We start from the raw sequence: 72,089 nt of genomic DNA on the forward strand, positions 1-72,089 counted from the left end.
ACCTGATCTCACTTCCTGCACATCACAAGACACAGAACCTTACCCACTCTGCTATAGGTCCATAATGTCTGGATGAGTTACTGAAGTCCTCAAATTATGATTTAAAGACTTCAGGTTGCAGAGAAACCAATATTTACTCTAGTTCAAACTAGCAAGTGACCCATGCTCCATGGTGCAAAGGCAGGTGAAAAACTCCCGAGTCTCTGCCAATCTGACTGGGGGCAGGGGGGAATTGCCATATTTGCGGGGAGGGAAGGAATCAGTTAGACCAAGAGCATGCAGGCACGACCCACCAGCCAGACACCAGGGAAAGAATTCTCTGTAGTAACTCAGAATCCTCCCCACCTAGTGTCCCATCACCAGCTCTTGGAGATATTTGCTAATAGCAGCTGCGGACGGGCTATATACCATTGTAGGCAATCTCAGTATACAATCCCCTCCATACATTTGTCAAACTCAGTCTTGAGACAGGTTTTTGCCCCCACTATTCCCCTTGGAAGGCTATTCCAGAACTTCACTCCTCTGATGGTTTGTCTAATTTCAAGCCTAAATTTATTGCTGGCCATTTCATTATATCCATTTGTTCTTGTGCAAAAATGGGCCCTTAAATAACTCCTCTCCCTCCCTGGTATTTAACCCTCTGATGTATTTATAGAGAGCAATCACGTCTCTCCTCATGCTTTGTTTTGTTCAGCTAAACAAGCCAAGCTCCTTAAGTCTCTTCAAACAAGGCAGGGTCTCCATTCTTCTGATCATTCTAGTAGTCTTTCCCTGCACTTGTTCCAGTTTGACTTCATCTTTCTTAAACACGGGAGACCAGAATTGCATATACTATTCCAGATGAGGTCTCACCAGTGTCTTGTAGAATGGTGGTAACACTTCCCTATCTTCATTGGAAATACCTCTCCTGATGCATCCTAGGACTGCATTAGCCTTTTTTAAAACTGCATCACACTGGTGGCTCATAGTTATCCTGTAATCAACCAACACACCGATGTCTTTGTCATCCTCTGTCACTTCCAATTGGTAAGTCCCCAGTTTACGGCAAAAATTCTTGTTTTGTGAGATCCCTTTGCAATGCTTTGCAGTTTGCTTTGGACTTATCTTGAGTAATTTTGTATTTTCTTCAAACTTGGCCACCTCACTGTTCACCCTTTTTTTCCAGATCATTACAGGGTGGATCTTCTGGCATTGGTACCTGTATCAAGGGCTGGGGGATCTGATCTTGGACTGATGCTGGAGCGTTCAGGCTGCAGCTGTCAGAGCAGTACAGGGAAGAGGGCTTTTACAGAGCTCCTTAGGAGAGGGACAACAGAAATCTAGAGGTGATGGAGAGCTATGGTAGCCTGTGTCAGTGCTGGTGCCTAGAACAGGGACTGCTGCAGAGCTGGAAAGACTGCACACAGTATGGAAGGTCAGTGGGAAAATATCTCTGAGCTCAGAGTGCTGTAGTTTTGAAGACAATGAAACCAGCATGTGAGTAGAAGCCCTTGGTACCTCTTGGTAGGTGCTTCCCTGTGTTGCCTGCTAGGCATCTTAGAGGATACTGACGCCTTGGTACCAGTTTCAGCTAGGGCCTCAGCAGTGCCCTTTGAGGGACACAAGATCTCCTGGGAGTCTCATTTATTTTCTCTGATTTCCTCATAGGAGGAGGCGGTTTCTCTCTGATATCTTCATCTCCAGAACTGCTGCTGGAGTCCCAGCAGTCACTGGAGCAGCCAGAGATGTTGAGGCTGATGTATGAATAGCAGAGAGAGGGTTATGGACCCTGCTGGAACTAGGAAGCGTTCAGTTTAGCCTCTCCATTCTTTTGAGACCTGCCCTCGAACCTCATGCAGACCTTACACTTCCACCGGATGTGGGTACCTGCAAGACATCAGAGACAGCTGTGGGAAAAGACCTGTGGCAGGTCAGGCAGGGCTTGAACCCAGGGTTTTCAGCACAACATGCCAAAGCCATAAAATAAGGCAGCCAGAACCCCCCTTTCAAAGCACAAATGTGCTGAAATTAAGAAAAACAAATGAAATAAAAACTTAAGAAAATTAAAAAAAAAGATTTACAGATGAGAAAAGGTGAGAAGCTGAGAACCACAGAACCCAAAAATTCTGGTGGTTGAGAAGGAACTGAGTGGCGATGGGTCCACACCTCCTTCTATACCCTCATGTAGGAGTGCAAGAAGCTGCTGCATAGGCGTAGGTCTGTGGACGCTGCTTTTACAGGCTCTGGCCAAGAGTGCACTGGCCCGAACACATCCTACTATGGAGAACCCATAGAGACATATACTGGAATAGTGACACTTGCTTTGTGGCCCCCAGCCCATGAACATACAATCACATTTTTCTATTGTTTATCTGCCCTGTTCTTTTGGGGAGGAAAGGCCTATAGAAACAATAGAGGGAACGGACTATAGCAAAAACTGAAAATTTATACACAAGCTTAATTTTAAGCATGTGAGAAGTCCCATAGATGTCAATTGGACAAATCACATGCTTATAATTAAGCATGTGCACAACTTTTTGTAGCACTAGAGCCTAATGTGTGGAAACAGTAAAAATGTCAATGCCCAAAGTAAACAAATATATAGAAAAATATTCCTTCAGTTGTAATCTTAGATTATACTTGTAATAGTGGGCAAAACATTTTCAGCTCAAAGTGTGATTTTTAAGATGACTGTGTTCCTTTAAATTTTCCACACAAGAGTAACCTACCTCATCTTTAGTAGGTCTTATTAATGATAAGGGGACACAATGGAGGAAATGTCACTTCTTTAAGGGGTTATTTAATTTCTGCAGGGCTTTTACAAAAATCACTGCAGTTGAATTTCAAGTAATCTACACAAACTAGAAAATCACGAAATGTGATTAAGAAAAACATGGAGATGAGACCAAATCCAAACACTTAATTTTCAAAGAGACTCTAGGCATCCCCTCAATGGAAATGTGGGTACATAAAAACAGTCAATATTTCTATTTTTTGTAGGCCCACATTTTAAAGCTTTTTAGGTGCTGCTGTGTCTGCCCATCAAGTGTTGATGGAATTGAGACTCCTAAGTGCCTAAATGCTTTTGGAAAATGAGATTTAGGATCTTAAATCAGTCAAGCATGGGAAAGTGGATTGCAACACCACCTAGACTCACATTTTAAAGGTATTTAAGTGACTGTATTTGTGCAAGATAAATGTCACACTGCTGTATATTAGGGACTGTGCAAAAGTGTAATACTGCCCTATAACCAGCCACTAATGACTGTGTAAAAAAAAAAATAAATCCATTTCAGAAGAGATCATTGTTTTTGCCAAGAACAATAGTTATGGCTGCTGCTGGTGAGCCAGTAATGAATCTTGAAATAAAGGGAGGAGTTAAAAACCTGGACGTCCTTATTTTGGCACCACCACCTCAAGTCACAGCTTTGGTGAGACAAGACTGCCTTAGAGTGCAGCCTAGAAAGGGTCCATAGCATAAAGGCAGAGAGAGACAACTTTGAACATCTGTATCACCTCCACTGCTAAAGAAGAGAGAGGATACTTATAGCCACTTATTCTTTAGTTAAAAATCCCCAACATTCATTGATTTATATATATATTCTAGCAAACTTCTAGAACTCTCGATTGGTCAAGTCCTGACGTGTTGACTCAAAACAAAAGCTTTACCGGGTTTGCTACCCTTAAAACCTATAAAATTTGAATGCATAGCATAAAGCTGCTCTTAAAAATAAGGGTATAAACAAACAAAAGAGTGGCCCATTCTTCAGGAAGGAAAACCTATCGTTCTTGCAAAAACTCTGTGATTCATGAGTTATCAGTAGGGTCAGTGGACATTTGTGGAGAATTTTGCCAAGTTCTGGTAAGTCTTCCTCCTGATTTCAGTAAAGATTTTGGGAAGTCTTCAAGAAAAATCAGCACTTTTAATACAAATAAATTCACTCAAATGTGAATTCTAATAAAATGATTTTTAGTAAGCTCCTGATTCTGCAAACAAATGTGAGCTGTCCCACTGAGTTTATCCAGCTCCCAGTTGCTCACATGCATAAGTGTTTGTAGCATTGTAGCCTAAGTTATGTATATAAGCAGTTTTTAAAAAAAGTCAGTCTTAAGAAAATTCCTGTAATTCCCCCAAATCTTCCAGATTTACTATAGACTAATCTCACATATGCTAATATTTTCATCCCATGTCAAGGCAATTAAATATTTGACAGAACATTTAGCCATTTGCATCTTTTAAATTAGCCTACATAAATGCCTTTTCAATTGAATCCACCCATACTGGACAATGCACATCAGCTGAATGTTTCCAATAAAATGATCAGCAGTAAAAGAAGTGAAGCTGCCATTCAGGTCAATATTATGCTTCAAGAATTAATACACTCCTTTGAGGTGCTACCCAGATATTGTTTCAGTAGTTCTACAGTCTGAGGAAGAACACACTGATTCAATGTCATTCAGAAAGATCTTCCCAACAAAAAAAGGCCATAAACAAAACAACAAAAAAAGTAGAAACTAGTAAAAGTGGTTTTTTCCTCCCCCCTTCACTTTAATGCACAAAGGGAGCTTGACCATCACACCCTCACCCTACAAAATAATTTTTAAAAACTGCTTAGAAATAATATTTGGTTGTTTTGCTAGACAATTCAGTTGTCTTAGCTGGGAACAGAACATTCTCAACCCTTAACGAGTGTGTTGAATCTTTAAGGAAGACAGCTTTGATCTCAGGCATTTGAGTTAATCAGAAGATAACAAAACAGACATCCATCATTTAATCTGTTTGAATTTATAGAGGACTGGATGTTAGAATCCTACCAGTTCTCCACTTGTTCATAAATACTTGTAGGGAAGACACCACCTGAATTGTTAATGTAAGAAACAAGTGGGTTTTTTTTAAATCATAAAGCATCAAAGTAGGTGAAACCCATTTTCCCCCTTTCCAGGTCATCTCTAAATTCTTCAGACATTGAATTAGGACTCAGAATATTTAGGTTTAACTCCTCGGTAACCTCAGCCAAGTTGCAATCTCTCTGCGCCTCAGGTCCCCATTCTACTTCCTTTCACTCTGTCTTGTTGATTTAGACCTCAGTATCTGCAAAGATTTACACACATGCCTACAACTCAGCACAGGCCTAAATATTTACAGAATCAGGGCATTAGACTGCAAGCTTTTTCAGGCAAGGACTCTCTCTCACTCTGAGTATGTACAGAGCCAACCACAATGGGGCTCTAATCTCAGTTGGAGCCTCTAAATCAAGGCTAGTCAATAAGTGGACCGCAGACCAAGTTCAAGCCACCAGATGATTTTGAACGGATCCTGAAATCTTATTTATTTACTACTTACCATTATTATTTTCTCTAAAGTCTGGACCTTGACCAAGAAATCTGAATCTTGACAAAAAATTGATTGCCCCTGCTCTAAGTCCTATTGCAAGAATATGACATTTAAATTCATGCTAAAATGCAGCAGAATTTCCATGGCACACATTTCCTAATTATCAGGGTTGGGAGTTTCAGAAGAGCTTAAGGGAGTCAGGCATCCAAACCCAAAGGCTCTTTTGAAAATCCAGGTATTCTTATTTTGAGTCAACACTAAAGTCACAGTCAAGTACAAATTATTTTACTGTAAAACAACTGTACACAGGGTGAGAAAAATCAATAAACTGGGGATCAATATTTGTTTTAGTATCAACAAGTAAGCAAAAAAATGACCAGTATTCTAGTTTAATAAAACAGACTGAATTGTGACATTTAATTGAGGTCTCATGCAGGTTTTTCTAATTTAGTAACAAAAAAAATATATATGTGAGGAGGTTTTATACCATACCAGTCAAATACACACACATTATGTAACTGCCTGTTTATTTAGCGGCACCATTTAGAAATATTTCTAATGTTCATCCCCCAACTACAATTCTCCACCATTAATAAGCTTAATGCAATTTGTTCAACCGACTCAAAAAAAATACAATCTCAAAGTTAGAAACTAAATTCACACATTTTCTTTGGGACCAGGAATCTGTATATAGTACAAAATATACATTTATTGAACTTTCTGTAAACAGTTTGAACTGCGTAAAACTGTAAATAGTGGGTGAATTACTGGATAATTTATTATATATTGTAATACATTTTACTTAATGAAAATAGTTTTGCTCTTGTATATTACTCTGTTAAATCTATAAATTTCATAATGAGGCTGTGTATTCTGCAAACATGCTTTTCGAGCTTAAATCTCTCCATTCACAACACACATTTATACAGGCTATCAGTGAAAAAGTTACACTTCCACAAAATATATATATACATACACATATATATGTATGTATATAAAGAGTAGATTGAGCTTTCTAAAAAGACAGGCATAGCATGTCACTACAAATGAAATTTTGTTTTATGGTACAACGTAGATTCACTTATGTAAGGATGGGGAAAAAACTTGATTCACTATGTTTCTACATGGCCTTAGCACCAAGACAGATGCAAAAAACCTCTGGCCTAAATGATTTATCAGCCAGCCAGTTCAGGAAACCAGACTAAAGACTTCACCCTCTTGAAAATAAATTGCATTCAGTTTGCCCTAGATAAGGGAACCCAAATTTTTGGAGAAGGCCATCTCTTGCATTAACCCTTTGGCACTGGTGGTTGGGATTTCCAGGCACTGAACTACTGGGCATTTTGCACTATTAGCCATTTACTTGATTTAGCACTTACAGTAAGCACTAGATTCCTGGCACCAAAAAGTTAAAGTGGGTCATCAACAGATCAAGTTAATAAATCCAAATTGATACCCAAGGTCACAATGAACCCCCATACCAGCAATGAAACGTATCCTAGGAAATCCTGACTTCCAGAATCAAGTGGTTACGCTGTGGTGGTAAATACTTGCCACCAAGATGTGTGGTAACATTTCATTTACAGCAACACTGGATGTACTGCTCTCTCTATCGTAAATGATGATTTTTCAGTTTAATATTCTCTAAGTTCCAAATGGCAGCAGATTGAATCTTGTCAGCAAGAATGCTAATTTCCTTATAACAGTTTCTCTCAGTATCAGAGCATTCAGTAGGTTCATTACTGGACACAGAAATTGTGTTAACTCCAACTCCCACTACATAAGAAACTGGTTCAGATATTGTAGGGCTGGAGTAACCAAATCCCTCCCAGAAATTTACACCTGGTTTCACCCCTTCTCCAAGCTTTTGATGAAAAGCTGCATAATAAAAAGAGAAGAAATTTCTTAAAACTGCTCATTGGATGCTTTAAAGAAAAATAGCTGAATTAGAAGTTTGAAAGTTATAGAATAAGAAATCGCTGTCCTTAATTTTCTATGAAAACATCTTATTTTAACACCATCATCTTTGTTCCCTTTAAAAGAACACTGAGGCTATTTAGACTTTAAAATGTTTTTCAAAACCAAAGATGAATAAAATTATCTTTTTGTTGTTTAATTCCAGTGAAAATAGCACAGCTGAGACTCCAATACCACAAAGACACGCGCACACTTAAGTTTACATGCTGCAATTATAGTTCAGCTTCAATGGGACTAATAGCAGGGCCTAAAGGTCAATATTGTACCTGCACAAATCTTTGCAGGACTGGTGCCATAGCATTTAAACTTTCCTTTGCTGTTTCTGCAAGTGAAATGTTGCAGTATAGTGCTAGTGCCGGAGAACCAGAAAGTGAAAATTAAATGACTACTCTATTTTCATTCTACAAACTGAGTTGAAATGCAAAAAGTCAAGTCAGCATTAGTTGTGAAATTGAGATCTTCGGGTTTAAATTTAATCTAAAACTTCTGACACAGGTTACAAAATGTAATATGATTTTTAACCTGCCAATGTTCCTTTAAATTAAATGAGAAGTCTTGTAATTTTCTTTAATTCATGCTTCTGCTCTGAAAAGTGATTGCACTCAGTTGACTTGTTCCCTGTGTATATACAGAGTCCTGCCTATTTATTTGTTGACTACAGTTAAAAACAAAAACGATCCTAGTCCTGTTAGCTCTTTAAGCCCAATTGCTATGATGAGCGAGTTGACGTAGTCTGGCATGTGCATAGTCAACAGAGTTGAGAACTAAAGACCTAGTCCTATAAAAAAAAGCTTAGTACCCAGCATAGTGTTTGCTAGCATGAATAGTACTGGTCAGTTGTAGGGGGTAAGCAGTATGGGCCATATTTTTAAAGATACTTAGGCACCTAAAAATGCAGATAGGCATCTAACTCCTACTGATTTCAAGGGGAGTTAGGCACTTAGGTGCTTTTGAAAATCCCACTAGGCAACTAAATAATTTTAAGAACTCTGACATCTAGTAGTGCTTGAAGGATTAGGTCCAAAGTTCTGAAGGCAGAATCTTTATTGTTGAGGAGGAATGGCACAGAAAGAACCCTGCTTGACTTTCAGATTCAGGGACTTCAAGAATTTGCAAGAGTAGAACTAAAAAACATTTTTACTTGTAAACTGACTTGATATGATCTTCAGCTGTGATAACAGATAAATCAATATTAGTATCACAATTTTTTAAAGCAACTTTTCAAAGCAGAACCATATTTTAATGTGAATTACTGACCTCATGTCCCCATAAAAGAAAAATTATATAAATCCAACCTCCTTAAACATTAAGGTTGAGAGAAACTAATAAACATGAGAAAAACAGGATGAGTCCTTTAGGTTGGGTTAGTAAGGGTCTTGAAACAATGACCACATATGAAGAATAAACAATTTATGGGGGATTAAAAGTGTACTGCAAAGCTAAAACAAAAATTAAGTTAAACCCAGAAATATGCTGGAGACCTCCTCCAATAACAGATTGTGAACTCCTTCATCAGATAATTACGTCTAGTTTTAGTTTAATTTTCCCTGTTCTAGCTTTAATGCAAGTCATATCACAAATATTTGTCAAGCTCCAATATACTCAGTGCTACTCAGAGGAAAGAGAAAAAATGGACCCTGCTCTCAAGTTTATAATCTAAGTAGACAAAAAAAGGTGATCAGAAGATCACAGGGCAGTGCAATTTTTCGTTTATTGTTCAGGAATCAGTTGACCAAGTTAATAGACTTTGCTGAAAAAGTGTGCTTTTCAAGTGGGACAGTACAAGCACAGCACCCTTGACACATCACAAAAAAATGGGGCATTCTGGCATGTCCAGTGAACCTGAGTGCCAGGGACAGGGAGGGGAATTTTTAAAAAAATTATTACTATGGCTTCTTACAAGAATTGCTATGACAGCAACTGCCATGGCACAGAGCACTGACAATATAGCAAAGCAATTTCATTTAAGCAGACTTAAGCAGTTCTGCAATGAACCACAGCAGGTATATTCCTGTGCCTGCAGAGACACCCACTGACTTCAGTTCATATCAGTTCAGGGGACCAATCATGCAGTTTACTGCAAGGTCTGATTTGAGTTGAATTCTTCTTTAGTCTGGTCAGCACATACTTCTAAGCTTCACTCAATTTCCATGTTGGCTTTGCAGTTCACATAAGAGATGGCCTTCATTTTGCTCAGCACAGCATTCAGAAAATTCACACGGTATGAGCATTTCTCACAACACCAATTTATTTTTGAAGTGTTGAGAGTCCATCTAATCAAAAGTGACCTAATTTGAGCCAACAGTATAAAGACCAAACAACAATTTATGAACGTGTACTTTTAGACACTAACAAGGAGCTACAATGGAGACTAAAAACACCATTTTCACATCTAATGAAGTGAAGCCTGGCAGCAAATTGGACCACTCCATTACACTAAATTTGTCAACTGCAGGTCTCTTTACCTACTTATAGTAAACAATGTGCGCCAGTTTCTATTTCCCATGAAGCAACTAATCAGCAAATATTTATAGTAAAAAGTTTTATAATACTCAGCTGCCTATTATACATCATGCTCTAAATTAAAGGTTTAAACTTCCACACCAAGTCGAGTATTCAAACATATCAAACTATTTGAACATAGTGTTATCTAATTTGAAAAAAACATGTTAGTCTAAAGGTTCTTAAGGTAAGAAGCATTTGTCAGCATGAATGAATGCTGATATATTTGGGAATAAAGTTCAATTACAACTGATACTTCTGAGTCTCAAGATGGTGGCAGCCATCTTGTCAGTCCTTCAGGAGAGGAATTATGCCTTCATGTTTGTACAGAGCTACCAGAAGCAAAATAATTTGATTTTTTTTTAGTGTGACACTCCTGTGTAAGGCTAAAGAAACTTCTATTCAATAGTTGTTTAACAAAAAATGAATGTTTAACACGAAAGCAAAATGCTTATATTTTAAATCAATTCCATAAGGAAATATGCAAAGACCTTTACACTCCCTTACAAGGAGCTGCCAAAGGATTTAGCCCTAAAATATTTTTTTAAATGATTAACAGCAGTGTTCAGCCAAAATGTTGCCTTGTTGTCCATCCTATTCATAATCAACAGTCAAAAGTTTAGGTTAAGATGGCACTAGCAGAAGGAAAATAACAATTGCAATAAATGCTATATTCCTTATTTCAGTTTGTTGAATTACCTTATGAATTTTCAAATTCTTGGACTGAGCAAAATGACCAGTAAATTTTTTAATTCATATTTTAACCTATGCAATTGAGGATGCATTAACTTTGCAGTAGATAGCTCTGATGTTCAAAAGTCAGTCAATATCCATAACTACAAGATGTTAACAAGTGTTGTAGGTTAGAAAAATAATCATCAAGAGAGTGTTGTAGTTACTGAACTACTGGTTAATATTCTTCAGACATCTTGCTGTAACGGTCACCTGTCCTGGGATTACCCCAATTCAGCACATTATGAAGACATGCAGATGAAATTCTTTTCTCTGATTCTCACTTCTGCCAAAGGATGAAACTGAAGGATGGCAAAGTGACAAGCTCTCTATAGTGCTACTGATGGACTAGCACCACAGCAAGCCACCTGTAAAGAACCTAGATTTTCAATTTACAACGCAGGACAAGAGTCCTGCACCCAAACTTTTCAGGGCTCTGTATGAATGCAGGGGTCTCCCATGCACTATAAATTGCAAACCTAGTGCCCCATTTATTAAAAATGCAATTGCATTTAATAAGTTTGACACTGGTTTTAAAAGTTAATACATTTTAAAATTCTACCTTGAATAAAATACTTCCCCAAAGCTGAATTAGCTAGAGTAGTTTAAGATTATTTGAAACGGTATTATCTATAAAGCAGTACAATATTTTCCCAAAATGATCAGTGAAACATTTAATCTGACTATAACGATATTCACAGAAACTGAAACCAGTGAAGCTGTCAAATATAAAGAAAAACACAGAAACTTGCATGGCATATGAAGCAAAATAGCGTTACAAAATGTCATTTCTTTTTAAAAACAAGCAAATTGGGACCATCCTATTGGAACATCTATTCAAAATACATTTTTGAACAGCACATTGTTTGCATTTTTGTCACACAGGAATCTTTTCCCAAGGGAAATAAATAGCACACAATACTTCAAAAATTCTGCTGCCTTGCCCCTGAGGTGCTAATGTTTTTAGCATTAAAAAAAGTTTAACTGGTGCAAAAAGGAAATGCACAAAGGTGCAAAAGTGCCTTTTTAAGATTTTTTTTTTTTTTTTTTTTGCAGATTCATGAAAAGACCAGCTAGTCCTTTGCAAGAATGTTTTAATGTACTTAACACATGTATTTTGTAATCAAAATCTGTACCTAGAATGGCAGTGTATATGCACATATAATAGACTCAGTGCTCTGACCACACAAAAGTGCTGGACATAAGGCAGAAAAAAGGAAAGATTGCAATAGACATTCCTCCTTTACCTCCAAACCTAGTTACAGCACTGGTAGCAATAGCAGAAGAATTATGTTTATATTTTTAGGAAGGGTCTCTCAGATGAAAATGCTTTTAGTACACAGTATGTCATTATGACACATTTTAAGTGATTATATTTGAAGTATGGCTTTCCACCACAATTTTGCTTGTGATTTTTTAAGATTTTAAGTCTCAAAGTTTCCACAGTCCAGTTCAAGGTTTTGCAGTTTCGAGAACTAAACTTTAGTCTATGTAGAAAAGTAAAGAACAGAACTTTATCTGCCTAATCCTAAAAATAAGTTTAGCTTTCTGTACTAGCATACTGTGTAGTATTAAATACATTTGTTAATTAGGTGCTTGCGAAGCTATAACTTATGACATTATTATAGTTTTGGACTCTACAACAAAATTAGACATTTTAAGCATTTATTTGTAGGTAGGTAAGGAATTGGTTCTTTAACCAAAAATTGCTATAAATTTATAAATACAAATAGTGCTTATGGTTTCTTCATTCATGCTTGAACAGACTACAAACTAAATACAATGAAGTTACGTTTAAGCACCCCACAGAAACAAGAGGGATAAAAGAAAAATTTCGTTGGTATATACTATACTTAATTCTGAGATACTATAAGTTACTTTTTCAATGTTCAAAGTTCCCTAACTCTGCATTAGTTTTAAGGCTATATATACAAATATGTATATTTCAAAGTTAGGGAAAAGACAAATATAGCAAAACGCATTGTACTACATTTTCCTATCAAAAAGTAATTTTACACCAAGTTTCGATTTTTTGTTTAGTTGTGGTAAGAGTTACAAGCTACTTTTATTTTACTGATTTTCCTTTTGGGGACTCTGACTACTGAATGATTAAAGTAAACTACATATTAACAACAAAGACAATATCCTCAACCTAAGACGACAAGGATACAAGGTGCACAAAACAGTAGTTTTGCAAACACGACTGATTTGAAAACTTATTTTGTATGTTCAATGGGAGAAAGTTAAGCTTAAGTCAATTTAGTTTATGTTTATTATCCTTAAAATTTTTAAATTAGAATTTAATTTTAATGACCAACAGTTACATACTGTCAACATGCTATATTTCAAATCACAAATATTGTTTAACCACTAGTTTCTCATTCTAAGTAAGTGGGTCAATTAAAAACACACATACCATAAAATGTTAAGATTGTCAGGCTTTGCATTTGACAAATGTATTTTCATTAAACAGTAGGCAAATTCAAACTGATGCTCATCTCAGTGAAAAACGAAAAACCTGAAATAAATCTATGTAAAATAGAGTAACAAATTAAACCCACTACATCCTCCAGTGGCTATGCCTTGGGCAACAGTCAAAGTTCTCCCCATTTTAAAAATGGGCTACCCATTATTTAAAAATATTTTTTCCACATGTGAAATCTCATTTACAATGGCACAGAATTTCAAAAGGCAGGAAAAAAAAGAGGAATTACACATATATGATTAAATTTCTTGTTTGTTAAATCAAGCTTTATTGATAAAATGGAATTCAGAATATTTTACTTGGAACAGCAGCAGACTCAGCCAATCAGGATAGTAAAAATGCTGCAGACTCCTACGTATGTAGAAAGTTGCTCCCTCTTGCTCAACTGATTAGTAATTTAGGGTAAGGGTTTGTAAAAAAGAGGTGCAAGGAATCAAGGCATTCTAACCTCAAAATTGGTATACTTATGATTGCGCTGTATTATACAGCATGATCCTGCTTCCATTGAAGTCACAGCTGAAACCCTCATTGATTTCAAGTGGCAGCAGGACTGGGACAATAGTAAATAGCAACAGAAAACATAAAAAATAGGTTTGTTGGAGAACGAGCAGTATGTTAGTTATTTTTCCCATTGCCAAGCAAATTCATACACTACGGTTGGGATAAATTGCCCGAATGTTCTGCTTTATATAAAATAAAAAGTAATCTTACAGTTTTGTGCACCTCTTGAGCATCTAGCTGGCTAGGCTGCTGCTCCTTGCAATCCAAAACCACAACATAAATTTAAAGGGCTATATATTTGTTGCATCACACAACAAGCCAAACATTTCTTCTAACCTTTATAGTGATTTAAAGCAGTTCATAATTAAATATGAGCATTTTGTACAAGGACAATTGCACTTTACATAAACAAAATCATACAACATAAATTGCTGGAGTCTGATTTACAACATGAATTATGGTTTGAAATCACGTTTACAGAAGTCTGTTTTACAAAAAAACCATCAGTTCCTGGGCTAACTGTCGTACTGCTGTAGTTTTCTGGTGTAGTCACTCTCACCAACACATCATAATCCCTTCTTTAAATAAGGGTGAAGATGGACGTTAAGAAGGGTCACTGAGGTTGAGCCGCACTTTCAACTGGAGGATGAATGTAAATTCCACAGCTAGATGGGCAGTTTTACCACATATCATCAGTTGATGCAGAGTCCTTAATAGAAAAAAAGAAGGAACCCTTTAAAGTCTGGAGTGCCCAAAATTACAGCAGTTTCTGGATAATCCAGACTGAAAAGGGTAAAAATATGGATAATTGTAGGAGTCTTTTTCCCTTTAATGAAGGGTTTCATACTATATACTTGTAAAACACTATTCCTAATAACATGCAAAAATGTATATTAATTAAACTATTTTAATTCAGTAAATATTCACTAGCACTAAAGCAGGTTTTTAACACCTGGGCTAAAGTGTAATATACTTTAATATTTTCTAAATGTTTAAAGCTGCTCTAAATAATTGTTAACGTCAAAACCAGCACATTCAAAAACATTATCGGTAGAACCTAAGACAGTACACTAAATGTATCTATTTGGACAATTTCCTGCAGGTGTGCTAAGTTCACAGGGAGCATGTTTCCAGTTATTCTTAATTATGGTCCACCTACTCTGCCTGCCTTCTCAACTAGAGTAGCCAACTTTCTAACTGCACAAAATTGAACACCCTTGCCCCACCCCTCACTCTCACTGGGCTGGGGCAGGGGTGCAGGAGAGGTGAGGGCTCCAGGCTGGGGATGAGGGGTTCAGGGTTAAGAAGAGGGCTCTGGGCTGGGGCCAAGAGGTTTGGGGATGTGAGAGCAGGCTCTGGTCTGGGACAGGAGATAGGGGTGCAAGCTCTGGGGTGGGACCAGGGATGAGGAGGGGTTTGGAGCGCAGGAGAGGGCACTGGGCTGAGGCAGGAGGTTGGGGCATGTGCTCCGGGAGTTCGGACGCAGGAGGGGGCTCAGGGATGGAATTGGGGTGTGGGAGGAGGTGTGGGGTGCAGAGCCCAAGGGGTTCTGACCTGGGGCAGGTGTGTGGGTGGGGGTTCAGGCTCCAGCTCGGTGGTGCTTACCTCAGACAGCTCCCAGTCAGTTACACAGCAGGGCTAAGGCAGGCTCCTTGCCTGCCCTGACTCTGCGCAGCTGCTGGAAGCAGCCAGCACGTCTGGCTCCTAGGCACAGGGGCGGCCAGAATGCTCTGCGCAGTGCCTGCACCTGCAGACACCACCTCCGCAGCTCCCACTGGGTGCAATTCCTGGCCATTGGGAGCTGTGGAGCCGGCACTTGGGGCAGGGACAGCGTGCAGAGATTCCCTGATCTCACTGGCATCTAAGGGCTGCAGGGACATGCTGGTTGCTTCCAGGAGCCGCACGGAGCCAGGGCAGGCAGGGAGCCTTCCTTGGCCCCACTGCACTGCCGATCAGAATTTTAACGGCACGGTCAGCAGTGCTGACCGGAGCCACCAGAGTCCCTTTTCGACTGGGTGTTCCGGTCGAAAACCAGATGCCTGGCAACCCTATTCTCAACCCTCTTGCTGTAAGGAAGGCTTAGAATCCAAGTCACACCATAAGTAATTTATTGAGAGTTAAGATTAAATTTAAAAGAAATTTAAACATGTTAAGATTTGGAAAATACACACAGGGCACCCAAAGCAACCTAAATTCTTTGCTTGTAATGACACGAGGGGAAAATATTGGAATGTCCTTATAATAAATTATGCTTAATCAGCTCTCCTCTTTCCCTCCGCATACTTATTTTTTCATCCTCTTTCCCCTCCGCACAAAGAATTTCACAGAAAAAAGTTGAATGAGGAATACTGGACTGCCCATCAGTTTTACTGATCAAAAGTTGTCAGCAAGATTGTGTTTACACAGTCAGAGGCAGCACTTTAAGAGGAAAGAGGCATCTGTTTAAAGTATGTCTGAGCAATGCCATCTCTCGCTACTTACATTGGTGGAGCTGATGTGGAGCCCTGTACTCCTTATTCAGCTGTTAAGTAGAATTTAATAGGATTTTCTCTTTTTGCAGGACCGGAGAGAGAATATTGGTCATGAGAATTAAAATGAATTATTCACTTTTAAAAAATTATGATTTTTAAGAGTAATGTCTAAGCCTTCCTATGGGACTACAAGTAGTAGAAGGCAGAAGCTAGAAAGGACTAGGATAGGCAGGGTGAGAATCTGAGATGACAATGTTTGTCAGAGCACATGGATAAAGAATTAAGTCAGCACCAAGTCAAAGTGCAGAAATTTACTTACTGACAACATACTATGCAAATTCCTATACTATGGCTATTAGATTTGCCTACTGTACATTTGCAGAAGAGTTATATAATGAATGACTGCATATCATCCCTAGGCAGGGATAATTCCATTTTACTTATAGATATGGGTCAATTTCTTAGAAATGGGAGGAAACAAGAATAGAAGAGGAGGATTGCTGTAAACTGTAGCAAATAAAGCTTAAAAACCAACTGTGTGGCTTCTGTTACACCAAAGCATTTGCAAATTGCATTTCACTTGTATAATTTTTTGTTAATTAAAAAAATCATATTAACGGTATTAGTTGCCAGAGACATTAAAGAGTAACTGCTTTCTTTCTGAGACACAGTACTCCCAAGAATTTAAAGCTGTTGCCCCAAAGTGGTTCAGTTGTAAATGGAGTTACTGTTCCCATTTTATTACTGAATTTTCACTATGAAAAAATATATTAGGAAAGTTACAGCATAATATAACCCAATGATCAGAAAATTATGTTAACGGAACTAGAATTGTAAATATGCTAATCATAGCAACTACTGTTTTAAACTACTAAGCACCCAGCAGAAAGTTACAAGAAAAACACTTTTGCCTGTAATTCGGGGAATTAAAATTTTACAAAAATGTTATCTTAATGAAAAATATTTTAACACCAATTTCCCACTATCTCTGTGGTATCAGGGATGAACCAAATAAAATTAGATATCTCAAAACAGGACAATATCTGCTACTAGTGGTATGTGGAAATGAGGAGACAGAATACAATCAGACTTTCAAGTCTTGAACTGATAGAGGATAAGAACAAATAAGAGTTCTGAAGGTTCAAATGAGGGAAAGGGAGGGAAGAGAACTCACAGGGCACAGTCTACAGAACACACTTTTGGAAAAAATCCCTCCCCCTTCAAAGAGCTGTAGTAGGGGCTGCACAAACAGGTTGAAAGATCTCAAAAAGAGTAGGACGGAAATGATGGGAGAATGAACATACTTACAGCATCATCATTTCTATAGGGGTTCAGTCTGTTATAAACAGCTTCAATCACACTCCGTCTAAACCAAAGCAGAAAACAAATGAAGTCAGACATTTCCTAAATGCAGTCATGATATACTAAAATGCAAAACTTTAAAAATGGTAAAAAGATGCAAAATGTATAGAAGTTCAGGTTTTTGCTAATAAAGCTGCCATGTTTCCATATAATTTATGCAGTGCTCTCTTTTGGATTCAGGAAGAGAGAGTTTAAAAGTAAAACACTCCTAAGGGTTTTGCCAACAAAATGGAAAATTACATATTTGCATATGAGACTTTTCAATTAGACTGTCTGCTCCTGATATACCGACAGGGGCATGCCCACATTTTGTCTCTGAAGTAATAAAACAAGGAGGTTACAGAATGATGAGCAGTATAAACAATATGCATGTGTGCGCTTGCAGGATATGGTGGCAGTAAATAACACACCATTGATGTACAAAGAATTTTTTTCCCCACGAGAGAACACTGTATCTGTATTTTCTGAATATAATTTTTAGTGTGCCCCGCAATGAAAGCTCTGCATTCTTAGTTTGATTTAAGTTAGTTTCCATTATAAATCTTGTTAGGTTATTTCTTTTTTTCCTTTTTTTTTTTTTTTTTTTTTTTTAATAGAGCTTTTTTTTTTTTTTTTTTTTTTTTTTTTTTTTTTTTTTTTTTTTTTTAATAGAGCAGTAGCAGCTCCCTATTACATGCCCAATTTTCAACTTCCTTTTACAATTATCTCCAAAAGAAACCAATCTCAATTTAAAACAGAAATTTTGTATAGTATATCTCACCCTGTAACAGAGATATATTCATGGGGAATTTGGAAAATCAGCAAATGAGTTTATAGTGTGTTGAAAATGTACCTTTTGTTCATGTCTGAATTTTTAATTTTTATAATCTCTGACAAAACAGCTTGGCTTTGGTACTCCTCCCCTCCCCTTTTTTGTGCCTTGCTGATTGCACTTAGAGGGTGGATGAGGAGTAGAGGATTAATTACAAAGATATATAATAAAACAAAAATAGCTTGTGATCCCTGCTTACCCAACTGTAGGGGAAGAGATTAACAAGGGGTTCGTTAGAGCAACAATACTAAAGAACAGTGGAACGCTAAGGGAAAGAGGAAGCACTTGCCTTCCTCAGCAAGTATGATATAACTGAGAAAATGAAGGTCTAGTACAGTTAAGAGATTTGTAAAGACTTTTCTCCCGGATGATAGGGTTTTTTGGGAAAGGGGTGAGTGGGGGATGGGGTACATAGCTGAAGAATGCCTCGGTTCTTACTCTATACAATAGGGTCAGGTGGAGAAGTGCTCTACACACATGTTCATGCCTTAAAGTGGAAGAATGTTGTCCCCCTCCTTGTCTTTTTGTTAGACATAATTGCAGACTGGGCTACACTCATAATGAGCTGTTTTAATTTTTTCCCCCCAATACTTATAAATATAAACTGACCTATTACTGACTCCAGGCATATGTTCAGGGATAATGTAGGAAATATAAGAAAATTTAAAGGGGTCAGTATCCTGGAGGGGCCATGTTGGTAGAATGTTAGCAAGGGTGTGGGCTGGGCTGGTGTCTCTAGTTTTGGAATGACAGACTTTGGGTGAGGAATAAGCATGGAGATTCATGATAGGCAAAGAACAGCAAAAGAGACAAAGAAATGAGGAAGATCCTAATCAGCACATGCACTTCCAAGAATCACCTAGTAACCTGTGGGCAGCATAACCAAGGTAGGGATTGATTATATAGCTATGAGTAACAATCTGAATCTATACCTGCTCATTTCCAGACATCCTAATGTCTAGAGTTCCAAAAGGTGTACAATCTTTGAAGAGTAAGTAATACTGTTTGAGGGTATTGCTGGACTCCACTGAAAAAATTTCAGCCTTGGTTTTTTAAACCAAATTTTTTGCTTCCAATTTTAATAATTAACTTCATCATGATAAAAACATCCCAAAAATAATGCTGTCTCTGTGAAAAGATTCTCAAAGAGAAAGCAGCTAGCTATGCAATGTCAGAAACCTGAAATTTAATCAGTAAAATATTCTAAATTACTCACATTCTAAAAAAGTGTTTTATAATTAAAATAATTGAGAAAATTATTTCCTTTAACAGAACATGGTAGTACAACAAACCAACCATCATCAAGGACTTTTTCAGAACCTCATCATTTTGACATCTAGTAAATTATTATTAAAAAAAAATGTTTTATAAGTAGTTTCAAGTACTACCACTGTCCTTGATTTCCCTTGAAAAATGTGTGGGTCTACCATAACATCTCTCTCTCTTTTTTTTTTTTTAAACGTCTTTTCCTCCCCCCTACTCCTTTGCTGTCCCAGATAAACAAGGAAAACAGCAAAGCTGACTATCAAAAGTGATATTCTATGCACAAACTGAAAAACAGACCCCTCTCTAATCTTTCAGACATAATTATCTCAGGTGTTACAAGGAGACAATTTTCAGATAAATGTGATTTTCAAATTGACAGCACCCCTTTCAGTTACAGTAAGGCCCAGTTCAGTAACTTAATTAAGCACACATTTAAAAGTTAAAGGTTTCAGAGGGGTAGCTGTGTTAGTCTGTATCAGCAAAAACAATGAGGAGTCCTTCTGGTACCTTAGAGACTAACAAATTATCTGGGCATAAGCTTTTGTGGGCCAGAACCCACTTCATCAGATGCATGGAGTGAAAAATCCAGTAGGCAGGTATAAATATACTGCACATGAAAAGATGGGAGTTGCCTTACCAAGTGGGGGGTCAGTGCTAAAGAGGCCAATTCAATCAGGGTGGATGTGGCCCATTCTTAACAGTTGATAAGAAGGGTGAATATCAAAAAAGAGAAAATTACTTTTTGTAGTGACCCAGCCATGCCCAGTCTTTATTCAGGCCTAAATTGGTGTCAAGTTTGCAAATTAATTCCAGCTCTGCAGTTTCTCGTTGAAGTCTATTTTTGAAGTGTTTTTGTTGAAGAATGGCCACTTAAGTCTGTTACTGAGTGTCCAGGGAGACTGAAGTGTTCTCCTACTGGTTTTTGAATGTTATAATTCTTGATGTCTGACTTTTGTCCATTTATTCTTTTGCATAGACTGTCCGGTTTGGCCAATGTACATGGCAGAGGGGCATTGCTGGCACATGATAGCATATATCACATTGGTAGATGTGCAGGTGAATGAGCCCCTGATGGTGTGGCTGATGTGGTTAGGTCCTATAATGGGTATCCCTTGAATAGATATGCGGACAGAGTTGACAACAGGGTTTGTTGTACGGATTGGTTCCTGGGTCAGACATCATGAACTGATGGTAAGGCAACTCCCATCTTTTCATGTGCTGTATATTTATACCCCCTACTGTATTTTTCACTCCATGCGTCTGATGAAGTGGGTTATAGCCCATGAAAGCTTATGCCTAAATAAATTTCTTAGTCTCTAAGGTGCCACAAGGACTCCTCGTTGTTTTTATGTAAAAGTTAAAAATATTCTTAAATCCCCATTGACTTCACTGCGATTTAAGCCAATTCTTTAAGTGCTGTCCCTGAACAGGGAATGATTTCTTGAATCTGGGCCTAAGCTGCTATTGCATTTGTTCACTAACTAGCTAAATGCCTGCATCTCAGAGTAAACAAATCAGTGTATTCTTAGTTACACAACTGATTTCAGGTATTGCAGATATTTCTTTAAAACAAAACCAATGAGCCATAACAATTGGTTTGCAAAATGATCACACAAACACGCACAAGAGAATCCTGAAGTTAGGAACACCAACATAGGATGGGAGTAAAATAAGTCAATTTTTAGTCTCAACACTTACAGTCTACCTTAAAATTAGTTGCAGTCTAGATTATTTAAAATCAACCAGGTAGTGCAATTGGCTAACATATACTGTGTCCTATAAACACATTAGTATCAAACAGAATAGATCTAACATCTCAGGATGATGTAGCTCTGCTGCAACACAGGTAACAGTCTCTCATAAAAAGGTGTCTGTTTTCACCACTTTCACTAGCACCATAAAAATATTCTTAAGTCAGGTGCAGCAGGACAGACTTGCTCACAAGCCCAATACAAGAAAAAAAACAGCTAGAAAGATGAGTCAAAAGAATGATACAAATTTCAATTTAATGTTGCAATATTTAGATTTGCCAAATGTACTAACAATACCTCAGACTCAAAGATGCTTCAAAGAAAATTAAATATATTCTAAAAATAGATACCACTCTGACATCTCATACTGCCTGCTCAGTTTTCCTTTTTTTAAACACTGACACATTAGCATGAAAACAAGGTTTTTACTTCTTCAGAAGTTCATTCGCTCTGGAGTCTAGCTGTTTATTGCTCACTGGAAGTCATAACTCTGACATCACAAACAGAGATAATTTATCATAAAGACAGCTAAAATAAAGGTACCACGCTTAAGCAAACACCACATTATGAAAATGATAAAATTTGAAATAGATGATTTATAATGTATTCATATTAAATATATTTTAAATAGAAAAATATTGGTTCGTGAGCAATCTATACTAAAATTGCTTGATTTACTGGACAGAGGAGCTTGAGCTTTGAATTCTTTGACAGTTTAATGTTAATGTATTAAACTAGTTAAGTCTGAAACAGACTATTTCTTCAAGACAACAAATCAAAATGAATTTGTATAAAGATTTAAATTCAATCCCCTGCTTAGCCAGGGTGAGGCAGTAATTTCCTTTAAAGGGATAATTAGCTAAACAGCTCATTTATAATTCTAAAAAAAGAGGTATACATTTAACAAAAAAGCAAAAGCAAAGAAAGCTGCCAAGTGAAGCATTAAATACACTGAGTAATCGCTGTTTGTTAACTTAGTACATAAACTACCTTTCAAAATGAGCCATTATATGCATCACATTTCCCTTGCATCTTAAAAAGTAAAAGCAGTAAACATTTTAAAGCTACAATTAACAGAGGCGGCCACCCTTAAAAGCAGTCCATTCTTTCTATAGCTACAGTTTGACGTTCACATATTTTTAATTTTAGAAACTATCATCCACAGTCAACCACAGTCTTGTTCAAGGATTTCTTTCCAAACTTAAAACAGATCAAAATGCGAAAAATATTAGTTGAGAATGGATGATGCTCTTTTGCTCCCCATAAACCTTATTTCAATTTATTTATTTTTAAGAGTGGCCTTACAAAAAGTCTCTGTTAATTTAGACCAAAAGCACATTTACACTAACGTAGACTCACTTGCTTGCCAATTCACCCCCTGGCGGGAGGTTTGGGATGCTCTCAGTTGCTAACGTACGCATCACGTGGACTAAGTCTGGTACTCCTTCACCCTGCTTCTTTATGATCTCTGGGAATCAGAAGTACTTTTTTTGTAAGTGCAGTCCAAATTTAACTTGAAAAGATTGAAACACTCAGTTTTATCAAAAAGCAGTATAACATTTTAAAAGACAGCATTTACCATGTTGGACACTGTCTGTAATCTTTGGTGCCATAACAAAAAAGCCAGTGTATCTGCTAAAAGCTATTGGATATTTGACAAAAAAATACCAACTATGATCTGTTCTTCACATAGTTCTATACTTCCAAAATCTTAATAATTTTGATTAGTATATTACACAACAAAGGGTATCTTAACAGGTAAACAAACTAGGTAGTTCTAAATAGGCTTCACTAGAACATAATTACTGTATTTTGCCAATGAAACATCCTGTGAAAAAGACAGGTTTTAATGTCAATTTTTTATATGAATTGATGTTAAAAGGTTATTGCCATGGTAGAAAATAAAATATTTGGAAGAAACAAGAAGTTAGGTGTTTTGTTTAGAATATGCTTTATATAGTTATACCAGATTGCACAATATTAATATAAAAACATAAAAAAAGTCATTATGCATAAACTGAGAAGAGCCAAGAATGTCAGAGTTAAGATACAACTCCATCCTTAACTCACCAAAGGGATATTTCAACAGCAGGTGATTTTACATACAACAAACCCAATCCACCTCTTCATCATATAAGCAAAAGAATCTCTGAAGTAGCCATTGCAAAGTGTGCTAAGAATAAAGTTACAGATAGCTAAACTTCTTAAGCCTCATCTTCTGAGGTGTTGAACACTCACATCTGAAGCTGAATTTAAGTTAGTTATCACCTGGGGGGAGGAGGGGAAAAAAAATCAGACTTCTTCCAGTTTTGTGAAATCTGTTAAACTTTTTTACAAGGTAAATGAGAATTGTCTACTATCCCATGACATTTAAATTTATATAAATTTCTCAATACACTAGAAACTCCTTCAAAAGACATTATTTAAGAAGGATATTTTATTTAATAATCAGCTTGGAGTTGTTGATCTCATGTCATGGCATGTGTACAATAATGTGCATGTACAGTTAAATATTCTTTATGTAGTAAAATCTTTCCAAAATTTATTTGAAAAAAAGTAGTTTGAACACATGGAGAATCCACTTCCAATTTAAATATTTTGACAATTTATCTTTTTATCTCAAATACTGGAAAAAATAATCAAGATGTACAATATACCATTTTAAACTCATATTGGTGAGTTAACAGCACCCTAAAGTGTCTAAAACCAGTATACTTTCCTTTTAAATAAAAAAAAAAAAGAGTACAAATTCATGAACTGATTTGTGTGCAAGAAACAGGTTTTCTGGGCTGCAACCTTCTATGCAAAAAGTTTTAGCCCAATTTGCAGCCAGATTCTATGCAAGTAATAGACACTGGAATGCCCTTACTTGGGCCTGGTCTACACTGGGCAGGGGTGGGGTGGGGTGTCGACGTAAGATACACAACTTCAGCTACTGGAATAGCGTAGCTGAAGTCAACATATCTTATTTCGACTTACCTCCCGTCCTCATGGCGCGGGATCGATGGCCACGGCTCTCCCGTCGACTCCGCTACTGCCGCTCGCCCTGGTGGAGTTCCGGAGTCGACGGGAGTGCAACTGGGAATCGATATATTGCACCTAGATGAGACGCAATATATCGATCCCCGATAGATCAATCGCTACCTGCCGATCCGGCGGGTAGTCTGGATGTATCCTTGCAGTAGAATAACCAAATGTCAAAATTTGCAGTACAAAGTATTAGCTGTTTAGTTCTACATTTTAAGTAGGAAAGAAATCCATGTGACATTACACATTAGACAAACATCTCAAAACTCAAATGTGCCACTTTCTCAAGAACTATGGCCAAACTTCATATTTTACCATCTAGCATTTAGTAAAAAGAATTCTAACACTCTTAAATCTGAATAAAAAGCAAAGATCTCAGATTTGGTTCGCCAAGTTCCTTTATTGTGTAATCTTCAACATCTAATATATTCTACATCATTCTAAAGCTAAAGTTCTGCTGTACAAAAATAAAGGGATTTATAGTTTGCCTAGACTACACAGTTTCACAACCTAAAGCTGCAGTACATTTAACATACAGTCACCACTAAATGAATACATTTATACTCTGAGAGAACTATAGATACAGTCTGAAATAACACCGATGACAACAAATGGAACTAATCCATTGCTTTTTTTTTTTTTAAATAAGTATTAAATTCTCTTTTGTTTCAATGCATCTTGCATCCGTTTCTCTTTAACCTACTTTGAACCTTCTCAATGTTTTCACCATTTAAGACAGTGGGAAAAATGTACTTACACTAAAAATAAAGAATTCAAAACGTATCTACTTATTTCCTGTTTTGAATGGAAATTTCATATAAAATTCTTAAAAGTCTAACATTTCAGGTTTTGCTGAAAAATGGCCAGTTAATTTAAAACTATCCAGTTCAATTAATTCCGTGGATTACATGTATCTAATAACCAGATTTGTTATTGTGTTAAGTATGTATATGCTACAAAATTTGTTTTAAAGAATGGGGCAAAGAGTTTAAGGAATGGTGTTTTTTTTTTAATTTTATTTTTTTTAAATTAAAAGAGTCAAACAAGCTCAGTAACTGGAGTAATAGTGCAACTAGAGTAATACATCTGGGAATGATTGATTAATCTTTTCCAGCCAGCAAGTTTTCAAAATCTTTTAGAAGCAACACTGATTTATTGGAAAGGGATGGCACGAAGATGTTTGGCCACTCATACTTCACCTCTTGTTAGACATTTTCAGCTCAAAATGTGAGCCACAGAAGTGTCCAACATTGATGCAAGAATGTAGGTTAAAGGAGTGGATAGTCTGGTGTAAGGGGGAAGAGTAGAAACCTGTATCAGCCAAGTTTTTTTAATTCCCTATTGTTGTTCAAGATGGCCATCAATACATGGCCTTCTTTACAGCACTAAGTACAACAAACTTTAATACGAAAATATTAAAATAAGATTTTACTGCACATTATGGGATGAAAAAATGCTCTTATGTAACTGATCAACAAGAAAATGAGGTTAAATTATATTTTAATATACACTACTTGGACTATGTTTGATGATCAAACTGCCTATTTTGTTATATAACTGCTATGTACTGCAGTGCTCATTCACAAAATTTCCATTTTATTGGATTTTAATTTTCTAAATTAGACATTACAGACTGGTAAAAACCACTTTCAGAATTTCTTTATATTTACCAATTTCTTCAACTGAAATTGTAGCTTTTAAAATTTTAAACACTGCATTATTACTAAGGCATTTCAAGATAACAGTAGTAAGATTATTCAGTACACTGCTGAAAGTTCCAGAAATGGCCATATTAGTCCCACCTCAGTAGACAATACTGTATATTAAGTTTCCAGCATCAAACAATATTATTTTAATTGCATAAATATGGTTAAGTTTAATGTAATAAAGTGACATTGTGGCTTGAGTTTCCCTTTCTTACATATAGTCCCAAAAATTTCACTCATGCTAGTGAGGGCTGTAAGTTCAGAAACTATGTAATGTTATAAACTGCTATAAGATTGCATTTTTTGCTTATAATAAAAAGTGTAAATACTATTTCTGTGTGCATTATCAAAGAGAAAAAATGTTTATGTCCAAGAAAAATAACGTTAAAACAAAGTGTGGACTCTAAAGGGGTAGCAGCAATATATTTTTCTAAATGTGTCCACTGAATTAGGATTAAAGTGCTTTATATCATGTAAATTTCCCCCATTCACACAAAAATGAAGTTTCACTTGTCCCTGAAATATATTATTTCTAAAAATGCAAGAAACTCAGAAACCAAACAAATGCATTGTTCCCTACATCAGTGGTTCTCAAAGCTGGTCCGCCGCTTGTTCAGGGAAAGCCCCTGGCGGGCCGGGCCGGTTTGTTTACCTGCCGCGTCTGCAGGTTCGTGGCTCCCACTGGCCGCAGTTCACTGCTCCAGGCCAATGGGGGCTGTGGGAAGTGGCTCGGGACGAGGGATGTGCTGGCCGCCACTTCCCGCAGCCCCCATTGGTCTGGAGCAGTGAACCTTGGCCAGTGGGAGCCACAATGGCCAAACCTGCAGATGCGGCAGGTAAACAAACCAGCCTGGCCCGCCAGTGGCTTTCCCTGAACAAGCAGCAGACTGGCTTTGAGAACCACTGCCCTACACCATAACCTTATGCAGTTCTAATACTTAGAATCTTCATTCAGCAATATCTGGACGTAGTGTTCCCATTTCATCTACTGTAATACACATAGGCCAATGGGGTCAGTTAACAGAGATGCAACCTTAACTCTAAGACCATGGTATATTCAAGTTAAAAATCTTGGAGATTTGACTTAACAGTTAAAAGGAAAAAAGTTCATGAGGCATTTATATAATTCATCAGTCACTGATATGACAACCCCTAAGAGCTGTGCATATCATGCCAATGCATGTTATTAGGGACTCTTACACTGGACATTAGTAACATGATATATTCATAAATAACCAATTAAAATCTAGATCCTCAATATGTTTCCATTTGAAAAATATTAATTTCATCTATGTACTAAACTGCACGTGTACAGTAAGTTTTAGATATTTAGGAAATTTAATATTTAGGAGATCTGAGCAAATCAGGGGTAGTTGCTTCTTAAATCCCAGTCTCTGCTTCAGTTTTTAATACCCAAAGGCACTACAGTCCAGATAAAACATAATTTAGTATTTTTGTAAAGTCAACACATTTCTAGATATATGGCACAAAGTGCCTGAAACAGTTCCACTTGTTTCCCTTTTAAAATTTAAAAAACACAAATGTAAATATAATTTGCGTTTTAAAAAGTTACTGGCAGGATGGTATGTTATATGCCTGGCTTCAGTTCAGTATGAATGTTTAAGGTTTAGCTATAACAGAAATGTTGATAGGCTTTTACTCTTAAATATCATATTAGCAAGTGCTACTATGTTAACAGTAACATTGCTGTGACCCTTAAATCATCATACAATATACTTATTAGGGCCATGTAATTGAACATAGCTTTATAGAAAAATGGCACTCAAATTACCATCTTCAAAAATATGCTGCCAGATTTCATTTAAATGCATATGGCAGAAATCAGAATTAACTGGTCTGAAGTTAGTGACGCCAATGGAGTCACCAAGAACTTTGAGTACAAGTAGATTACTTTCCTCTGCCATCCTAAATAGAATCTCCAGGGCCATAAGCTTCTGCAGTTTCTGTTTTAGTAGCATTTTGTCATGACATACAGCATACATCCAACAGAATACAGGAGAGCCTTTTTCAGAGATGTACATGCAGGCTACACCTACACCTGGAGCCAGAGGTGTGATTCCCAACTCATGTAGACACACTCGTATTCGCTCAAAAAATAGTAATGTTGCCACAGTTGCAAGGGCAGCATTGAGCATGAGAAAAGGCTATCCATCCTGCCTATGTATCTCAGGGTCCAGGAGCGATTGCACTTCGTGTACCTAGCCTGTGCCACTGTCCGACTCAGCCCATACTACCACGGCTACACTACTATTTTTAGAGCACTAGCTCAACGTCTATGCAAGCTAGGAATCACACCTCCAAGCTCCAAGTGCAGACAGCCTAAACGTCCAATGGCACTTAAAGGTTTAATAAAAAAAAAAACCTACATGTGTTAAGAGTTTAGTTGTTTGGGGGATTGCTTAGAAACAAAGCTACTTATTTTTTTTTAAATGCTCCACCTTCTACTCTGCTTTCCAGGTACTTGTCCAACTCTGCCTCTCTCTTCACCGCCTCTGGCAATACCTTTGGTGCATTTGGAAAACAGATCAAAATCACACTCATGTTGTCTCGACTTCCCTGGTAGGGAGAAAAAAAAACAGTTGAGACAATATCCTGTAGCCAATGAATAATACACACACTGATTTTATTCCACATCCATATCAAAGCAGTTTATAATTATTTAAAATAATTAAAATAAAAATTTAATTTAATTTAAAATCATTAAAAAAATAAAATATTTAAAATAAATTGCTAATCATGTGAAATTAGAAAACTTTCTTTCATCATACCATTAAATAAAAAATTGTATCATTTGCAAATAACACCGTTCAAGAAGTCTGCATGTTGAGTATCATTCAGTAAAACAAGCTTTTAAATATACTTTAACTTTTTTCTTCACGATTGATGTTTACAATAAGCCTATAGCTGATGACTCCCATCTCGCTGAATGCTGAAATTATTTGCAAAACTAACATGGGAGATTTATTATTGAGATTTATAAAACCTGTTTCCATCCTGCTTAAATATTAATATTGTTTGGAGGGAAAGGTTACATTAGTTGTAGGTATATTAAATGCTTTAATAGGAACATTTAAGATATCTGAAGCCAGTTATAAAGAAAAAAAAAAAAACCAACTTAGACAACTAAAAATATTGCTAATGTCAAATGTGCATTTTCCGTAAATGACAGTTCTCTACAGCTGGCCTAAGGGTCAATCATTAAGAACTAGTATATGTAACATACCCATTTTCATTTGCACATGAAAAATATTTCTCACTTTGTAAACTTTTAGAATAAAAGTGAGCAAAATAAGCACAAATTTAATAAAATACTTGAGGGCAGTACTGTACAACCACATCTTACAGAAAAAAGTACTAAATATTGATTCAAATGATTTTCCAACTGTTCAAGGTCCTATTCTGCAAACACTTACATAGATGCTGAACTTTAAACACAAGTAGTCCTACTGAAGCCAATGAGACTACTCATGTGAATAATGGTAAGCACGGATGCAAGTATCTGCAAGATTGGTGCTTAAACCATGCAGCTATTAAAAAGCAGTATTATCCTGCAGTATTTACATTTTCCAGACTAGCGCAGCTGAAATTATAAATGAAAAACTGGCAGTGAATGAAGTTCAACTTTTTAAAACGATAGAAAATATTTATGCTATGTTGTTGTAGCAACGTTTGTCCCAGGATATTGGAGAGACAAGGTGGGTGAGGTAATATCTTTTATTGGACCAACTTCTGCTGGTGAGAGATACCAAAAGAAGAGCTCCACAGAACTCCAGTATCTCTCACCAACAGAAGTTGGTCCAATAAAAGATATTACCTCACCCACTTGTCTCTAGAAAACTATTACATAGTTAACAGGATCATTGTTTCACATCTCTTTAGAGAAATGGTGCCAATACTAATGATGCTATCTTGCCTTTATTTACAGTTTACATATCAAAGCTCAGTTTTATAAATAGGATTAAATGCTTGTCTAGGGAAAGTTAAAACAAACTATGACATTTTAACAATGTTCAGTCTGTCCTATTGAGCAACAGAACAACCTTTCATTTTGTTTATAGAAACATACAAATTCGGACTCATTGCATATAAAAACAATCACAAAATCTGTATTTGTTAAGTAAAACTGTGCCTGTCTTCTTGAGCAGATATAATTAGTTGGACTCGGACATCAAAAAGCTATACAAAATAATTTGCAAGTAATTGTATAATAAAATATTTTTTTATGCAGAAGTAAAATTATATAAGGAACAATTTAAAAAAATCAGATCAAAGATTTCAGTTGTTAATTGAAGTTCTTAATTTTAGAAATCAAAATTCAGTCATTTTGCAATGGTTTTGGCATGATTCAGAGAGAATTGCTACATTTCTCAATGACAGAAGAGGAAAAAATTGTTTGTGCCCTTTATTTACTTTTTTGTAAGGTATAAAAGCAGCTTATTCATTTTTTCCATTTCCTTTCTTTAATCTTAGAAATGGATCATTTCTCCTCAGCTACTAAATTTTCCACTCACCACCAATTCTCAAGTAATTCAGCCTCTATGAGAAACGTGATACAAGACCTGATATATTTATCAAATGTTTTAAAATTCATTTTTATTACATTGTGAAACAGCAAAAAGGGACTGTTTTATTTCCCTTGGTCATTGTTTAAAAGTGCCAACTGATTTGCAATAGATCACAACATATTTTTACATGATTTAAACTCCTAACCAAATAAGGAGACCCATTATCGAAGCTCAAGTGCCCTTATTATTTGCTGTTCCTAGTTATATCCCCAATGGCATTCTAGTAAGTGACATCATATAGTTATTGTTACAAAATTGTACAGAAACTGAACCTCAGCTTCTCTATAGATCTGAACTGAAATTTATTTTTATCTTGACGACAACAGAAAAACTCCTACTACTGTACTGAAAACGTAATAGGTTTCTCCTCTTAAAATTCTGGCTACCTTGTACAAGCAGGTGTCGACTATCTCATTGCAAACTTTCTCAAGGTCATCAGTGACTTCAAGTCTGGATCTTACAAAGTCACAGAGCTCTTCATTTCCCATAACATCCCAGATACCATCACAAGCCAGTATGATAAACTGATCATCTTCTTCTGATCTCTCAATTTCATAAACTTCAGGCTCAGGTGAGACAAGCTGCTCTGTAGGGCCTTTCCCATGGACACACTTGTAATCAAAGTCCCCAAGAGCTCTAGATACAGCAAGAGAGCCATTCACACGTTGAATCATTACAGAGCCACCTGCATTCTGTATACGCTCTTTCTCCAGTGGATTACTTGGTTTGTGATCTTGTGTGAAGAAGTGAACCTTCCTGTTTCTACAAAGTAAACCTCTTGAGTCTCCACAGTTGATGAAGTAAGTGTGTTGAGGAGAAATCATGACACCCACCGCTGTTGACCCGCTTCTATCTGCACCATGTTTCTTCTCAGAGATTACTCTCATATGTTCATCAATTTGCAGAAAGCCTGTTCTGATTCCACTCTTTACATTTTCCACAGAGGGTGGTCCATCGGACCCTTTAAAATCCTGGTTGCTTGTGATGTGATCTAATAAATGCTCACAGCAGTACTTGGCAACCTGGGATCCAGCATGCCCATCATATACCGCAAAAAATGACCATCCATCAAGTCCATTTGGCAAACCAATAACAGCTGTATGTGCATCCTCCATCTCAACTCGCCAACCTTGCATACTACTTAGCCCATAACGTAGCCCATTACCCTGCCCTTGGGCATTATGCTTCTCCATCTTTGGCTTGTCTAAAAATGCTCCCATGATGACTTGTTCCTTCAGTTCTAAGGAAAAAAGAATATTATTGTTAAGCTATATCTACAAAACAAGTAACCATTTAAACATGTTACTAGAAACTATTAAACATAGAAAATGTTACTTAAATAATATTAAAGGTAAGACACAAATGAAGATGGGAAATTAAAATTGATGGCTAACTTTTGGCCCTTAATTCAATATTTTACATCATAATGAGTTAACTAAAATGTCAGCCTTAACTCTGAACTGCCCTGTTTTGCATTTGTTGTTGATTTAAGTAAGGACCTCACTACTAATTGAGTGTACTCTGTATGTTTTTGTAGCTCTAACCATGCATGAAGAAGGGTTTACACTAGTTTAGTGTCTGTGGTTTTCATCAAAACACTTGTAGTGAAAATAAGTAACAAAAACCATCATTCAAACTACTTTAACTAGCATAGACATCTTAGACTTTTGGTTAGTTTTTACAGCAACTAACTTCTCAAATGTCTATTTTATGGTCCAGATGTGTTTAAAACATCAAACTTTCTGTGTGCTTATACTTCAAGGAGGAAAACTACCTTTGATATGTTTGCAGGAATCTGTTTGGAAATCAAATTACAAGTATTAGAAATTCACATTTCATATATGCAGTAAGCACATTTTATTTTAATATTTTCTTTATTCACTTTTATGTGGGCACAGAGAACCAAGCATATATTTGTGCCCAAAAAACACTATTATGCTTTTAAATAGTGTAAATCAACTGGTCTATCTTGACTGGTCTGTACTCTCGTACTCTAGCCATTCGTCTTGCCCTTTTAATCCCTACCAGTTTAACTACGTAGTCAATAAATCACCCAAATCAGTTCAAATTTTACATGCTCTGAAGTTTTCCACCATTTGGACTGTGCAACCTGTCGTGATGCAACACAAGATAAAGAAAAGCTGGAAAAATCCTATTCCACCTAATGATTGATACGCTAAGCATAAAATTGACTAGGAAAGAGTCCCCAACTTCAGGGTGCCCCAGGTCCAAACAAGGCTGCTATTCTGACAGAGCATTTCATTTATGTGTGTTGCTTTTCAAGGGGTAAACGTATATAAAGGAACTGGTCCACACTGTCTTAAAGATGACAGCAACACTTTATTCCAGCAGAACACTAAATATCTCTAAGGAACAAATTAATCCTGGTAGCTTTCCAGATAATTTCTACCCCCACCCCCACGGAATCGAAACATGCATACTCTAGCTCACATAGCCCAAGAGGAAAAAGGGATAAACAGTGAAGTAGCAAAATTTGCAGATGATACAAAATTGCTCAAGATAAGTCCAAAGCAAACTGTGAAGAGTTACAAAGGGATCTCACAAAACTGGGTGTCTGGCAACAAAACAGGAGATGAAATTCAATGTTGATCAATTCAAAGTAATGCACATAATCCAAACTATACATACAAAATACAAATGGGCTCTAAATTAGCTGGTATCAGTCAAGAAAGATCTTGCAGTCATTGTTCGAAGTTCTCTGTAAATGTCCACTTAATGTGCAATAGCAGTCAAAAAAAGCTAACAATGCTAGGAACTGCTAGGAAAGGGATAGATAACGTGACAGAAAATATCATAATGCTACTTTATAAATCCATGGTACACTCTGAATACTATGCGCAGTTCTGGTCACCCATCTCAAAAAAGATATTAAAATGGGAAAAGGTACAGAAGGGCAGCAAAAATGATTAAGGGTATGGAACAGCTTCAATATCAGGGGAGATTAAAAAAGACTGGGACTTTTCAGCCAGGAAAGGGACACCTAAGGGGAAAATATAATAGAGGTCTATAAAATCATGAATGGTGTGGAGAAAAGGAATAAAGAAGTGTTATTTACTCCTTCACATGAACACAAGAACCAGGGGTCACCCAATGAAATTAATAGGCAGCAGGTTCAAAACAAACAGAAGGATGTACTTCTTCATATAATGCAATGGCAACCTGTGGAACTCATTTCCAGGGGATGTTGTGATGGTCAAAAACATAACGAGGTTCAAAAAGAATTAGATAAGTTCATGGAGGGTAGGTCCATCAATGCCCTGGGTGTCCTTAGCCTCCAACTGTCAGAAGCTGGGACTGGATGACAGGAGATGGATCACTCGATGATTCCCTGTTCAAGTTCATTCCCTCTGAAGCACCTGGCACTGGCCATTGTTGGAAGACAAGATGCTTGGCTAGATGGACCACTGGTCTGACCCAGTATGCCTATTCTTATGTTCTTAGAGTATTTACATTTGATCGGAAAGTGACAGTATATTCAAATATATGTATATGCTGCCTATGAACAAAATCCTGTATATAGCCATATCTACATTACAGAATTAAGTTGATTTAAATTACAATGACAATCATAAACCACTGTATTACATTGCTTACACATATTCATACAACGATCCTTGTGTCAGCGCAGCGCATCCACAGTTGCTGCTCTAGCACCAACAGATGGAGCAGTACACTGTGAATAGCGACCCACTGTGAAAATCACCACCTTCTCCTGCTAGGAGTTCTGGGAAGGGATCACAGTGCACCATGAGGGCAAGATCATTGCCCCATGATGCAGTTTTTTCTGTCCCATAATTCCCAGGGCTTCTGACTAGGTTACATGCTGTTTTTCAACTGCTCCCATAAACTTTGCATCCATCATCTCTGCCTGAAAGCATGGATCCTGCACTGCTCACCAGTCTTGTGATGAACATTATGAATGCAACATGGCTCATCGTGCAGTATTTCATGAAGCGGCATGTTTCTGGCACCATACTAGAGCGATGGTTTGCCTCCCTTGCCGTCTGATACTCCTGCCTCAGCTCCTTGATCTTCGCACGGCACTGATGCGTGTCCTTTTTGTGCCCCTTCTCATCCATGCCACGAGCAATCTGCTCATAGGCGTCAAAGTTCCTACAGCTGGATCAGAGCTGTGACTGCATAGCCTCTTCTCCCCACAGACCCAACAGATCCAGCAACTCTGATGCACTTCCTGCAGGAGTACGTTTAATGCAGAAAGCAAGCATTGTCAGCTAGGAAGATGCAAGGTGAGCTGTCCACACCGAGCAAACAGGAAGTGGAAATTTCAAAAATTCCTGGAGCTTTAAAGGGTGTATACCTGTGTACCTGCAGCAGAGTAGAAACCGCTTACCAGTAGTCACGATGGGCATTGTGGGACACATTCTGGAGGTTACTTAGGGCAACATAAACAAGTGCACAATCTATACTGACACTGTGTTGCTCTAACTTCATCGCAAAAAGCTCTATGCCGCTTGTTAGGTGGTTTTATTAGGTCAGCATAGCAGCAGAATTAAATCAGCAGGAGAAGCATTATTGAGTGTACACCTCCCCAGTTTTGTCGACAAAAACTGTGTAGTGTAGACAAGGCCTATGTATATGCATTTGTAAAAATATAGGGTACATTTATTTGGAGCTGCAGCAGCCAAAGTGCACATTTGTTCTACATTATTTAATATAAGAAATATAATTTTAGCTATATTACCACAATATTCTGGATTTGAACAAATTAATTAAAAAAATTATTCCCACAGCAACTGTAACTACGGCATGCACAATGTATATACTGTTATCTAAGTCATATAAGCATATACAAAATATTACACATATGAAAAGGGTCATGCCACAATTGCTAGAGAGTATACCATCTTGACAATGCATTTCTCTCTCCAGCGTATCATCCCACTGAAATCATACTCTGACCTAAACCCCACTCATTTATACAGTGTTAAAATAATTCAAAAATAGAATTATTTCCTGGAAAACTACAGCTCACTTACTCCACTATAACATTCCTTGAATGTTTTGGAATGAACTTCAATAGTATAAAAAGTATTAACAATGGAATTTAATCAATTCAATAATTTCTAGTTTTAATTCAAGACTTGAAAATCTGAGTATAAAGTAAGAATTTAGCAGAGTAATTTCATGTTTTGTAAAGTATTTCTTACCTCTTGCTACTGTGAAACCATTTGCACAAAAAGGAAAAGTGAATATACAGACAATACAGTAAAACTGACTATACACAAAGTGCTTGTCAAATGCAAACTACACAAACTAGATTTTTTCCTCTAATCTTTAAATTACAAGGGTTTTAGGAGTTAACTTTTAACAGAAATAGAAACAAAACATTCAGACAGAGGTGTGCTTTTTAAGTTGGTGTTTCCCTTTTCATTAAGGTTTTTGTATACATTTTTGAAAAGACAATATCTTTGACTACGAGACCTTTTATTAAGACAGACTGACCATATACAACCTTAGCAATCCTCAGTGGAAAACTGTTCAGTTAATTTTTGGAGTAATCTATCTACCCCCACTCCAGTCACGTTAGTTTCATCACCAATATGAGGGTAGGTCAAAGCTCTTGCTATCTTGGCTAGACTAGAATTTAAAGGTGAGATGTTTGCATGTGTTAATATATTTTTAAAATCTAATGTAGCAGTAAATATAATCAGACTGGAGGATAACCACAATGTGGTTGTGGAACTCACCGTAGGAAATTTAGTTATTCAGAGCCTACAGCAGGGGTGGACAAACTATGGCCCGCGAGACTGTCCTGCCCGGCCCCCGAGCTCCTCTGAAGAGAGCATTAGATGAAGGCATATACGGTTTATCATGTTTTTTGTGAAAGTATGATTAATGACAATGTCACTCCACATAAAATTTTAGTCAACAGGGAAGTTCTTCACTTCTGCTCCAAGCTGGCTTAAAAAATATAGATTTGCATCTAGGAAACTTTCACCTAGGAGCAAGGTGTTAAGCCATCAGTTTCTGCAGAATTTCAGCTTTCATTTGAAAAATAAATTTCTGCAAATAAACTTCTTGCAAAAATAGCTTTAGATTCAGCTAAAGCACTGTCTATCTGAGTCTGCAAACAAAGCTACAGTGCCTCTGCTGGCATTCCTAGTTTCCCCACACAGTGCAGTAGGCTGAAATATACAGATCTCTGGTCAGTATGACTACTGCTACTCAAAACCTTGTAGAAAAACAGTAAAACAACAAATCGTGTTAGTTTAATTTGATTGATTTAGGATATCTTACGACTAGCAACAAAGGCAGATGAGCTACTTATGGAGAGCTAACAGAGAAGAAGACAGCAATCCAAAAAGCAGAGATCAAAAAAAAGATTTAAAGGCCTTTTTTTAGGTGGGGTGGAGGGTATTGGGGTGCTAAGAAAGAAAACTGCAATTTTCTCACCAGAATATTGCCCACACTTTATTATTTCCACCACCCCATCCCACTAATCATTCAAATATCAGTCTCTAGCCAGTAAGTCCCTGGTACATCTTTCACTCATTCATAGAGTTCTAAGGGCTTACCTTAACATAGAAGTTGCACTGGTTTAACTAAATTGGTATAAAATCACATCTTTAATTAGACTAGTATAACTTTCTATGTAGATCCAATAGCCAAAGTGAGATCACAAGTCCTTTACAAAACAACATAGCTGTGAGAGAAGTCTGAGCCAGACTTGTGCAGTAACAGAGGATCTTAGAGATGTATGTCCCTGTAGATGCTCCACTTCAGGTGTCTGTGCCTCCTGGCACCAATCAGAGATTTATGGCAGCAGTGTCCACAGGAGTCGGGTATGCATAGTAGGCATCTTGCGGTGCCACTGGTGCCACGTCTAGCACGACCCGAGCCCTCCAGTTCCTTCTCTACCACAGACTCCTAGTGGTGAACTACAAAGTAGAGGGGAGGAGGGCAGGTAGTGGAGCACATACAGAGACACACATCTTAAAGAACCTCAGTTATTGCACACGGTGAGTAACCTTCTCTGTGGGTGCAGTCTCTGTGGGTGCTCCATGTCAGATACCTCTACAATGCAAATGAAAGTACGGTTAGGCCAACTATGGTGTCAGCTTCGGAGTCTTGAGTGACTGCATAGTGTTCAGTGAATGTGTGGACAGAAGCCCAAGTGGCTGCCCTACAAATCTCTAATATCGGAAAATCGTTGAGGAACGCTATCAAGATAGAAACAGATCAAGCAGAATGCACTCTGATATGCGTAGGAGAGTGAGTATTCCAAATACGATAGCACTGTTGAACGCATGTGGAGATCCTTTTAGACAATCTTCAAGTGGATATTGCGCAGCCTTTTGAATGCTTGGTAATAGAAATAAAAAGTCTAGGGGATTTCCCGAAAGATTTGGTCCTTTCCAGGTAAAACGCTAACGCCCACCTAACATCCAAAGTATGTAAAACAGCCTCCGCTGGAGTGCCATAAGGCCTGGGATAGAACATGGGAAGATGGACTGCTTGGTTCATATCATAGGCTGATGTTATCTTCGGTAGGAATTTTGGGTGAGGACGTAGCATGACCTTGTCTTTAAAGAATACTGTGCAGGGAGCATCGGCTGTGAGCGCCCCAAACTCACTCATCCATCAGGCAGAAGTAACAAACCAGAAAGACCACTTTCATGGAGAAATGCAGCAGGGAACAGGAGGCTAAGGCCATGTCTACACTACCTACGAGCGGGTAGTAATCGATCTATCAGGGATCAATTTATTGCGTCTCGTCTACACACGATAAATTGATCCCCGAATCGACACCCGTACTCCATCTCGGCAGGAGCAGTAAGCAGAGTCGACGGGGGAGCCGCGGTGGCCAACTTGCTGCCATGAGGATGGCCAGGTAAGTCGAACTAAAATACTTTGACTTCAGCTATGCAAATAATGTAGTTGAAGTTGCATACCTTAGATCGATCCCCCCCTCAGTGTAGATCAGCCCTTAGGGTTCAAATGGTGGTGTGGTGAGGCATTTCAACACCAGACTGAGTTCCCAGGCAGGGGTAGGTTGGCGAACTTCTGGGTAAATGTTCTGGAGACCTGGGAGGAAGCATTTAGTATTTGGGTGCGCAAAACTGAGTTCCCATCAATCTCGTGATAGAATGCAGTAATGGCCGCAAGATGGACTTTGATCAAGCTCATTGCTAAACCAAAGCATTTCACCTCCAGTAAGTATTCCAACACTACAAGTAGGGGTGCTGTGGAGGCAGTCAAGTGTTTTTCTTGATACCGGGAGGAGAATCTCTTTCATTTTTGAAGGCAAGTATTGGGCGTGGTCACCTTTTTGCTGTTTAGTTTTAGTTACACGTTTAACTTGTTCTGAGCAGGCTATTTTGCCATTATGGAACCATGTAGATTCAGCGGAATATTTGTGGTTCGTTATGGATGCAAACAAGTCAATGAGGGGAGTGCCCCACAGTGGAAAATGGAGAGCAAGACTCTCCCATTCCTTTCCCTTTTATGGTCTTAAGAGAAGAACCTACTTAGCATGTTCACCATCGCATTCTGACACCTGGGAAAGGAGGAGGCCAAAATATTTATGCTGTGGTGTATGCACGAGTGTCAGAATTTCATGGCTTTGGCACACAGTGAGTTAGATCAAGCCCCACCATGTCCACTGACTTAAAACATGTGGGCAATGTTGTCAGTCATCGTGCGAATGAATTTGTTCTTTATGTGAGATAGGAAGTATCTGCAGGCATTCTGGACCTGCGCGTAATTCTAATAGATTAATATGTAGCTGAGTCTCCACAAGAGACCATTTGCCTTGAACCATGTGCTGATGTATGTGGGCACCCCAGCCAATCAGCGAGGCATCTGTCACTACTACTACTGATGGGGGTTCTTGTTGGAATGGAATGCCCAGGCATATATTTTCTGGTCTTGTCCACCAATGGAGAGTGTCCAGGACACAGGGTGGTACTGCAAGTAGTTTGTGAAGGCTGTGCTTGCTGGATATGTAAACCAAGCTCTACCAGCCCGGTAGGCAGCGCATATGTAGTCTTGTGCGTTGTACTACAAACGTTATGGCCATCATGTGTCCTAGCAGCTGCAGGACAGTTTGAGCCAGTATTTGAGAGCTAAAAAGAACAGGAGTACTTGAGGCACCTTAGAGGCTAACAAATTTATTTGAGCATGAGCAGCTGACTCTTACCTCCGAGAGAAGGTTGGTCAGAGTTGTGAATCTGTTCAGGGGCAGTGATGCCTTGGCTTCTATAGCACTGAGATGTGCCCCGATGAAGTCCAGTTGTTGGACAGGGATTAGCGCAGATTTTCATTCATTTATCTGTAGTCCTAGATCCCTGAATAGTGTGACCATTTGTACTAAGTCCAGTGCTTCTTGTTGAATTGGGCCTTTGAGAAGGTAATCATCCAGGTAAAGGAAAATCATTATTCCCTGTTTGCGTAGATGTACCGCTATCACAGCTAGGGTTTTGGAGAAAACTCTTGGTGCAGTGGATAGGTTGAATGGTAGTACCCTGTACTGGAAGCATTCATGTCCTACTGTGAAACGCAGGAATTTCCTGTGAGCCGGGTGTATGGTAATATGAAAATGAACATTTCGTAGGTCGAGGACTGAAAACCAGTCCCCCTTTTCCAGCGCTGGAAGTATCGTCCCCAGTGTCACCATTTTGAACTTTTGTGTGTGTATGAACTAGTTGAGTTTCATGAGATCCAGGACAGGTCTCCATCCCCCATTCTTCTTCTGGATCAAGTAGTGGGAGTAGAACCCCTTTCCCCTGTTTTGCAAAAGTACTCATTCCACGGCACCAAGTTGTAGAAGAAGTTATGACAAGAAGTTGATCAGGTGCTCATGAGAAGCGTCCCTGAAGAGGGACTGGGGGGGCAGGGAGGGTTGGTAGGTGGTCAGGAGGTAAAGGGGATGGTATATCCCGATCGTACGATCTCTAACATCCATTGATCCATTGTTATTGAAGCTCAGATGCGGTAAAATGGGTGAAGGCCATGTCCAAAGCATGGGGACAGACTGGGTGAAAGCGCTACCTGGTGAGGGAGGTCATCCAGACCCTCAACCAAAATTTCAGAATTGTGGCTTGGGCGGAGCCAATTGAGAAGTCAACAGTTGAACTTGAGATGCTCTCTGTCACTGTGACCATTGGTGATGTTTTTGGTTCTCATATTCCACTGTTGTTGCTGTCAGTTGGAAGAGGAATCCCTGTTCTTCTGACATGGCTAGTTTAATCGTCTCTTCACAAGTGCAGTGTAGTTCCCCAAAATGCAGTGTGGCTCAAGAATCCTTCATTAAGTGGAGCACCTAGTGTGTCTTGTCGAAAATAGCTTCTCTTGGTCTAAAGGTAGGGCCTCAGTCTTGGTTTGCATTTCTTTATGTATGCTAGAGGACTGTAACCAGGACGCCCAGTGCATAACTAAGGCTGTAACCATGATTCTGGCTGCCGTGTCCATGATGCCTAAAGACACTTGGAAGGCTGTTTTAGCTACAAGTTGACCCTCATTTACAATGGCCTGGAATTGTGATTGTGTCTCCTCGGGGAACTGCACTGTCAATGAGTTGAGTTTCTCATAATTATCATAATCATATTTGGCCAGCAAGGCTCAATAGTTAGCGACTCGGAATTGTAACGTCGCCAAGGAGTGATTTTTTTCATCCAAAGCGGTTGAGCCTCGTGTTGTCTTGTGGGGCGAAACTGTAGTTTGTCACGTTGGTTAGCAGTGATCACCAAAGAGTTGAGAGCCGGGTGAGAGAAGAGGAAGTCCACCCCTTTGGCAGGGATGTAATACTTTCTGTCGGCCCTTTTCCATGTCAGCGGAATTGAGGCTGGTGTCTGTCAGACTGTCTCAGCTAGTTCCAAGATCACACCATTGATGGGCAGGGCAATTTTGGAAGTAGATGCAAGTTATAAGATTTGTACCAGCTTGTGCTGGTTTATCTGCACTGTTCCTAGAACTGTTTGAAGTCATCTGCTGAGGTAGGCAACAGTGGCATGATTGCCTCATCCGGGGAGGAGAAGTATTATGAGCAGGAGATGCTGCTTTCTGATCAGTGGCTGTTTGTGTCTCATCCCCAACATCCTGAGCCTCCGTTGGCTGCAGAGTGGGAGACACGGGATTAGACCTCAGCTCACCTCTGTGAGCCATGGGTGGCCTGGTGTGGGGTCCACAGTAAATTGCCTAAGGTTCCCAATATGCCCATTGCATTGGGAAGGCCATTGGTGGATACATCAATGGTGGGGCATATCATGGTCGAGCTGGCTGGTTATAAGAGTATTTAGGACCTATCTGGCTACAGGGTAGTCGGTCTGTCTTTCGGTGATGAGTGGTGTGGCGAGAAAGTGCATGGTTCCTGCACATCATCATCATCGGACGAGTGTACTGCGCCATGAGAAGTATGGGAATCTGCTCTATAACTTACAGGAGAGCCCTCAGTAAGTGGAGATCAAGTGGGGACTGCAGTGCTGCTGACACAGCCAAGCCTCTCTGTTGCAGTAGATTCTATGTCAGTTCTGATGTCGGTGCCATCAAGTTGTGGCGTTGATTTAGTCAGCATGATCAGTGCCAACTTGGTTTTCTCAGCTGATGCCAGTGCCAGGGGTGGAAGCATGGTGCTTGAGGAGATGCTCAGTACTGGGTCCCTTATGGGTGAATTCAGTGCCTTGGAGGAGGCATGTTGCCATCTGTGCCTTGACTCTATCTCCTTCACTCAGGACTCAGCAGTGCCAGAGATGCCCAGAGTGTTATAGGTGCTCACCCGAGCATGTGTTGGCGTCAGAGGTAGCGATGTGCAGGAAACAGCCTATGTTTCTGCAGTGCTTTCTGTGCCCTCTTCATCCATCTTTTAGAGAAAGGCAGGTCTCCTGTCTCTGCATGTCAGGTGCCCAGAGAGGAGGTCCACTGGTCTGGCTCTTGGAGAGATTTCTCCATCAGTATCATTTTCAAGTGGAGATCTCAGTAACACCAGGCTCTCGCTTTCAGCTTACTGCAATGGGTGCATTTATGCAAAATATGCATCTCCCCAAGACACTGGACACACACAAAGTGTCTGTCAGAAATGGGCATTACTTTGCAACAAGAGTTGCATCACTTCAAGCCTGGGGAACCAGGCATCTCTGACAGTTAAACAACCACGGTGCAGGGAGGCTAAACTGGAAAAGTAAACTCCCCCCCGCCCCGGCCAAAATCATCACTAACGCTAACTAAAACTAATTAGAACTTTTAACTATTTAAACTACTTTTTTTTTTTTAAAAAAGATTTGGCAAGAGTAACAAGTGTTGCCCCAAGCTCCGTCTGCAGCAGAGGACAGCTGAGAAGGAACTGGAGGGTTTGAGTTGTGTGTGCGCTAGACATGGCACCAATGGCACAACGAGATGCCTACTGCGCATATGTGACCCGCGTGGACCCTGCTACCATAAAGCTCCAATCGACAGCACCAGGACGCACAGACATCTGCTACAGGGGCAGCACCCAAAGAAGAATTTAAATATCTTTGCAATATGCTTTATTGAAAAAAAAATCCCTGCACAGGGTAGATTGATTTAAATCAAAATAATGTCTATAGGTCATTTTAATCATGACTGAAGTAGGTCAACAGGAAATCTTTATTTAAATAATCAATTTTAATCATGTTTTGCTTTTGTACTTATTTTCCTAAAGAAAACTTGATTCTCATTAGTTGGTAACCATTAAAACATGTTGATTTGCAACTAAATACAACATTAAACATTAAATTTGGTGCTACGTTTTTGCTAACCAGGAGGATACACAATGTCTATACACATTTATTTAAGGAATTATATAGCTTAATATCTATATCTTAATTATATAGCTTATATATCTACATTCAGAGTCTTGATTTTTACATTTTTTATGTTACAAAATGGTGAATGATGTATTTATTATTACATAATGATTAATCTTAACTTCTGACTATTGTAATACAAAAATTAAATTGAATAGATTGACACACATTACAATTTTGTATTAAATAGATCTTAAAATGATGGATACATAAAAAAAGTTTATCAAAACATTATGCATTTAGAACTGTTTTATTAAACAAAGGAAGCATTATCTGCAGTCAGTGAATTGAATGGATTGTTTCTGGTCACCATGTCATTCAAGTTTGCAGAACTAGTAGATTTCAACCTCACACCTCATTTTTATTCATAGATTAGAAGAAGAAAACAAGCTTTCCTGCTTTTTCAACCCCAAATTGATTTCTCAACTTTGAATAGACTAATCATTGAATACAATGGAATGAAGTAAATATTCTCTCTGGACTCGTGGAAGTGGCTACTGCTGTCTAAAGCTGATTTAGCGCTTGCAGAAAACATTTATTGCTTAATTTTTTTGTATTTAACTTAAATGACAAATATATTATAAGTACTTTAGGCCTTAAGTTGTCAATTTCAATTTTAAAATTATTTATTTTTACATAAACCTGTATTTAATATAAATTTTAAAAATCCAGGGGGTGAGGGTTTACATAAAAAACATTTTTAATCCACCCTAATCTTTACAAAGAAAAAAAATACAAGAAAGCTGCCACCTGCCAAAGTGCTAAGCAAAAGCATAATATGGCTTACTTCAAAGTTCAAAACATGACTCAATTCAGTGAAGTTCCAGAGAAAGAGGACCTTCCTTTCTCTTCAGACACCTTCCTAGATGAGATTCCTCCCTCACTCTCCACACCACAATGCTCTTATATAGCTGCTTGCAGGATTATTTCTCCACCCGTGACCCAGCCTTGCTACCCTGCACTGACAGCCAGAAAATGCAGTCCTCCCTGACAGGTTTCAGTGGTAACCATGATAGTCTGTATCAGCAAAAAAAAAAAAATCACTGAGTATTAACCTCTTCCCTGTCTACCTTGAGATGCTCAACATATCCTATCACAGTATCCAAAATTGCTAATGAAGATAATTAGGAAAGAGGTAGTGCACTCTGGTTATGTAGATCAGGACTCTTCTAATATCCAATTTGTTTTGGCAGGCTTTGAACACAAGGAAGATGCCACTGCCCTGACACCAATGGAAATGTGAAACATGCACAATTTTTCCTAGGAAGCTATTTAGTTTCAAAACATTTCTTTGCAATGTTCTTGCTGTGTTTATTGACAAAGAGGGTAAATTGATAATATATTGCCATAAACAGATGATAAGACTAAAAAATGTGTATCTTGCAAGTGTCTATAGAACTAAGTTCTAATTCTAACTAAGATGGGGCTTCCCTTGTCACCACCTCAGCCTCCAACTTTCATTTAAGGCCTTCTTCATGAAGAAGCTTCCTGCAGAAATGGAGGCCTGTCTCATGTTAGTCATTCCAGGAAGGATTTGAGGTGCTTTATACAAAATGTAACAATTATGGGCAACATTTTGACACAGACCTGAACTGCATGAATATGCTGGTCTTTTCCAAGGCCAAAGATGAAGCTATTGTGCTCATCCATGAGACATGACTGAAGTACTGAGTTTCCTTCCTTCCTTCATAAAAGTCAACTGAGAAGACAATATCCTACAACTGAAAAGGTGTACAAAATTCAAGTTGCAATGTGCAGGCAGCACACAGAACTGCAGAGATTACTACAAAAGGCTGGAAAAGACAGCAAAATATCTAACAAGTCATGATGCCAACCAGTGAGGTGATGACCTAAAGCAGAATGCAATGGTGCCGCACAAAATAAACTGGCACAGAAAAACAAGTTGTTACTAATTTGGACCATGGACAGCCATGGACACCTCAGAAGAATTCATAAAATTCCTTTGCCCCATCATATGTTCCCCTAAAATCTTGCCAGTCAAGCAAACAGCAAAGCTCTATTGCCTCCTGATCCATAAGAAAAGAAACTGATTGTATTGCTCTTTGTTCTGTCAGTTGATATAGGGGTTACATATGAAGCCATGAGGCACTCTTATAAATTCTACTGAGTATCCCTTACTGATTTATATCCATATATTCTTATCAGAGAAGGCCCATTTGTCTGAAGAAAACTCTTAGCCTCTAACTGAATTAAGTCATGTCCAAAGAAAACCTGAAACTCCTATCTGGTTGTCCAAACAGGAAATTGTATTTAATTAGTCTTTTTAAACATCAAGTTCTGTTCCTCTCTCCAGGACAAGCTTCTTATCTGAGCTGCACTTAAGTTCCAGGTGCTGACTGACATCTCTGACTCAATGCTAAAACTCAAACTGCCCTCATGCCAGTTTCCTTGAAAATTTCACCAAGTGGAATTATGCCCAGTGTTGGAGTGTTCATACATGATTAGTCCTATCGTCTCTACCCTGAACAGTAGCAGTGTGCTGCAAATTACTTATATAAGCCAGAGCATATATCCCACAAAGTAACAAGTGGGACAAGCAAATCATTTGTTTCTTCTACTTTTCTGTGACATTTACAAGGAAACAAACAAGGAACTGGTTTTCCTTTTCAGCATCAGCTTGGCTAGAACGACCAGTCAGTGTGTAAACAGCTGATCATGTAGCAATAGTCTTTTCCTTTCTACTGATATTGAAAACAGCAAGAAGTTTGTGATAATGCCCTTCTAATAGGGAAAGAGATGAATTGCTGGAACCAGAAGGATCTGTGGCAGGAAGAATGGGAAGAGGTAAGGAAGATGGTCAGGAAAGCAGAGGAATGAAGGAAGTGCAGTGAGAGTAACAAAGGTCATAGGAATCAGGGTTAGGCATGGAAAGAGCATGATCAAGAACAGGAAAGTGAATAAAGGATAGGGAAAACCAAAAAGGCAATAGAAACAGGAATTGAGAAAGGACAGAATTCATTACCTGAAGAGGCAAGCTTAGGATTAGTACACTGAAAGAAAAGGGTATAAAAACACATGAAATACTTCCGGATCCATCTAAAGCATAAGAAAATATTCTCCTTTCTTTCCATGCCCTCCGACTGAGCAAGTTATTTTGTTTCACACAGTAATTAACAAGTGCATGTGGCTATTTACCTAACAGTTTGAAGATTCAAATATCACAGTCAAATCTACCAGAGTAGGGAGCTCTAAATCATCATTCCTTTGATAAAAATGAATTCTGAGCTCAGATCGATGGTATGGACCACAGTATGGAACACAGAATATTTTCTTGTCTGGTCTGGTCAAAGGACCCCTCCCCCGCCTTCTGGTCCAGAGGTGACCTTTGAGGGAGATTTGATAGTCATGCTATTAGGAGATGAACTGTGTTTTATCTTAATTGCTTTTCTGTGCGAGTAATTCTTTTCTACTTGTTTTGGTTACAGGAGCCACAAAAGAATGGTCTGATCCTCTGAAATCTTAGGAATCTCTTCTGGGGTTTAGAGAATAACAGACATTTTTAATAAAAATCACAGAACAAAATTTCAATTTCTTCCTCCAAAAAAACTTTGTGTTTTTATTAATTGAGTTGAATTTGTTGCAAGTGGTGATTTATTTTCCATATAAACAAATGCTGCTTCTACATTAATGCACAGATCAGCACTCAATGAAAAAATACAGCTGACCTGACTTCCTTAAAAGTCGCCTTAGACATGGAAATCTGTAATACATCCTGTCAGAGTTGTGTTACCCGAGCAAAGCAAGTAGTCATTGCAGCATTTTGAAGACAGGATGATGTAATCTCAACACCACCTTTTAAAGTTCGTTTCATTTTACTAGCTGTTCAACAGCAAAAAGTCCTAACTGTCTCCTTCTGGGATCACTTGGTCAGACAAGCAACTGCTCTGTTGACTTTAGGAGAGGATATTATTAGTTACTATTTGTATCACTGTAGTACCTAGGAGACCTAGTCATGAACCAGGACCCCATTTTGTTAGGTGCCCTACAAACAGAACAAAATTACAAGAGAACAGACAGACAGATAGGGGTAATATAAGGAAACAATGAGATAACACTGGGCCGCATGATCGTCAGTGGTTTTGGCATACCAGCAGCCTAACTCGACAAATTTTGTAGGCATCACAGAAAAGGAGAGTTTTAAGGAGGGTTTTGAAGCATGATGAGGTTGCTTTGTGGATGTTTACAGTGGGCAGCTTGGGAGAAAGCATGAAAGTACTTGTTGCACACTTGTTAAAATTTCAAACATTACCAAACTGACTTGTCTTACTTTATAATGCTGCATCACTTTGCTGGTTAGTTTCCTTCATTTATCTTTTTCTTACTCTTTCAAAAATATTAAAAGTTGAAATGAAGAATATCCTCTTCTTAGATGTAGATTTGGGAATAATTAGAAGCATTATGGTAGCACCTTCTGAATAACCAAAATCAGGGCCCTATTATCCCAGGCATTGTAGTAAAAGACAGAACATGCCATAAAGAGCTTACCATCTAAAGCAGACAAGACAGATAGCATTTGGGAGAAAGGAAGTATTCTCCTCATTTTACAGATGGAAAATGAGGTATAGCTAGATTAAGATCAACTCTACTCTACAAACTTTTTCAGCATAGCTATGTTGGTCAGAGGTGTGAAAAGGAATGATCCCTAATCACTAAGGGCTTTTGCTGGCACGGCTTTATTGAAGAGGGAGGATGGGGTGGTACAGAATGAGCTATACCAGCACAAGTGCAGTTTTGCCACAATAAACTGGATCCATACTACAAGCTCTTTGATGGAATAGTATACAGGCAAAGTGCTCTTACCATAGATGTGGCCGAAGTGATTTGTCCAAAGCCTCACATGAAGCCCATGACAAAGCCCAAGAATTGACCATAGATACCGCATCCTAACCAAAAGATATATATGTTTATATATCTTCCATCCCTGCAGTGCTAGCTTCTTGAATTTCAACAGTAAGTATTGAGTCAAAAGACTATTAAGGAAACAATATCTTGGTTTTCCCTGTTGGAAATGGCAGATTTCAGTACTTCAGCCACCTTCTTAAAGACCACTCCACCCTGACTCTTCCATTTTCATTTTAAAACAGTAGAAACTGTTTGCTTTTATTATTTTTCTTCTTTTAAAGCTTGGTTTTTCACGCAAACCTTATTCAGAACAAGGATGCATGCAGTCTCCCCTCCTCTCCAAGCGAAGCAATTATAAGTGATGAAAAAAGTTTCACACTCTACAGATCTGTTCCCTGTGTACAGAGTCTATGTGCTTCCTTTCAGACAACAAGAAGTTTTGTCTACTTTTTATTCTATGGGAAAGTGAGCTGGATTATTTTCTAGCTCATTCAGAGTTGTTAGCCAAGTTCTAATTCAAAGTAGTTTTATTATCGGTGCACAGCCAGAAATACATAGATTGATTTTCAGATCCTTGGCTAGGTTTGCAGCACAGGCAGTTAAATAAATAAAAATGTGTTTTTTTTTTCTATGAACTTATCTAATTTGATACAGAATTAACTGAGAGAAACATAGGGTCCCACATGTATTTTTATAGAGACGCTTTTCAAAATATAACTGTAGCTTAGTTTCCTGGCTGACATACAAAAGAATTTTCCTATGGACCTTTTTAGGGATCTAGCTCCTGCTGACCTGTGCTCCTCAACATTTCAGTTAAATAGTCTTAAGTTACACTGGCATTTGGAGTAAGACACTATTTGCAGGAGAAACAGCCTCCGAGTTGGATACGGCTGGAAGTTAAGAATGCTAAGGGCAATAATAAAGCCTCCATTAGAGAACTTTACCTTAAAGAAGGTTAAACAATACTCCCAGTCGCTCATTTATTGGTGGAGGTTCAGAAATTTGCCTTGTTGTTGGTCCCAGTTACAATATGACATGGCTAAAATATGGCTTGGTTTTAGCATGGATGTGAACAAACAGTAACCTTAATGGGTTCTGCTATCTTGCAATACAAAAGCTTTCTGTACTGTAGAGGACCTTCTGTGAAATAAGTGGTTTGTTGCACTGTTTAAATGATGCTTTCATTCAATTTTCCCTTGTCCTCACTGTTTAAAGAAAAGTTAGGGTGGGTAATCTCTTGGTATGGGCTCAAGCACCTGGCGCCAACAGAACTTATTTATAATGGTACTTATTTATGATATTCATCTATATGGTATGACAGTGCCTCAAATACTGATGAAGCACGTTTCCAGCAAAAAATAGCCTCAGAACACTACCCATATAATGTAGTATGACTCAAGAGATACAATCTGTAAGAACTCTATAATCTGCTGAATTTACTGTTTTTATCTGTGCCAAGTTCTAACAATGGGTCTATCAGACTACACCTCTACCCATTCTGCTAATGGTGCCAGCCTCTGCACCCCTATCATTTATTTCTTTACAACCACATCAAGGGTTACATATGAAAAATCCTTCCTCAGCTGCTGACTCTCATTTAACGCTTTCAGAAGTCCCACATCTTCCTTGATGCTTATGAAAAAACAATTAAGTCATCTATTATTTCTCACTAACTTTATGACTGTCCTCTCCCTTTTATGTTGCAGGAAGGAGCAAAATATTGGGTAGAAAGGATGTAAGTTCAGTAGCAGAGAAGCTGTATGTGGGGAGTAGATGGGGTAGGCAGGAGATGTAGTGTGACTAGCCTAAACAAAACAAAAAAAATGCAACAAATATGTGCCTATTACCACTGATAAAGGAAAGGGATATAACCTCCAAGAAAAGTTGTCTTTCATCCATCTTTTTAATGTAATTTTTTTGCAAAGGTAATTGGCATATGCAATAAAATGTGATCAAATCATACTATAACACCACATCGAACAGTTGCACACTTGTGTTACACATGCGTAAGTAAACACTGCAGCAATGACAATCAGTTGACAGTTTGTCAGGTTTCAATTATAAGCTAACAACCTCACCCCCAACTTCTGGGGGAACTGCAAATACAGCCCAAGAAGTCTTTTGAACCAAAAATGTCTCAGAACAAGAAGGAATTCTGAAACAAAATATAGGGTAAAAAAATATTTTGTTTGAAATACAATTCGCTGTGCTCTCTGAAATCTCATCTGTGGATTATAAATCTATTTCTTCTTGCACATATTTAAAAAGGTATAACTGCAGTGGTTCTCAGTTGACTAAATATACATCCCTAGTATTATTAAGTGATGTAATTCAGTCTACCTTTGTCCTACTTTTTCAAAATTAAAAGTATAGACAATGACCAGAGGGACTGATTTCTTTATACATGGGTTGGAACTTCCTCCTCAATCAGGTTGCGTATATTATGAATGAACTTCTCATTCACGTACCAGATGAACCCCTTCACACAGATCAGCATGTTTATAGGGTACAGTACCCCAAGAAGGTGCCACCAAGAGGAGCAACAGCATCTGAGAGAAATAACCTACAATATGATCATGCATGGGGGGTTGGGAAGCCAGAGAATATCCCACATATGAGTTATGTATAGACAACATTCAATACTCCCCATCCCGCAGTTATTGATTAGTAACTACTCTTGTTGGTGGCCTTATCAGTTTCTGAAGAATTTAATCTTTCATTATAATGAAAACTATTTCTACCCTTTATGGCTGCAAAGATCACCTAAATTTGACAGATGTAATGCTATTTTCCATATTCCTCAGAAACAGACTGAAACATCACCAGGTGTGAACTGTACTCTATTACTTTCAGTAGCATATTGACAATGAGGCCAAATGAAGAAAATTCAGTTGTCAACATTTAACTCTTTCACTAACAGAATTATAATCAGAATTAGAGGATAGTGCAACCACTGCCTCCTCCCCCTTCCACAATTTGATCCAGACTTCTATAAGAGTATAACGTTTTCTGCTTTCAGGTAGCTTTTCCTGATGCAGTAAAAACTGCTTTGATTATTTTATATATAAATGTTCACAGTAATTATTCCGTGATAGGGATTGGTTCATTTGGTCTAATGTTAGTGCAATAAACAACACTGCATAGCTGAACAGTGGCATTTTCAGTAAGTGATAATGTTGACGGGACTCCCCTTTGGTTTCTGTCCAGTTCCAGGTTTGGACCTCTGAAGTTGAACCATTAGGAAGGTGGCAGTGGGATAAAAATCGGGAAGAGTGGACTCACAGAGAAGCCCCATTCCCACTTGAAAAAACTGATTAAGTATTTAACTTAAATATCACCATTTAGGGCTTATTTTTTAAGTCTCAAGCTTACAAACACTTCCACAGGTGAGCTGAAGGTACAGTACAACTTCAGAGTTAGGAACACCAGAGTTACTAACTGACCAGTCAATCACACACCTCATTTGGAACCCGAAGTATGCAGTCAGGCAGCAGCAGAGATATTTAAAAGAAAGAAAGAAAGAGAGAAAGAGAGAAAAAAAAAGTGTACACTACTGTAAACGTAAACTACTAAAACAATAAAGAGAAAGCATTATTTTTCTTCTGCATAGTAAAGTTTCAAAGCTGTATTAAGTCAATGTTCAACTGTAAACTTTTGAAAGAACCACCATAATATTTTGTTCAGAATTAGCAACAACCTCTGTTCCCAAGGCGTTCATAACTCTGAGGTTCTACTGTACTTTCAAAGCAAAGCCTAAGAATTTTCAATTCATAACCTTGCTTTTTAACCTTCAAACACATATTTGGAGCAGTAGAGCATACTGTTTTGCTATGACATATCCTTATGGCACTGAAGATGTCATCAATGAGCCACAGATCTTGGGAAAGCCTTACTGGCAAACTTCTGAGATGTAACAATCTTGATGTAAAAAACTAACAAAATTACTGTTACATTATCTTTTTAAAGGTGACCTACAGAAGGAAAATAATTGGATATGTGCCCTTTTTTGCTTTGTTATAATGTCTAAAGAAGGCTTTCATTATATTCTTTCTGCTTGTTTTTTACATTGGAAATTCAGGGCATGTCTAACCTGGAAGACAACATAAGAACTAGGAGTGAAGTTCAGCAACTGAGAGGTGAAGACTGTTTAAATGCAATGACTAATCTTTTGGAGAAATTTTAGAATTATTTTTGGACTGTATATTATTTGGGGCAGAGATTCTTCCAACTGGACAGTACAGTTGTTCAATAGCACTTCTCACCCTTCCCTGCATTCTGGTTCCCCCACATTTTAACTGTTCTTGCTAGTCTTATGATTTCAAGAATTTACCCCCTTATCTTGAATGCTTATGAAATCCCCTCCTATACCACAACATTACTTAGATAAGCCATGCAAAGAATCTCCCTATGCAGTTGTGACATGCGTTGTCTAGGTATCATGAAATACAGCAACACTTGTTGGACTGCATTTCATAGACCTACAGCCCAATAAACATTCTCAGTCCACCAACATCCTTTCAGGCCTTCTACCCTGATATAACGCTGTCCTCGGGAGACAAAAAATCTTACCACATTATAGGTGAAACCACATTATATCGAACTTGCTTTGATCCGCCGGAGCAGGCAGCCCCGCCCCTCCAGAGCGCTGCTTTACCACGTTATACCCGAATTCGTGTTATATCGGGTCACGTTATATCGGAGTAAAAGTGTACCACATTTACAGAGGCTTTATACTTTGTACACTGGAATTACTACAGTGATGGGCACTTTACTGAAGGGACAGTCAACTTAAACTTGACAGAAGTGAGATTTTTGACACCTAATATTATTATATCTGAAGGATGGTGGAAAAACATTTTTAAAAATGTGAAGATGTGATCATAAAACCACAAAAATCTGCAAGAGAACTGAGGGACTTTTACATACAAAAAATAAACCAGCTTTCAAGTTGACCATCTCCATTTACAGCACTGATATGATGATTTCAGTAAACCCAGGACTAAATTTACCAGGGCCGCACAACATGGCAGGAGCTGCACAAGCTTCCCTACACAGCTCTGCCAAAGCACTAGCATCTTGACCTAAGGTATCTTTGTTATTCAAGTGATTGGTCTCTATGAAACAGCAACTCATGCCAAAATGAACATTTTTAAGATGTGGATCAACAGGATCAAGGATGGAACTAAACTTATTCTCATTTGTGACCCAAATAGTATTTGAACCCAGATTTCCACAAATAAAAACCTACAGCAGTAAACCACTGAATTAAACAGTAGTCAGATTCATTTTATGAAAATATGAACATTTGTTACAAATAATGTCTATTCAGTTGCAATAAGACTGTACTTCTCAAGAAGTTAGAAGGCACTTAATGTCATAAAATAATTAAATAAAAGTTATGGACACCTTTGTTTTACACAAATCTGACAATTTTTGTTGAGCTGATAAACTCAAAAAATCTTATGACATTAGAATAGGCTTGATTTTGACATTGACAATAGTGCAAAATAATTAATCATGGTTATTATAGTTACATAAAGTTTATATTTAATTCATCTTTGGGAAGCAGATGCTCAATAATCTGAATTCCACTAAAATGGCAAAGTGTAATAAGATCTCCCTTTTATTGACAGCTGCAGTCTAAAACATATAAAGTTGCATAAGTTTACAAATTAAACCACACCCGACTGAAATCTTTAAGAAGTATTTTGGGGCCATTAAAGTATTTTGGGATATTAAAAGGCTGGTCTCAGCAAGAACGTGACTCAGTTTAACTGTGTTTAAACTATACTCTAGGTAAGAAACAACCAGCCTGACTTCACAGGGGGGAAAAAACACTGTATAATATACTGCTTGTAATGGAATTTGCATCAAACTATCAAGTGAATGCCTGTTCAGACATGTTAACTTCAGCCAGCTCTCACCAATCATGTGATATCCCCATCCTCCTCTGAGTTTTTCACTGAAACATCTCTACAAACCTTGCCATAGAAAGCTCAGTAAATACTTATGTTCTCCATATATTCACTTTTTAAAAAAGAATAAAAGCACTGAATACTGACCATGAAAAGCTAAGATTTACCAGACAGGCTTAGTCCTCTGGAAAGTAGTTATTAGCAAGAGTTAGGCCTTGTCTACATTAGAAAGGGTTTGCCAGTATAGCTGTATATATCAGAAGCATCTTATACCAGCAAAAGTGTTCCCCAAGAAAGCAACAGAATAAGTTATACTAAGAAAAGGACTTTTTTTCCCCTAGTCTAACTGCATCTATCTTGGGGCTTTTGCCAGCACAACTGTGTTGGCTAGGGGTATGATTTTTTCCAGTCCACTAGCTATGCCAGCAAAACTGAGTGTAGACTAGGACTTGGATACAAGGGGGCAGGTGAGAGGAGACCCCAAAAAGCGAGAGAGATTCAGGGGCAAAACACTTGCGAGATGCCCAATCCCTACTGCAGGGAAGGATGCTGGAATTTCTACCAAAAAATTTTTTATTCTCCAGTGGTTCCATTGTTATGGATACTGACAAAAGAATCAGATACTAAATATGACGCTCCTATCCCCCCTCATCCCAACTGCTGGAAGGGAGCAGAAGCTGAAAGAAGGGTCTCTGGTACATCACATCTCCCCCAACCCCAATTTTCTCACTCCTCTTTCCTCTGAATAACTCTCCAGTTCTTGCCTCTTCTGCTGTCCATAGCTTCCCAAGCAGGAGGAGGAATGCGAAACTGACAATTCTTGATAGTTGATTCCCACAGGTTTCAGCAGCAGTGAAACCTGTTAGTTTCACGTTACTAAGGCTTGGCAAAGCCTGGAGGAGCAGCAGCAGCACAGGCACTGGAACAATTTTTCTGAAGACCCAAGAAAATACTGCACTGGTCCATATTTGGAAGGCCCTCTCTCACAGGCATAAGATATAAAACATTATTTTATAAATGGAAGCTTAAATTCTGAAAACACTGATGACTTAGGCCCCACACATGCCAGGGAAATCTTTCCCCTCATCACCGGTGAATGGCATGTGGAGCTTGAAGCCTTACTGCCCTGAATGTCTTTCCTTTTAAGATAGGCATCTGCTTCAAAGATGAACTTCTTTGTATGAAATACTGAGCCCTAAACCGTAATGTTATCACAACAGTGATTCTCAACAAGCAACAGGCTTTCTAACTTGTCAAAGGACACACCAACCCTCAAACTAGTCCCTCATAAGCAAGACAGCAAAGTTGAAGGACTCTTATTGTTCACCAGTATGTATGTCAAAGAAATGCTAATCAAATCAGTTCTTTCAAAACTATTAATTTGCAGCACATCCTAAACACATCTCTGGCTAGTACTGTTCATGTTAGTTGCAGGGAAAAAAATTCTCAGCCCACATCTCTGACATTTAAAAAACCCAAACCAGCCAAGATTACCTCAATGGGCAACAGTTTTACAAGGGGCCTAATCTCTCCCACCCACTCTTAACATGGGAAATATGATAGCATATGCTTCATCTATGGAACCTTTGCTTTGGTTCTCAAAATTGTTTTTAAAGACCTTAATATGTAATTCAAACTTGAAATGTGTTTCAATGGTTCGCCTAGGGAGGCGAGCATGGAGGAGGCGGCTGTTATAAAAATAAGAAATCACTATCTGGGAGTGTTTGTGAAGCGACCCTTGGTGGGGTGGGGTGTTTTATAAATAGATGTGTTTCTTAATGGTGCCCTGCCCCAAGTGCTTTGGCGGCGGCGTGTGTGGAGGGTGTTTATAAGCATTATTAATGGAGCTCGGCTGGCTGGGAGCGCTGCTGGATTGTGACTTGCAGCAGGCCCGGGGCCGCTCTCGCCCAGGGGAGCGGAAGGGGGGCTGTCACCCCGCTATTCCGCACTCCGCAAAGCAGGGCTAGACCCCTGGGGACAAGCCCCTGGTCACCGTCAGCCCCTTGAGTGCAACATCCCAGGCAGGGACAAACTCGCTCGCAGAGACCGCCTCGGTGCTGGCTGCTGCCCGGGATGGCGGGGGGGGTGTCACACTCCCCTCCCGCCTCTCTCCGTAACCCCGCGCGCGGGCCGCCCCCGCTTGTTTACAGGCCCCGGGGCCCAGGCGGCAGCGCGGCCCTCAGCGCCCTAGCGTACTCCGCCCCGCCGCCTCCCGCTAGGCCCGCCTGGCCCGCCTCCCCACTCGAGCCCCGCACTGCGCAGCAGCACTTACCCCGCGGCGGCGGCCAAAGGCACCGGCTCTCCGGGGAGCGGAGGGAGGGCAGGGCCGCGCTCTGCGCTCCGAGGGGCCGGGGTAGGGATCCGCGGCGGGGCTGGGCCGGCGGGCCGGCAGCCTCCCTTCAGTTCATTCACAGGCAGCTGCGGAGAGCGGCTCTCTGGCCAGGGGGAACCAAGAGCTCATCCCCCCCCTCCTCCCGCCCCCACCCCGCTCGCTCTCGCCCTGCCTCGAGCCCAGCGCCGCCCGCCGCCGACTCGCGCAGCGCCACAGACCCCACTTCCCTCCCTGAGCGGCAAACGCGCGCTCCCGAGCCGCCGCTCTCTCTCTCCTTCCACCCCGCTGTGTGCGGCGCGCGCGCTCCCTGCCGTCCCTTCGCGCGCGCGCGCGCGCGCCCCCTTTCCTCCTCTCTCAAGCAGGGGCCCAGGACGGCTGCGACGACGGCTGGTACAGCCACCGCCTCCGGCGCAGCGTAAAGAGCCCGGATGTTGGTTGAGCTCGGAAAACTGCAAGGGGGGAGGGGGAGCAGACTGTTGAGCTATTACATCACCTCCCGGCTCCCTACTGCGTGTGTGCTGCCCGGCGTTCCGGCGGGGTGTGTGAGAGAGAGAGAGAGACGCTGAGGGGGATGGGCGGTATAATCGCCCCGTTCACTGGGGGGAGAGATAGCAACACTATTCTGTGTGTGGCACCCAGCCAGGACGCAACCCTCCCCCCCCGCTCTCAGGCGGGAAATGGGGGTGACATACTGTACAGGGAACACCCCCCCCCCTGCGCGCGCGCGCGCACACACACACACGGCACCTGAGGGGATCGCTGACCTATGCTGCTCTGTGGTGTAGAGGGAATCTAACCAGCTCAGACTGATATGATCAAGAGACTCGCTTGCTCCGAGGCCGTGGCTGGGGACAGCGTAGCATGAATGGGGAACCCGTTTCTCAGTCCCCAGAGGGGAAAAGAGACTGTACCACACAGCAAAATATACTCCCTGCTCAATACATACGCCATCCCCACAGGGGAGGTACTTTGTAACGTACGCAAAAATTATACAAGCACCCACACGCATGCACATTCCCAATAACAACCCCTGTACACAAGCACAGCTTCCCCCTCCCCCGCACCGCTCACAGTAACATCTCTCTGACATAAAATATACAATCCCCCCCAACAGGGCTAACAAACTAATACGGTCTCAGGTGGCCCTACCGCTGAGGCTCATGTGAGAGATATCAGAACTGCAGGGAGGAGCTTAAAAGGGAAAAATCCAGCTCCAACTAGTGAGGAGAGTAGGTCCTGAGTTCATCCAGTTGTACTTTGTCTCTGACTCAGCCCACAGCTGAGGACTTCACCATGAATATTTGCAGCATTGATGGGACCCCGACCCAGCTAGACTTCCTGGACATGGCAGAGCAGGAGGAGTTTGGGGGTCTGCAGGAGCAGTACATATGCCTAGGGAAGGGTTCCTGCTCATTTATGCCACCAGTGAGATAAGCAAAGTCCACACCCAAACCCTGCAGATCAAAGACCAGCATTAGTTTCCCATGATCCTTGTGGGCAACGAGGCCAACCAGGACCTACAGCAGCAGGTCCCCAAAGAGGAGGCATTGGCCTTTGACCAGGATAATTGCATCCCCCTACACAGAGGGTACTGCCTCAACATGGATGAGTACTTCCATAAGGTCATCAGAGCCCTCTGGAGGTTCCAGGGGCTGGAGAACTCCCCTATCCACACCATGCACCCCTCCAAATAGAGTCTGAGAGCTGCCCCTGCTGCGTTCTGTATGGAGGGGGGGTCCTCCTCCTCCACAACCTCTTCACCCCAACAAGGTAGAGGAAGAGGGATTCTTGTGGCTGGGGGGCCAATGGGAGAGGGGTGAAATATTCTATAGCTGTGTGTATATATCTACAAATAGCTATATTATGGGGAGGCAGATGATGGGAGCACAGGTAATATTTTGGGATGAATCAAGGCAAGGATTCCTCGGGCAATTGATGCACAACAACCCTGGAGGGAGGCTGAATCAACTGAACCAACCTGTATTAGAACTGTACTTTTTCCTTAGCTAGGGAACCTAGTTAGACCCACAGCTTTACAGAAGTATTCTCAGGGAAGATAGGGAAGCATTCTGGAAGGGGTGGACTATCTGGGCTCAGCCAGAGGGATTGGACTAGTGTGTTGAAACACTTGGTCACTGCAGAGCAGAGGCCTAAAGGAGTGCTGGGGCCCGGTTTAGGACCTACAGGGTGCCCTAGTGTGTAGAAACATCAGTGACAAAATGGTGGAGACTGCGGGCATGACCTTCCCACCCCTGGAGAAGTAGGAAGACCGATTGACCCAGGCACAGCAACTGTACCATCTGGAGAAAGACTGGCAGATGGTTGAAACTTGATTGCAACTCCTTGTTCTCTGGCTTCATCAGCGTGAGGTTATCCGCCTGGCTCATGCTTTTCCTTCTGTGGCCATGAGAAGACCCTGGCCAGGATTCTGGACCACTTCTATTGGATCAGGATTTACCAAGAAGGCAAAGACTTCTGCGGCCCCTGTCCTGATTGCCAACTCATAGGACCTTAAGGGGTGGGCAAAGCCCATCTAGCTCCACTCCCTGTAGTAAGTGTCCCGTTTGAAATAATAGGAATGGATCTAGTTGGACTCTTAGAAAAGAGTACATATTAGTGATAGCAATTATGCCTCCAACTATCTGGAGGCAATCCTGCTACACTCCTCACATGCAAAGATTATTGCAACAGAACTGCTAAAGATCTTTTCCAGAGTTGGGGTACCTAAGATGATCACCACCATTCAAGGCACCAACTTCATATCTCATCTGTTGAAGGTGTGTGATCTATTAAAAATAAAAATCTTGTATATGTATGTCTGTCATCTGCAAACTGAAGATCTGGCTGAATGGTTTTATCAGACCCTAAAAGCGATGTTGAAAATGTTTATTGCTGTAGACCCCTGCCATTGGGATCAGCTGATCCCTCCCCTTTTATTGTCTATTTGAGAGGTTTCCCAGTCATCTACTGGGTTTTCCCTATTCAGACAACCCCAGGGTCTTCTTCATCTGATCCGTGAGATTTGTGAGGAACAAACTCCTAGAACAGAGAATGTTGTACAGTATATATTAACACTCCAGGAGAGGCTCAAGACACTAGGGACCTTCATCAAAAAAAACCTCCTTAGTGCTCAGCAGTCTCAGGAGTGATCCTATAACAAAGCTTCTCTCTAAATGACAAGGACCATATGAAGTAGTCCATCACATATGGCTAGTTAATTATGAGATCTGACAACAGGATCTACCATATTAACCTCCTGAAACCCTGAAAGGAGCAGGAAAGCTCATTTATCACTCCTTATTCCTCTGAGCCAGAGCTGTGGCTCCAAGCATCCACCTCCCCGGATCCTGACTCCATGCAGATGGGGAGAGAATCTAGACCTGGAGTCAAGGACCTAAGTGAGACACCTATTGAATGCCTTTCCAATGGTGTGTTCATCACAGCCAAGACAAATTCATCATGTTCAACACCATGTCCAGATGGAGCCAGGGCAAAATATCAGGGAGAACCCTTAGCCGCTCTCCAAAAAAATGTAGTATGCGGTAAAACAGGAGCTCTGTGCCATTGGAACTAGGGTCATTGAAGAATCCCAAAACAACTGGCAAAACCCAGTGGTACTGATCTCTAAACTGGATGCTATATACTATGCTATATAGTTCTGCCTAGGTTTGAAAAAATCATTGCTATCTCCAAATTTGATTCCTAGCCCATGCCCCAAGTGGATAAATTACTAGCCTGGCTGGGTGAGGCCCAGTATATTATAATGTTAGAGCTTCCAAAGGATACTGGCAGATTCCACTCACACTGGAATCACGTGAAAACTGATTTTGCCACTCTGTTTGGCTTGTATCACTTTAGGACTATGCCCTTTGGCTTCCAGGGCTTCCTAGTGACATTCCAATAGCTCATAGACTAAGTCCTCGAACTACATGGTTCATATGCTGGCTGCCACTGTCCTTTGATCCCTGTGGGAGGCTAGCCTAATTGCAAAGCTACCAAAGTGTAAAATCGGAAAGGAAACCTCCCCCTTAGCTGGGTTTTGGGGAAGGGCCCAATCCATCCCCTACTGGACTAAGAACAGGCCATGAAAGCATGCCCAGCCCCAACAACAAAGAAACAGGTCCAAAAGGTTTGGTTGGCTCACAGGTTATGACCACTGATTCATGGCAGGGTTTTCTATGATTGCAGCCCCTCTCATGGACTGGAAAGTGCAAAGCTGGCAATCCAGCTGTGGATCACCAGCAAGAAGTATGGGTTGGACAATCCTGTGGTTTTTGAATCCTTTGAAAAATGGATCATTGTCAAAGGGGAACTGAACAGGTGCAACAGAGTACAGGGAGCACTTTCCTCCAACTCTGTAGCTGACATCCTTATGGAGCCAGCAGGAACCCATCAATACTTCCACTACTCATTCCCAGTCTCCACCAATACTCCCATCATCCCCTCACACTAGTCTAACATGACAATTCCACTGTGGATCACCAGCTGCAAGCAGCTGTTTGTCAATCCTTCTGTAGATCATCAAACTGGTACCTGTAGCTAGGAAGCTGCAGCTGGACTGGCATTGCATTGTCAGGGCTGAAGCCAGGGGGTATTAACTTAGCAGGGGTGGGCAGGGGAATTTTCAAGGAGGCTGTCGCGGGAATGAGGCATGGCCAGAGGGTTACTGGGGAGTGGTGTGGGGGCAGCATGTGTAGCTTTCTCTGAGTCCCCAACTAGAGCACAGGCTGGGGACTTTCAGGGCTGGAGTGAGTCTAGAGGGGGAGCATTTCTCAGGGGAGAATAAGAGGGATAGTGGAGCTGGGACTATGGTTGGAGGGGTAGAGATACTGTGGAGGGCTGAGAAGCACAGAGTGAGGATTCAGTTGGAGGACTAAGGCGATTCACTGATTGAGGCAGCTGTCATCTTAGAGCAGTCAGAGATGGTGCTCATGATAGCCACACACATCTTAAATCAGATTAAAGTTGTCCTAATGTGAAAGCTGGGAAAGCCTTAAATTGAGTGCAGATGACTAGTGTGGATACACTCAATTTGTGAGGCTTTGGATTGTGAATAAAATCACCCGAAACCTCACTGAGTGACTGCTGTAATGTAAAAGGCCTGTCATAAAACACAGAGCAAAATCATTCTGCCCTTTTCAATTCCCAGAGATGGGTAGAGCTTTTTTGCACTAGAAAAGTTTATTGTGTTTAAATGCAATTGCAAAGAATTGAGTTAGCTGGCATTGCTGACCATGACTGACCAGTGCGTGCAGACCAGATCAAATTGTGTTCAGCATTGCATCAGCTAATGGTTACTACTATTTGCCCTCATTTACACAGACCAGTAAGCCATGTCAATGAGCAGTGTTTCAGCTAACTCAGCTCTTCACAATCATGTTTATATACAATACAATTTTCTAGTGAACCCAAACCAATAGAGGAGCTATAGCACACATTCCTCTGAAAATCTATCCTCAGGCAGAGCCTCCACTGTACCCCACAACAAATGAGACTTTGACAGGTCAGCACCTAACTCACCATGTCCCCATCTATAAGACGTGATGTCCCCTGTAGTACCCAGACAATTTATTAACATTTTTGAATCAGCTCAAGCTTTAGAAAGCTTGTTGAATAAAAGGAATGATCCTCTATGCCCAAGTTTTCAAAAGGGAGAGTTTATGCGTATCTGTAGAAATGTTGGCCCTAAAACTACACACACATTTCTCCAAACGAAGGCTCCAGATCAACACACAGATAATTCTTCAGCCTCCACTCCTCTCATGAACACACATAATACTTTGCTGAATCTGTTTTAATTCCTTGAATTATGTATCCTCATAATGAATGTTTAGATTTGAATTAGTATTATTTACTGCTTTTGGTTGTATTTTTTTAAAATGCGATTGCAAATGTTAAGAAGCTGAACAAAAGTATGGTTTAGCTTTTTCAGTGCTGCCCGAGATTTAAGCTGCAGGAATGCATGGGTACAGAGTTTTGCTGTTGTCATTTTCTATTTATATGTTTTTATCAGCAAATGGGGTTGAGTCAAATAACCAAAATACATTCTTAAAGGATAACTTTGAGTTTGTCAGACCTAGTTTATTAGCATTGGCAACAGTTAACCAGAAACTCAAGGACCACATCTAATTTGAATAAAATGGAGCTATGTAGCTACACTCTTCTTTACTGTATATTTGTAGCTTGAAGACACTACAACTCCCAGCACACAATTCTCTATGTAGGCCCACAGCAAGATAAGGTATTGACTGTGCGGACCTGTAGTCTTTGGAAGCAGACCCTCCACATTAATGAGGACAGCCCAGACTTCATTGTAAAATTTCTGCTGCACCGTGTGTCATTTGAAAAAAGTGAATTCAGAAAGAGTCCTGTTCCTTGGCACTGAACAAGGAAAAAGGAAAACATCCCTAAAGCTACAATATCTGTCTGTCTCTGCTTCATTGTAGAATTTCTGCTTAGAGCCTTTTCTAGTCCTACTCCTTCCCAGCTTCCTGCTAAAGTTTTAAAGGAAGTGTTGTCTATACGTGATATTTAACAAGAATATTTAATAAGTTAAAGATCAAGACAGTTTGTCAGCTTTACCATCATTCCACAATAAATTGTCTATTAGCCATGAGGTGGGTTTTGTCCAGTTGAGTCACTTAGATTGTAAGATTGCAAAGGTGGAAAAACATGTTCATAAGTTTTAGGATTTTTCTCAACAAAACTATCTCCCTTCACTAAGAGTGTGTTTGAATTCCATTGATACTAGGATCATGTAGCAATCCAGCTGGGGTTTGGAACCAGCAGAAGATTCCACTTCTTTCCTTTGTAATGATTACTTTGATCAGTGTTTAATCAGGTAGAATCTGTACATGTTGGTGGTTTCCAGCATTTTTTCTCATCCAGTCTTAGCTAGACTTGGTGTCCTGGTGAAAGTATGGGTAAATTTTGGGCTGCATTCCAATTGTTAAAGAACAGAGCCTGAGATCTCTTCAATTTGGCTTCATGTTATTTAAGGAGGGCCAAATTTACCTATAACGTTGGCATCATTCTGATATGTTGATCCAAAAGTAGCTAAGCTGGATTTACTCCAGTGACTACATGACACCAAATCAAATAAACAGTCTTTTTGTTGTAGATTTATTTCTCTTAGTAATCTGTACTGGTATCTCCTCCAGTCTGCCAGTAGTGGATGATGGGAACTGGAAGTAATATGCTTGAAATTACACCATATCCCAAAAGCTTAAAATTAAAAGATGACAAACTCTGGCCTATAGTCAGCGACTATTCGTTCTGGATGCCAGAATGAGACAAGATATATTTTAACTTCCCTGTGAGCTGTTGGCTCTAGTGAAAACCTATATTTATAAGAAAAATAGTTAATGGCTAGTAATTAAGTATGTTACTTTCTTTGGACAGATTTAGTGCTCTTCTTTTCCAAGGCCTACTGGGTAATGCTTTGGGCATGAAAGGTTTTTAGAATCTGTCTTTCTGGTCATTGTGCCACACTGCAATTTGGACTCTTGACACTTGGCAAGGCCACAGTGTCCCTTATGTATCTTTTTCAATGTCATCTTTGTGGGACCACAGTATAATTTATCTATGGCAATCAGTCCTCCAGTTTTGGAAAGTTCCCCTGTCATTGCATGGAAGTCACAGATTAGATGTGAGACTAACTGCTAAGTAATTGTGCTATGTTATAAATTGAGATGAATTTTGCAGTTGTGTACCATCACTGGTGATCATTTTAACCAGTTCTGATTTTCAGGATGAGGCTGGAAGGCCACTAAAAATGGCACCCATGCGTGCTTCTAGATCATCTGAAGCTTCTAGAAAACATGAATGATTGACAGGGTTCTTGGTAAGATGTCAACCACCACTAGAAATTGCCCGGGTCCATACTCTGCCGTAAGTATAAATCTCATCAAACATATGAGCAATCACTTGGCACTTCAGGGACATCATGTCTAAAACTTTTTACTAATGATACCCAGGGCTTGTGGTCTCATGATCTTGACATTGCTAAGACCCTGCAAATATCTTGTGAAGCACTCATGCCCATAGGATTGCAAAATATTCTCTATAAGGGAATACCTAGTCTTGGAATCTAAAAGCCATCTGGAACAAAATGCTACATGCTTCCAATCGTCTCAGTGTAAATTCAGTAACACCCGGGCAAGCTTGTATCTGTAGGCATCTGCTGAAACAGCTGTACACTTGGAAACTTCATAAATGCCAGTAGTGAAGAAGTGGTCAATAGATGGTTTAGACTGCATGCCTGTGCTTTATCCACGCCCAAACTGATTCTCCTCAAGCATTTCATAAAGAGCTTGGCCTTTTGAGGAAAGGTTGAGTATGCATTTTCTTCATTCTTGAAATGTACCAGCTCCATTACAATTTGTCTTCCCAATACAGTTTTTTAAGAAACATTACACACATCCTCACATTCTGGCCACACTGAGTCAAGCTCTGTGTTTTACTAGTATTATTTAAAAACAAATACCTTGTTGTGCAAAGTGGTAGTGACTTTTTTTTTTATGAATAGCAATCACTAACCTAAGACTCTTTAAGTCTGACTAATTATGCACAAATTCAGTAGGAGATTCACAAAGCAATTTTCCTATTTCATCTTTAGTTGTGAATGAGAGAAAGTAATTATCAATATGTTTGAATTTCTCTAGTGAAAATTTTCTGATAGAAGTAAGCAACAGTTCAGAAGTATCAAGAAAATAAAAATGTACTAAGCACCTACATTTCAAAAGGATGGAAAACCCTTTACTTTGAAGACTTGTACAAGCAGAGGGTTTATGCTAGAATGGTGGTTATGGTGAGGAGGGTTGTTTGGTTTGATTTTATTCCTCACAATATTTGTATTTTATATGTAGGTTTTTCAGTTGTTAATAACCATTACTTACCATGTTTATCACTCACATTCATATATCTAAATGAGAAGCAGGACAAGTATAGTAAAAACATCTTGGATGTTCTCCATGCATCCAATACTGCCTTTGAAAGGGGATGTTTGTTTAAAGCTAAAAGGAATCAGAATTCAGGTTTGGTATGTGCTAACTCTAGACCCCATTTTCCAAACTCACAATTCTTATTAGCCAGTATTTGGCAACTGCTCAGGAACATCAGATTCAAAAGTTAGGTAGTGACAGCAAAACTATCAGAGGGGTAGCCATGCTAGTCTGGATCTGTAAAAGGAGCAAAGAGTCCTGTGGCATCTTATAGACTAACAGACGTATTGGAGCATGAGCTTTCGTGGGTGAATACTAGAACATCATTTTCCTTTTTTGAAAATTAAGCTAATACTTGGTAAAGATGCCGGATTGATAGCTCTGGAAATGGAAGTCCTACAAAAGGTACAGGAGGGGCAAACTTCCCCACACTGCTCTGCCAATGAACTTTTACTATATTCTGGAGGGGCCACTTTTAGAGTATGTCTTCATTGCAGTGTTAGCTTGGGCTAGCCTAGCATGAGTGGAGCATTCCCACTGCAAAGGGCTACCTGTGCCAGATCCATGTGGTTGTGTCCACAATGGTAGTGAACTTGCTGGGCTGGATTTCTAGCAAATGACTCACAGCTCTTAGCAGTACATTGAATTGTGCCACTCTTTGAATTCATTTGCAGTGTGTTGTGGGAGAACTTGTCTGTCCTTCCTGGGGTCCCGTGGAAGTGCTCTTGTAGGTCTTACTGATGTCATGTCACAGCTTTACCACACAGTTGGTGTCAGTTTCTGGCCAACTGGCAGCACAGGAGAGGGATTTATTGAATGGCATCTCTGTAAATGCTGTGGAAGTGCAACAGAAATGGAGCAGGCAAATGTAGGTTTAAAACATAGTCCAGAGTAAAGGAGGAGTTAGACAAGAAATACAGCCCAAGTGGAATTGTGGGATAGGATAGGAGGACTAACAGCACCCCAGCTGGATTAGCCTGTGTTCACACAGCAAAGTTGGTGGGTTGCCATCTCAGGCTGAAGTGAAACCCAAGTTCAAGCCTATACCCTCAGCTATGCCTGCTAGCTCAGGCTTAAAGCACTCTCAAGCTCAGGGTAGAGGTCTTTTGTATGGCTTGGAAGGGGTTAAAGTGAAACACATGGGCTAGAGCCTAGGTAAAACCAGCACTGAAGCCTCCCCCTCTGTGGGGTGTGGGGGCAGCTAGTTCAGTCTGTGGAGCATTTGAATTCTTTTCTAACAATAAAGGAGCCCTTGCCTTGGGATTTTTTTTGGTGCGATGGGGTCTTGTCTAGGAAAAGGACGGAGAATTACAATTTATTTCAGAGAGGCCAGACTAAATAGCTGTCAAATGGCGATGACTTTTGGTCACTATTAGCATGCACTAGGTGATCTAGAAGGGAAAAAGCACTCTCTCTTCTTACCCATTCAGATTTCCAAGTAACAATTCCAAAGCTGAACCCAAGAGATACAGATTATGGCACAAATTCAGACAGTGCAGGTTGAATACAATTTGACAACAGCGTTTTGACAGCTCACTAACATCTGCAAAACACCATCTATTCGGAGGGTTCCTTTTGATAGTAATAAAAGGTTACTGAAGAGCTGAATGTCCAGAAATATTTGTTTCTTTCCCCCAAATATAAAGGAATATCAAAAATAGTGCTAATAATATTTTCAAAAATCAAACATTTCTCAAATAGTTTTTTTCTGTGATATGTGGCATACACAAAATACACAATAGCATGGGGTTTTACTGTTTTTAATTGGCTCTCGTGGGAATTCTGCATATGTTCCACCAATGGGGTGGAGCAAGGCAACTGTGTAACATCTTAAAGTAACACTATTCAACAGTTTAGGTGGATTTAGAAGTACTGTACCACAGGAGCTGGGATAAACTCAGTGCACAATACTACTTTTTTGACCAGCTGTCTTTCTGATTCTCTTTCAGATACAAAGAGATGTATAGTATTTTCCAGAATTGTCAGAATGCTGAACTCTCATTGATGAGCATTTGTAACTCCTGGATGTACAATTGCTAGAAGTTTTATTCTGGTCAGAAGATTTTTCCACTTCCCAGGAAGAATTGTGTAGCATGGAACAACTCACATGTTTTACCAGTTAGAGCTTTAGTCTTTACTTAATTTATCTGATAGTGTCTCTGTCATCAAAATGAGAGTTTATATAAGCCACTGATTTGCTTGCTGTCTGCTATCAGCCGTCTGTGCCAATTGCATTCAATGGTGCAGTATCAGGCCCATAGTCACTAAGATATTTGAGGGTGTAAAATGTCTGTAGTCCCAACCAGTTTTTATAACCTCTCATAGGATTGTCTCAAGAAATTTTATTTAGCCTAAAATAACTCAGATTCTCGTTCAGTCATAGCTAAAGATATCTGTATAAACCTGCTGGCCCATGAGGATACTTCGGATTGAGTCACTGAGAGCCTTGCAGCCTTCTCAGGTTTTTTGGATATAATTTATAAAGATAAGAATTCCCAAAAGTACAGCAGATTAGTTCAGACAAGAGGGTGAGATTTCTGCTTACTAAAGTTAAACCTCTTGTATTTTTCTAGTTTTCTCTTTTAAGTACCTGAATCTAGTTTTCTCCTTTAAGTACCTGGATCTGGTTGGCATCTTTGTACATTAAAACACTTATTTTTTTGCCACATTCATTGATGTAAATCTAATCAGTCACTACTCTCGTTTAGAAAGCTTCTTAGCTACAACACAGCTAATGAGACATTTTTTGCATAAATTGAACAGTTATAACTAGAGATGGGCTGGAACCAAACTGTTGGATTCAAACACTCAATACTGTATTTGGAGATATTTGAAATCTGAACCTTGATCAACATTTTGCAAACAATCCCTGTGTTTACAAGGGACTGTACTGAAACTCCTTAATAGTCCTGAATTGAGGGGTGTTCAGAATATTCCACTGGATTTTTGCCACCTAAGCCCTTCTCTAGTGACAACACTGCTGAGGTTAAATTTAGTCTAATTATTTTTGTGCTGGTGTGGTGTGACTGCTGCCAAAAATAAAAACATTGTTAATGCCTGCTGGGCAGAGGAGGGTGGTGGACAGAAAATGGTTTTGGGATCAAATCGACTCCTTAGAGAAGAACTGCAGTTGCCAGGAATTTGGGTTCTTAGCATTTTTATGCCTCTGTCTGTTTCTCTAAGTAATGAATATGCTGTGTAACCCACATCAGTATGTGTTTCTTTGGGGATGGAGTGAAACAAAACATTAGCCAAGCAGAAAGGGCTGTTATTAAGAGAAAGGGCTTAAGGCAGCTGTATAAACTCAGTATACCAGGAGCATGTGACCTATCAGAAGAGGAAACCGTCATATCCCAAGACATGCGATTATAGTACCTGAGTCAAAACATTTCACATTTCACAAAAACAGACAAGTTATAATGTGGTGCAGCTCTGTATCACAGCAAAAAAACCCCACAGACCCTTTATGTTTGTAGCCAAGAGAACTATCCTTACCCTTAGACATAATCTGATTTTCCATACAGAACAGATAGTGGCTAGTGCTCCCCAGGAAAATGAAAACCTCAGCTAGTCCCATGCACATGGAGACCAAGAAAGACAGAGAGGCTTGGGACTATGACTTCTCTAAGGATTTAAAAATGTATTTTCTTTGTCTCATTTTGTTAAAGTTTATTATTTACCTCTCATATGTTTATTAAATAAGGTTTATCAATCCTTACTTCCATTATATACATGCCATATTTATTTCTCTTTTGCATACCTCTACCTTTCACTTTTGCATGGTACCTCAACGAAACTGTTTGCTGATACCCAACTCTTGTCATGCTGTATTCTAACTGTCCCTTTGTATTGTTTTATTCTGTGTTCAAAACCAAGAACATAATCTTTTTTTAAAAGAAACACATTAGAAAAAAATAGTTCTGCACTATAATATGTGGGGAAAACAAACAAACAATTACGTTAGAAAAATGTGGTGTTGGTAAAGTGGACATCCATCCATGATAACTGGACTTAAACTGGACTTATTAATTCATTTCACAGAGATCTGATGGTACAATTTTTGATTACTACAGACAATGTCTGGACTTGAAAAGTTGATCTGGATTGGACCCAGTCTAGAGATGAAAGGCTCTTTACTGATAATGGATAGAAAATAATGGACATTTTAAGAGATGTGCAACCATAACAGCAAAGTAATTCATATCTTTGAAACATGAAGCACACTCTTACACCGTTATGTCAGTTATTGCTTAGTTAAAGTTTGTGAAAATGTAGAGGTATTGTTAATGGAGAGCTTCCATTTTGTCTTCTGACTGCAAAAGTAACCTGAGAATTACACGAGCAAAAAAAACCTAGTACATTTTAGTAATGCAGGCTAGAAAAATAAGATTTCATTATCTCTTTTGAAAGCCATTCTTAAAGGCCATGATCCACATCTAGTGGAATCAAAGACTCCTGTTGACTTCACTGGAGCTGGATCAAGCCTGTATTTCATAGTAGCTTAGAGAAAACAGCAGCAGTGACAAGTTGACTTTCATCGCTATAGCCTGGGTCACTTGTAGGACGATCATGCAGATAATTAGCGAGTGATAACAGGATGCTGACTAAATTAAGTTTTTATTTAAACACTTGGGGCTAGTATGATTAACCTCTTTCTTTTTTGTGAAATGAATAAAATGTTTTTTCATATCATTAGAAAACTCTAATAGATCTTCTACTCAATTCATCCAAAGCAAAACCTTATTGTTTTGTGCAACTTTACTGAAACGATAGAGGTTGTGACAAAGGCAGTTGTACACACAAAGTTGATAGTAATGAAGTAGATCGCTGGGCTGCTTGTAATGATTCCCAATAACAACATTAATCCATCCCAACACTAAGTACTCCATAAAGTCAACTGGAATTCTACAGGTGGAATACTTGCAGGATTGGGCTCACAATTTGGGACTCTGTCACTGCAGGTGATGGATCAGAAGCTCAGATCAATCTAATCTGTGTTTAGCACACGATACACCTGAGAAGAAGGGCATAGCTGACTCTGCCATCTTTCTGTCCCCTTGATCCTCAGGAAAAAAGGAACCAGTGTGGCCCCTGGTGCAAGTTACAGCAGCATCAGTGTTGCTTTAACTTGTGTAAGTTGGAATGGCTCCCTACAGGCCATGCTACCTGCAAGAATGCTGGTATGCCAATATTCCAGCCACACCCTCCCATCCTCACACATTCCATACTTCAGAGGGGCCAAGAGCACATGTACAACTGTCTATGCCTGTTCTATGCCACTCAGGGATTTCCCCAGCTGGCTGTTTAAGCCAACTTTCTGCTTTGTTGTGCAGCTGGAATGGTTGCAAATATCTGTCCTTCATATCAGCGTTTTCTTTCTTTTCTACCACCTTCAAAGTACTTACTGGGATTTATATTGGTCTACCCATCCTATACACACTACTGTTTTTAGTTGGGATATACAGAGAAAAACAGCAATCTTTGATAACCTGAAAAAGAATCCCTACAATATATGCTTCTGGAGTTTCATTCATGACCTCTTCATTAAAATGACAGTTCTAGAACTCTGTTAAGAGCCCACTCAGAACGTTCTCAGCTTTTCAGACTATATCCATTCTTTGATGTCTTGTCCCAAAATTCAACAAGCTCACATGAAGGACCAAACAATTATTTTCTGAGTTAATTACACCATTAAGTATTATTTTTTAAAAGGCCAGTTTAGACCTGAAATTTGATCTTCCTTATAATTCATAATCTGGTGGTGAAACCCTTGTAGATTCAAAATACGGATTTTTGGATTAAAATCCAATCACATTATCGTCACTATGTATGAAGGATCTATGATGCTTTGTGCTCTGTTATGGAAGAGCCAGCAGAGGGTGCACAAGTTAACTAATAAGCCATATACCCAGATTTATGCTGGCATTCTTGTTGATACTGGTTCACAAAATAGGAAGTACACAGGAAAGCCACTTTAATTTAGTGTTCCAGTAGAAACAAAAGGGAATATATAACTGAAAACTAAAGGAAGAAAAAGTGGGCATGAGAGACACTTATTAATAGGCTTTCAGAAGGGCATTGCTAACAATGAAGATTAAAATATGTAATATATAAAAGTATAATATGTGTTAGGGTTGAGAAAGACATTTTGGGTCATCTAATTCCAGCCATGCCTCCCCTACCCAGTACTGGATTGGTCCCCTAAAGTATCATTTCATGCGATTTAGTTTTAAATGGTCTCAAGAGGAGGCTTCAACTACTTCCCTTGAGAAATTATTAACAATCTTGCACTATCAGATATTGTTCATTTAACCATATGTATACTCAGAATCAAATTGCATAACAGTATCCTCCTCAATACCTATGAAATGGGCAAGACTGGGAGAGCTGGTGAGAACTCCAGTCAGTGTGTCTTCTTAATTTTATGGTTAACTTTGAGCTGAGTTAATCATTGTTATAACCATTTTGTGGATAGGAAAACTGACGTACAAGAAAGACTTTCCACTGACTCCACTGGGCTTTGGATCAAGTCCATAACAATTTGCCCAAAGTAACACAGCATTTCCTCATCAGACCTGGGAATCAAATAATCTTAATTCTCAGTTTTTGATTATTATTATTTATACAACACAACTCTCCCAGACCTAGAAAACAAGAACATTTTATGAGAGGAGAGCAAATATTGTTTGCTCCCATCATTCCAGATATAGTCTAGACTAATTTCTTACAGTTATACCTGTAAG

The 72,089-nt window shown here is 39.4% G+C and overlaps 1 protein-coding gene across 3 annotated transcripts; it reads right to left on the reverse strand.

Annotated features, from left to right (window-relative positions):
* Window positions 1-5,824: 5,824 nt before the first annotated feature.
* On the reverse strand, window positions 5,825-56,825 carry PPM1A (protein phosphatase, Mg2+/Mn2+ dependent 1A). Of its 3 annotated transcripts, none has more exons than XM_032783223.2 (6): window positions 56,345-56,825; window positions 30,878-31,731; window positions 28,365-28,482; window positions 22,532-22,640; window positions 17,291-17,348; window positions 5,825-14,220 (listed from the first exon to the last, which is right to left on the reverse strand). In XM_032783223.2, exons 2-6 carry the CDS (start codon window positions 31,709-31,711, stop codon window positions 14,191-14,193), a joined length of 1,149 nt encoding a protein of 382 aa, XP_032639114.1. In that variant the 5' UTR covers window positions 31,712-31,731; window positions 56,345-56,825; the 3' UTR covers window positions 5,825-14,190. The 3 variants fall into 3 exon arrangements, with proteins under 3 accessions (XP_032639114.1, XP_032639113.1, XP_074921859.1); XM_032783222.2 differs by having other exon boundaries at window positions 5,825-14,294; window positions 56,345-56,653; XM_075065758.1 differs by having other exon boundaries at window positions 5,825-14,294; window positions 56,341-56,575.
* Between the last annotated feature and the right edge of the window lie 15,264 nt (window positions 56,826-72,089).

The sequence above is a fragment of the Chelonoidis abingdonii genome, chromosome 4 (assembly GCF_003597395.2).
Source record: "Chelonoidis abingdonii isolate Lonesome George chromosome 4, CheloAbing_2.0, whole genome shotgun sequence".
In the NCBI taxonomy this organism is placed as follows: domain Eukaryota; kingdom Metazoa; phylum Chordata; order Testudines; family Testudinidae; genus Chelonoidis; species Chelonoidis abingdonii.

Bases quoted from the DNA above. Each gene is read 5' to 3' on its own strand.
- PPM1A (XM_032783222.2), bottom strand. From the start codon at position 31,711: ATGGGAGCATTTTTAGACAAGCCAAAGATGGAGAAGCATAATGCCCAA. The intron at 22,641-28,364 runs GTGGAGCATTTA...TCTGATTCCCAG, and splicing joins CCTGGAAAGCAGAGTAGAAG to AGATCATAAAGAAGCAGGGT. The intron at 17,349-22,531 runs GTGAGTCTACGT...GCTTTGGTTTAG, and splicing joins GGGGGTGAATTGGCAAGCAA to ACGGAGTGTGATTGAAGCTG.